The sequence below is a fragment of the Paracoccidioides lutzii genome (assembly GCF_000150705.2).
Source record: "Paracoccidioides lutzii Pb01 unplaced genomic scaffold supercont2.51, whole genome shotgun sequence".
Taxonomy (NCBI): Eukaryota; Fungi; Ascomycota; class Eurotiomycetes; order Onygenales; family Ajellomycetaceae; genus Paracoccidioides; species Paracoccidioides lutzii.
In genome coordinates, this window is record NW_015440997.1 from 26,975 (window position 1) to 99,063 (window position 72,089).

The 72,089-nt window shown below is 36.2% G+C and overlaps 5 protein-coding genes and 1 non-coding gene across 6 annotated transcripts; 4 read left to right on the forward strand and 2 right to left on the reverse strand.

Moving 5' to 3' along the window:
* Positions 1-7,269: 7,269 nt before the first annotated feature.
* Positions 7,270-10,302, reverse strand: PAAG_08859 (peroxisomal multifunctional enzyme; the record flags this gene model as incomplete). The annotated part of the gene is made up of 6 exons (XM_002789137.2): positions 7,270-8,595; positions 8,649-9,445; positions 9,504-9,593; positions 9,668-9,776; positions 9,855-10,082; positions 10,147-10,302. The coding sequence occupies 6 exons, from the start codon at positions 10,300-10,302 to the stop codon at positions 7,270-7,272; spliced, it is 2,706 nt and encodes a 901-aa protein (XP_002789183.1).
* A 12,959-nt stretch (positions 10,303-23,261) lies between these two features.
* PAAG_12655 (hypothetical protein) lies at positions 23,262-26,076 on the forward strand (the record flags this gene model as incomplete). Its single annotated transcript, XM_015848121.1, has 8 exons — positions 23,262-23,414; positions 23,645-24,159; positions 24,265-24,288; positions 24,364-24,479; positions 24,597-24,718; positions 24,823-24,847; positions 25,726-25,842; positions 25,922-26,076. 8 exons carry the CDS (start codon positions 23,262-23,264, stop codon positions 26,074-26,076), a joined length of 1,227 nt encoding a protein of 408 aa, XP_015702265.1.
* Positions 25,047-25,119, reverse strand: PAAG_12656. Its single transcript has one exon. It is a non-coding gene; the product is annotated as a tRNA-Cys (tRNA).
* A 19,054-nt stretch (positions 26,077-45,130) lies between the features above and the next one.
* Positions 45,131-45,576, forward strand: PAAG_08869 (hypothetical protein; the record flags this gene model as incomplete). Its single annotated transcript, XM_002789147.1, has 3 exons — positions 45,131-45,293; positions 45,356-45,435; positions 45,529-45,576. The coding sequence occupies 3 exons, from the start codon at positions 45,131-45,133 to the stop codon at positions 45,574-45,576; spliced, it is 291 nt and encodes a 96-aa protein (XP_002789193.1).
* Positions 45,577-46,174: 598 nt separating this feature from the next.
* On the forward strand, positions 46,175-46,693 carry PAAG_08870 (hypothetical protein; the record flags this gene model as incomplete). The annotated part of the gene is made up of 3 exons (XM_002789148.2): positions 46,175-46,308; positions 46,417-46,481; positions 46,629-46,693. The coding sequence occupies 3 exons, from the start codon at positions 46,175-46,177 to the stop codon at positions 46,691-46,693; spliced, it is 264 nt and encodes an 87-aa protein (XP_002789194.2).
* A 5,519-nt stretch (positions 46,694-52,212) lies between these two features.
* Positions 52,213-52,674, forward strand: PAAG_08873 (hypothetical protein; the record flags this gene model as incomplete). Its single annotated transcript, XM_002789151.2, has 1 exon — positions 52,213-52,674. The coding sequence occupies one exon, from the start codon at positions 52,213-52,215 to the stop codon at positions 52,672-52,674; it is 462 nt and encodes a 153-aa protein (XP_002789197.2).
* Between the last annotated feature and the right edge of the window lie 19,415 nt (positions 52,675-72,089).

The window sequence follows — 72,089 nt, forward strand, 5'->3', positions numbered from 1 at the left end:
TAAAGAGATTGTAGATAAGTATAAATAAAGATCTGACTTTTTTCTCAAGGTCAATTGAGTACTTTGCATCAGGTACAGATGCACTGGATGCGCCTTTCTTAGAAAAAAAATATACATATGATCAGACATATTTAAGCAAGTCATTGATGAAAGCTGTATTTGCAAGTAAGCTGACTTCTGACAGTATTGAGATTTCAGAGAAAGGCTTACTGGCCTGTGAGACTGAGGCAAATACTATTATAAGTACATAATCAGAAGCATCAGTAAGTAATTCATTAATAGCATCTATCATACTTAGAACTATCTTTTGATTGTTTAATATTTGATAAAAATAAAATTCTTTATTCTTTCAATCAATGAAAGAATTGAGCTATTTGCGTTAGAGAAATTCTAGTATCATATTATAGTCTGAAAGTTTAATAATATAAAAGAAGTGAGATTCTCTGACTATAGTTTTCTTGCTATCTGAGACTTCTATCTTTAAATTAATAACTTCAAATGAGTGTATTTGATGATTATTAAATTCTTCTATTCTGCATGATATGTGCTCTGTTGATTGCAATTTATATGATTTGACTCAGAATTCACTGGTAAAACTTACCTGAGCTTTAAAATCTATAAGAGTGAGAATTGATGTATCTCCTGTAGATGTTAGAATTTGCACAGGAAGAAGAGAGAATAGACTTAATAATTACTGACTTTTAAGTGTGTTGAGAGTTGTCATTACAGCATAAATGACACTTCTTATTTATTTTTTACCTCTTTTGAATTTAATTTGAAAGAGAACTTTGATAAAGGCTTTGAAGTTGAGAATTTATCTTCAATGAACTTGTTCTTCTGAGTCTTGTAGTCTGCATTGAAGTGTATAAAGCTTCAATGAACATCACATTAAATATCAAAACACTTTTTGCACTTCTAGCTTTTCTTTTTGAGTATTGTTGATGTATTATCATGTGAATCTTTTCTGTGAGTAACACTTTTTTGTTATATAGTATTGCTTATTAATGTGATAGTCTTTGAAATATTACTCTCTACAATAGTCAGTTTTATGATGAAAGCATCATAGAAAAGATCTCATAGCTTGACTGCATATCTCTAAAATTCTATATGAAGAGAGGATAGAATCTTGTCAAATAGGTGCATCTTTTGCTGATAATTACTATATTTCTCAAGGAAATAATCTTCAATTGACTGAAGAGTGAATATAAAATCATAAATGATTTGACCTTCAAATTGCCTCAATACCTGATACTTCAACTTATAGTTCTGACTTGTCTTATCTGGGTCAATGATCTTGACATGAATCCAGTTATAGAATTCATCTCAGGTAATTGATGTCTTTAGTTTGATGTAGTATTGTTGTCATTTCTGTTACAATTTAGCATCAAAATGTATTGCTGCTTTAAGAATCTTGCATTTATCATCATCTTCAAAGTAATGTCCTTAATAGGTATAAAAAATAAGATTTTAAGACATAAAGTATTCTAGTTCTTTGAGACTTTTTATTTTAAACTCATTTAAAAGTTTTTGAATTAGTGCAAGATGAAACTTGAAAGGAGTAGAATTGATACTAATAGTGTGATCTGTTGACTCTGCTCTGCACTGCTTGCTCTTAGAGATTTGAAGTTCTGCATTGAATGTGTTAACTTGTTATTGTAGTTTGAAAATTTTTTTGTATATCTCTTGCTGCTTTTACTCTTATTGAACTATCTGAATCTCTTCATCAACTGATGTAATGGGTGCTTCAGTGTTTCTTTTAGAAGTAAGACTTGGTGATTATTCATAGGAGGTTTCTTCTATGTATGCTTCTTCATTGAATATTATGTATAGGGTATCAGCTTATATATTATATTTTGAACTCATTATTATAAACTTAACAGGCAACCTCTCTTAAAGTGGTTAGAAACTGTAAGGACACTAATGTAGATGAACTAAGTGTCAAAAGGAAGCATGAGAAGCTCTATAACTAAGGTCATAAAATGGTAGGTATATACGCGCTATGAGTACTATGGAGAGAAGAAGATAGCAATAGATGAAATATATATGTAGGATTGAATAGTAGCTAATTACTAAATCTCTTGAAAGAACTTTATAGATTCAAAGTATTTATATATATAAATAAGTAGCAATAGATTTTATCTCTAATCTTTCATGAAATAGAGAATTAGTAATGTAGTGATCTGAATCTTTATGAAGTACTGATTCTATCCTTCAGAAAGTGCTAGTGCTAAATGACTGATTTTTAAGAAGTGCTAATCTGTACTGATTCTGAATGCTAAATTTTGAGATGATACTGATTCTCTAGAAGGTGCTGATTCTAAAGTGCTTTGATAAGTAGTATGAAGATAAGTGTTTTAGTAAGTGAGTATGAGAACTTAGAGAATCTGATTTTAAAATGTTTTGATAAGCAGTATGATAAGCAGTGTAAGGACAAGAAGCTAGTATAGAGAGTCTTGGCATCACACAAAAACTTGATCATAAAAATATAATTATCATTCTTAATTTTCATTATCAATTGTTGATATTTTATTTTTATATTCTCAAGCTTATTGATATTCTTATATATGATTTGCAGATACTCAAAAATCTTTTTAATAATCTTTAACTTCTCTAAATAATCTTCTTTTATTCTAGAAGTTAGATATCTTGCTGCTTTATTATCTATTTAGTTTTCTATATTTGCAATTTGACTTTTTTCAATTAGAAAGTAGTCAGTATTAACAATTAACTTATATATTATCTATGAGAGTTAGTTTTCAAATATTAATTCTTTTTTATTAATGAAGTGCTTTGAATTATCAAGCTTGACTAGTCATTATATTCATTAAATATTCATCAATTTGATTTATAAGGCTAAAGAATTCATCATCTACTATAATACATTTTGTTTCTCTATCAAGCTGTTCACTTGCTGATCAAATTCACTCACTTACTTTCTTTGATCATTTTATTCTGTTTTAATCTGATCTATAGTTCTTTTTACTTTATTTATAAAATTAGTAATCTTTTAATATACCTGCTCTAATGTAAAAATACTTAGAAATGAATGAACTAAATATCAAAAAAAAGTGTAAGAAGCTCTATAACTAAAATTGTAAAAGGGTAAATGTATAGACACAGCAAGTACTACAGAAAGAAAAGAATAGTGATGGATGAAAATATATATATAAGATTAAATAGTAATTAACTACTAAATCTCTTAAAGGAACTTTAGAGATTTAAAGTATTTATATATATGAATAAAGAGTAATAGATTTTATCTCTAATCTTTCATGAAATAAGAAATTAATAATATAGTAATCTGATTTTTTATGAAGTACTGATTCTATTCTCTAGGAAATGCTGATTTTAAAGAATTAATTTTTGAGAAGTGCTGATCTATACTGATCCCGAGTGCTGAATCTTGAAATAATGCTGATCCTTTAGATGGTGCTGATCTTTTAAAAAATACTGATTTTAAAGTACTTTGATAAGTAGTGTGAGGAAGTAAGTACTTTAATAAGCAATGTGGTAAGCAGAGTAAGAGCAAGAAACTAGTGTAGAGAGTTTTGACATCATATCTGAGTCCTATTCAATTATCTTCAAAAATGTTTTCTTTAATAATAGTTCTCTTAGTTTTACATTTCTTTCTGTCAGAGTTATCATATCTCAGTCTGATTTTTATAAACTATATAATTCTTTAACTGCTACTGACATATTAGCAGTATTCTCAGAGATTAAAAATAAAAATAAATAAAAATTTTCAGAGATTTTTTATTTAAAAAATTTACTTTAAAAAGAGTAAGAAAATTATGATCTTAATATTATATCAAGACTTCAATCTAGATAAAGGTGAAATAAATATTTAATTGCTACGTAAATAAACTATTTAGATAAAATATTAAGATAATTTCTAAGAAATAAATTTAGAAAAAACTCTATTTATATAGCTCTTTTTCTTAATAATATTTTTTACATTTATATATTATTTATATATGAGGTAATTATAAGGTTAATTGCTATGTCAATGTCTAAACAGTTGTAATTATCAATTACCTCAGCCTGTAGTCTTATACTGTTAAGGAGGCTAAACAGAGTCTATCTGTTTCACACTGTTACACTTTCTACTAAAAGTTAACAATTATTATAAATAACTAAGTCAGAAACTCTGCTATCATTTATATTATATATGCTAATTAGTGATATATTAAATATAATATTTAACTCATCTGAATTATATTAATAAAATTACTATCAAAATCATATATTATAAATCACTCAAATCTCTATAGATTTTAATAAAGTTAATATCATATTTAATCATTAAACATATTATTAAGTTACTAATATTTTTAATATTCAAACAGTATTTTATTATTCTCAATTTGTTATTTATGAGATATTTATGAATTTCACTTTACTTAATCATCAATATATAGTAGCTACTGCTAGAATTCATCAATCTGATATATTGTCTGAGCTGAATCATTGAAGCAAGCTTTAATGATATTGATATTATGAAGATTTCATACAAACTGCTGAGAAGAAGTGAAAAACTATTACAAATCAATAAATCTATCAAATTATTCTGATTTCTGATATCACTAACTTGTTTATACTTCTTTTATAGTGAATATTTATAGGTAAATACAATAATAATAAATATATAATAAAGTTTAAAGTATATATCTATATTTAAGAAGATCTTCAGAAAATTATAAATTTAAGAAAACACATACTCATATAGTCACTAAATAGAATTTATATAGTTTTGATAACTTTTATAGCTATTTTTAATTTTAATATTCGATATTTGAATAATGTAAATATCTTTATCAATAGTTAAATTAATGAAGAGATATATTATACTCTATCAGATAATTGATCTAGATTCTTAAACATAGCTATACTTTGCTGTATCATTTATGTTTTGAAGCTTCAGTAAATTCTCTACTATTACTATAAAAGTTTATATCTGCATTTGAATGATTAGAGTATACAAGAGCAGTAGATATTTATTACCTCTTTTTTAATAATTATATTATTATTTTTTTTATATGAATAATATTATTATCTTGTTAAAAAAAAAAAAATAATAAAAAGTTAGATTAATTAATTATAAATTTCAATAATATCTATAACATTTATAATATAAGTAAATTTTAATAATTTCTAAATATTTATATTCTCTATGACTAAGTCAATTTGAAGTTGTAAATCTATATTAATATCTATATTGATAAGTTGATTAATATATATAATTTTATGTATATAGATTATTTATTCTATTATATACTTTTTATAAGTCATTTGTTGAAATCAAATACTAGTTAGGTAATCTTTAAATAGATTTATTACTATCAACATCACATTAATTCTTGTATCTTTTCAGTTATGATTATAAAGTTAAATATAACTTATACTACTAATAAGCTTATAATATATATATAAAATTTATCAGATTATTATTCAGTGAATATAGATCATATAATTATATATTTTTAAAATATTTAAAATTTAATTATTTAATATAAAATATAATAAATTAGTTAAATTTATTGATTTTAATTATAATATTAGAATTAATATATTTGATTAATTGAATATAGCTATTTCACTTATTGAGATAATTAAAATATTAAATTATACTAGTTTTACTAATAATAAGAATTACAGATCTACAACTAACTATCTTTTTAGACTTTATGATAGATCAGTAAACTGGAGATTCTCTTATCAGCTGATAATAATAACATTCACTACTGAAGCTTAACTTCTCATGATATTATATACAGGTTATAAAGCAATTTGATGATAGTATTTTTTTACTTAAATTTAATTTGACTCAGAGTATAGAATTTATATTCTCTATGATAACTGTTAAATTATGAACTTACTCATTCACTCTGACTCAGAGTTAAATATACTCTTTTAATATATTAATATCTATTATTAATAACTTAAAAAATATATTCAATATGAACTTTTTAATAGTGAATGAGTAAAAATTAAAGATATACCAGTAAATGAATTTACAAAGTCACTAAAGCTGCAAAAACATATCTCATTTATACATCAACTTAACTTGATGAATATTACTTATCTTATTACTTTTTAGCAGACCTGTTTTATTTATAGTTATTTAGTTATTTTGCTTGTTTATTTTTATTTTATATATTCAATAAATATCTATAATTTCTATTTATAATTTATTTAAGTAATCTTTTCAGCTTCATATCTAATAATACTCATCTAGGAAGGTATGTCACAAGAATTATATCACTTATATACTTTAGATCTTTTATCACTATAGTCATATATCTTATTTATAACTAAGCTCATATACACTCATACATATATATATATATTTTATTCTTTTCTTACTATTTCTGCTTCTTTTGAGAAGAAGGTTATTATTTTTTTTATATAGTTTGATATTAATTAACTAGTTATTATAAATACTACTATCTCATACCTGCTATATTCTGACTATTCATCATACATTCACCTTTTCATCAAATGATTTGCTATTTTGATATAGAAAAACAAAACTTCATAGACAGTAAATGTGAAGTAAAAATGCAAGTAAGAATGAGAGTGTATCTATATAGCTCAGCAAGAAATTGTAACAGCAGAGAAAGAATTATCTAGAGCTTAAGCAGTTCAACAAGCTATAAAGAGAATAGTGTAAAATTCAAATCAGTCTGATAAAGAGCAGACTTCAGCACATTGCAGCAAATGTGATAGAATAAAACATAAAGCTTCTGCATGTCCATAGAATTAAGAAATAATATATATAATTGTCTATGTGTAATTCATTAGTTAAAATGAGGATAAAATTTAAAGATTTCTGGAATATAGAATGGGGAAGTGGCTCTACTCAATGATCATTTACATTATAGCATTCAATCTTTAACTAATACTTGCGTTAGTTAACTACGCTAATGTGGTAACTAGAAAGTATCTTTCAATAAATAGATTACTTATCCAGATCTTGACATACGTCTTATCAGAATGATGGAGTATATTTAAGATTCAACATCTGAAATGAACCCATATAAACCTATATACTGTCATAGTAGTTATCAAGCAAAAGAGGGAAAAAGGCCTGGGAACAAGAAACTATATACATATATACGAAAAATTATAGACAAGACAGATTAGAGATGCAATGAAGCCTTTATATAACAGATTGCGTTTAGAAAAACGATACAAATCAATAAGACATAGGGCCAGGGAATAGAAAAAAGCTTGTGCTATCAACCTCATCACCATTCTCCAACCGCTCTCTTACAACTTCGAGACAGTTGAGACAAGCTCGGCTCCAGCGCCCGCAATAGCCAGCTTTCCAGTCTCCACAACAGTGGTCTGGAACACAACGGCGCCATTCTCCTTCCACATCTCGGTCTTCAGCGTCTGGCCAGGCAGCACGACACCGGCAAACCGAACCTTAAGGCTCTTGAAAGGACCATAGGTCTTGAAGACGTGTTTACCAGAGATGCCCAGGGAGCAGAGGCCGTGGAGAATGGGAGTCTTGAAACCACCAATTTTGCTAAATTCGGGGTCGATATGGAGTGGATTGTAGTCCCCATTGAGACGGTAGAGGACAGCCTGGTCCTCGGTGGTCTTCTCCTCGACGACGGTGTCCGGCTTGCGCTGAAGTGGCTTGTAGGCAGCAGTGGCAGCCTTTGGACGGCGGGCGGTGGGCTTGGTGGAGCCGCCAAAGCCACCACTTCCGCGGATGAACACGGTCGACTCATTGTAGAAGAGATCGTCGCCCGTCTTTGCGTCCTTGGTGGTATAACCTACGACGACGACGGCTGCGTTGCCCTTGTCGATGACGTCAATCAGCTTGGGAATGGAGACGGTCTTGGCGGCGGTGGGGATGGGGTATTTGCGGATCTCTAGATACTGCTCTCCGTGAAGGAGCATCATGGGAGAGAAGTTGGCGACAAGGTCGTCGAGGTTCCAGGGGGTGATGGTGTTGAACCAAGGAATGACACCGAAGGTAGGGAGAGCTTGGAAGTTCGAGTCGTTCTCGTAGACGAAGGAAAGGTCTATACGTTTGGCACCAAGGGAGATATTATAAAGGATGACATCCCTGGCGACATAGTCAAAGGGGGTACCTTGAGCCTTCATGTTCTTGGCAGTTTCAATGGCAGCCAAGATTTTCTTGTCGCCCGTGGATTCTTCCTTCTTACCACCGCTGACATTGCTCATGTTGGCCATGATGCTCTTCATGCCGGCTTGGCCGTCTTCGGGATGATCGGAACGTGCGCCGAATGTGACAATATTCTTCCATTCGGACTTGACGGCTTCGGGGGTAAGTTTAACATCAACGGGGAATCCATGTCCACCGCTGCGCTGCCATCTGGTCTTGGTGAACCATCCGCTCCCACATTCGTACAAGCCTTTGGTGGGCTCTGGTAGCTTGTCAGAGCATAGAAGGACAACTAGCGGGGCGACATATTCGGGCTTAAAGGCCTGAACAAGTTCCTCCGGCATGACGGTGCGGGTCAATTGGGTACCAGCATTGGGAGCAATGGTGTTGACAAAGATGTTGTACTTGGCTCCCTCAAGGGCCAAGGCACGAGAGAATCCTAGTATGCCAAGTTTCTGTTATTGTTAGCGACAACATAATCCATCTGGTTGAAGAGCGGGAAACTTACAGCAGCAGCATAGTTGGCCTGTCCAAAGTTTCCGTAGATACCGCTGGTGCTGGTGGTATTGACAACACGGCCGTACTTCTGTTTCAAGAAATGGGGCCAAGCAGCTTTGGTAACACTGTATGTACCCCTGAGGTGGACGTTCATGACTGTGTTCCATAGGTTGTCATCCATGTTGGTGAAAGCCTTGTCACGGAGGATACCAGCATTGTTAATCAGGATATCAATGCGCCCAAATGCATCTATTGCAGGTTTAACAACTGCCTCACCATCTTCAACAGATGCCTTGGAGCCAACGGCCTTGCCGCCGGCTTTTCTGATCTCCTGAACAACAGATTCTGGGTCAACAAGGTCGTTGACAACGACGGCAGCCCCAAGCTTAGAGAAGAGCAAAGCATAAGCTCTTCCCAAGCCAGCTCCAGCGCCAGTGATAAGCGCAACCTTACCGGTGAAATCCAAGCTCTGGGCAGCGGGAGCGCTTGGAACATTCTGTGCTTGTTCCAACAGCTCGAGGAAATTCGCCGGGCCAGTAGGATAGCTTGGCTCTGAGAAATCCTTAACGTCGTTCCATTTAGCTAGGATGGCTTGTGGTGTAAGGGAAGCATCAGTTCTCAGTAGAGCACCCTTGGCACGCTCCCATCGCAGCTTGGCCATGTGACCAGCACCAACTTCAAAGATACCGCCAGATTCGGAGGTATTGGAGGAGTGGACAAGAACAGCTACTAAAGGCACAATCCAGTCGGGCTTCAGGTGCTCCAATACATCTGGGGGCATGACTGTCTCTGTCATACGGCTGGCAGCTACTGATCGATTAACACATGTGTTCCAGAAAACAGGAGAAAATCAGGGCCCACGTACCAATTGGCGCGATGACGTTGGCCAGGATGTTATATTTCGCTCCCTCCTTGGCCAGAGTTTCAGTAAAGCCAACCATAGCAAGTTTTGCAGCTATATATACGACAGTTAGAATATATTCTCCCCTCAAAGAAAACTAGATGGTATCCCCCAGTAAGGATACAAACCGGAATAATTAGTTTGTCCAAAGTTTCCAAAGAGGCCAGCAGACGACGAAGTGTTAATAACGCGTCCGAACTTCTGCTTCCGGAAATACGGCCAAGCAGCTCTTGTGCACTATATCAGACTCGGGAGTTAGGTCTTGATCTCCAAGTTATCCAAATACAACACTTGGTAGATAGTGTGAAATCGTACCTTGTAAGAACCAAAGACATGGACTTTGTTGATCAAGTCCCAGTCGAGATCTTTCATATTCTTAAAGCTGATGTCCCGTAGGATACCGGCGTTGTTAATCAGGATATCGACGCGGCCAAAGGCATTGATGGCAGTCTCAATGATTCTCTCGCCAAACTCAACGCTGTCGTAGTTGGCCACGGCTTTTCCGCCAGCGGCTTTGATCTCATCCACAACGACATCGGCAGCCTGCAATCACATCTTTTTAGACAATTTCCAAGAAAGACAAACTGAACGCATTGCGAAGACATACCTTAGACGAAGCCCCGACACCGGTGTGAGAACCACCCAAGTCATTGACGACGACGTTGGCACCCCGTTGGCCGAAGAACAGAGCGTATGCTTTACCCAGACCACCGCCAGCACCAGTGATGACGACGGTCTGGTTATCAAAGCGAAGTTCCGACATATTGGATAGCAGGGCCAGAAGCCTGTATGTGAGGAGAAAAGGAATGGTCCACAACAGAGAGATCGAGGAAGAAAGAAAGACGAGGGGTTAGAGTAAAATGAGATTAGCTGCTAGTTATAAATAGGGTGCGGAAAGGAAAACAGTTCTCATGAGCCAACGGGGCGGGGGTATAGAACTCAGTGAGCTGTCTAATATTGAAAAGGAGGAGATAAAGAAGATGAGAGAGAGATGGATGTCGGATGTTCAATGTAGGGATGGTAGAATAAATCTCGGATTCTTGTACCTGGGCAAGCAGTTCTGCCAGTCCAGGTTCGGCTTGCTTGGACCTCGGCTCACAGAACCGCGGAAATTATTAGTCCGGTATCGAAGCAGTAGCATCATTACCATACGTTACAACACATGACGCCCATACATTCCCATGAGCGAGAGGTCCCTGGAAGGAAGTATTGAATACAGTACCATACGGAGTTTGTGGCCATTGTGTAAATTACAGTTGCCGAAGTAGATGACTAATGAAAGCCATGGCAGTCTCAGCGGGGGTCTTAGAGGGATGTTGCATGTGAACCTTGCCCCCTGCGGAGCCTTTTACAGCTTTTGCATATGTGAAGCGTCAACCCAAACCATGGAACCTTGGGTGTTGTACGGGGGCAAGTCTCCGGTAACCAAAGCTCGGTTTTTGTATGGCGGACGGCACTCCGCGCCCAGCTGCATCTTGGTTGATATTCAAAAATAAACTCCATCACACCTACGAAAAATATAGTTCCGGCCCACAAATTATTTTCATTTTGCATGCATCCAGGATTTGTTTTTCAAAAGTCGTTATAGATTTTGGTGTCTATGATATCACGTGCCATTGATGCCAAGGCGGAATCCATTTCTAGAAGTTTAATTAGAATGTTCGACTAGCCTGTTCAGGGATATTAGCCTAAACCTTAAAGTTAGATTTTTACTTGGCATCATGTGACTTTCTCTATCACGACCAGAATAACCGTTGAGCGGCATTCATTCCACGGAATCTCCAGCAACACACATTTGAGATCAAAAAACATCTTAATCAATCCTGATCACATCCCTATAAGCTCTCTCCCATCCCCTCAGGCAGCAAGTCTGATGGCATGCTGATGCAGCACTGCCAGTGCACTCAGTCCCTCAACAACACTGAATGTGTCTTGAGCCTTGACATGCATCTGCTCCTCCATATGCTGTTCATCCAAGAGACTCCATCTCCTCACCCCAATCATCTGCTGCACATGTGAACTGAATGACATGGAGTTTTCAAGCTCCTCTACACCAGCAGGCAGCTCAAAGAGCAGAAATGTCACATCAATACATCTCAATCTACATGACTTGATGACTAGTGATCTTCTAGTCACTCATGAGGCTGAGGCACAGAAATTCCATGCAGAAGCACTAGCTGCTGCAAATATGCTTGATCAGATTGAAGAAGACTTAGATGTCATGAAGACAAAAGACCTATCAAGAGCACTGGTCTTTGAAGTCACTGTGAAGACACTAGTTAAGAACTGATACAATGAAAGTCTAGAAACAGCTAAGCAGTCTATCACAATCAAGTCTGCTGACTTCACTGATGCAAATGATGCAAGAGCTTCTATCTATGCAAAGACAGCTGCAGACAGCATCAATATAACAAAAACATCAGCAATTATACTACAGAAACCTCTGTTTAGAAATAATTTCAGAGAAGAAAAAATATCATGAATTCTCACATGCCTGTCTTCAGATCATCTAGCTTACAAAGCAAGCTCAATTACTACTCTTAGAAAGCTGAAGACTGAACTTTCAGAATCTTTGACAGCAGTCATCACAGCAGTTCAAATCATTCTCATAGACATTGTCATCATTTCTAGAAGCTTGCAAGACATGAAGACTTTGCTAGTCAAAAAAAATGTTTTAGCAGCCACTCTCATCAATGCTCAGATAGAGAAGAAAGAACATTGAATCATCTGTTTGATTTCTAAGCTGCTCATGAAGATTAGTAACTATGATGATGAAACTCTATGTCTCTCAGCAGAATCTATGACAGAAGAATTCACACTTCAAATCAAAATCAAGTCTGTTCAGAGTTGCTGAGCAAAAATACACTCTGAAAACTCAACAGTTACTTTTATATTACACTTTTCACAAGAGACAGCAGTAAATCTGTCATCAAAAGTGAAATTATATGAATATCAAAGATCAGTGATCAGAAAGACATCTAAGATCAAAATACAACAATGCAGCAAATGCTGAGAATTTCATCAAAAGAGATACTGTCTTCACATTCTTCACTGCAAAAAATGCAGTTCTAAGAATCATGTGAAAGAAAATTCATTCTGTTATAAGAAGAATGAAGCATGTGAATGTCTCAATCACTGCACTAACTATCTTGAATCACATGTCATGAATGATTCATTCTGTTTCATCAGATCAGAGATAAAGAATGAGACTGTTCAAAGATACTCAAGAAATCAGCTAAGAGATATCTGCAATGCACAGAGTAAGACATACTTGATCAAGACAAGTAATAGCAAATGTGATGATCAAGATTCATCAGCAGATCTGAAGTTAAATGATTCTACTGAGTGTAGATCTAATCTCACACTGACATCAAACACAGCATCAAGCATAGCATTGAGCACAGCATCAGACACAGCATTAGAGATGATGCTCAACTCAACATATAATGCAACACTCAACATGTCATCTCACACAATAACACTCTCTTTTCAGCTACTCAATGAAGAAGAACTCTAGATCTCTACAATTTCTGTAGATTATGCAAGTCAATGTAGAAAAAGAGAACTCAGCACATGAGACAGCTCTCAATCTAGCATTTAAAAGAAAGACTGATATTCTTTTCATACAGAAATTCTGAATTCACAGAAACTTAAGTCAACACATCTCTAAAAAGCATTCAGCATTCAATTGCTTTGCTTCAATTGAAAAGTGAGATAGAAAGTCACAGATCCTTATCTATGTGCATAAACACTCACAAATTCATGCTCATGCAGTCTCAGGTCTCTGAGCAGAAAACTGAGATATTCACATGCTGTACATACAGATCTGAGATCTATAGCTTCAGACAGTCAACATATACAATGTATCTTCAGACACAGAGAATTCTGAACAAGATGTGAGCTGTCTTCTCTTCTGATCTGTCTCAGCACTTCTGTTGCTTCTCACTGACAACCTCAATATCAAGCACTCTGTGTGACAATCAGGAGTGTCTTCAAGCATGTGAGTGAAATCATTTCTGCAATAAATCATGAATTTCAACTTTACTCTCATCATAGACTCAGACACTCTCATACATGAGCATAATATGATAGACCTGGCCTGGACCATCTCAGAATTAGTTATCAAAGAAGTGGACACATAGGTAGACAGATTTCTTTACATCTCCTCTGATCATCAGACTCTTCTCATCAAAATCAGTCTTTCACAGAATACAAGGTCTGATATATCATCTCATTTTTTCCATCTTGACATTATGAATGAGAAGTTCTTTAATCAGACACTGAAGATCTATAAGTCAAAACTAGACAAACTATGTGATATCTCAGAGTATCTCAATACAGATCAGCTGGATGCTCTGACTAAAGATATCACATATACACTAATAGCTTCTCTGAAAAGTTCCATCAAGAAGAGTATCAGACAAGACACAGGTCAGTCATGATGAAATGAGAACTGTCAGAAAGCAGTGACAACACTACATCAGACACAATGTCTAGACTCTAGTTTTTTATGAGAAGCAAAAAGTAATGTAGTCAGAATCATCAGAAAAGTCAATAGAGAATACTGATGAGACAAGATAACAGAGATTTCAGTGAGAAAAGATATCTTTAAGATGATCAAATAAGCTCATTCAACTGACTCCTTTCATTTTCTCCCTCTTGTAGATGAATAGACTGAGCTAACATGAATAACTTCTAGAGAGAAAAGAGATCTTCTGCAACAGATGCTCTTACAGAAGACTGCAAGCAGAGAGAATATTTCAGTTAGCTGATTCAATTCATCATCTGTTAAATTATCATTTTCTGTTGTCTCAGCACATGAGATACAAAGTTCTCTACTGAACATGAGTAATATCACTTCAGAAACTGATGGAGTGCCAACAGAGGTGCTACAAAAGACATGATCACATATTAAAGTATCAGTAAAAAGACTATTCAGAGTCTGTCTTAGAGTTGACTGACACTCAATCTTCTTTTAAAATGTCACACTGATTGTGCTGTCTAAGATCAACAGAGATTCAACACTTCCACAATTCTACAGACTTATAGCTCTTCTCTCAACATTGAGAAAGAGACTGAAACATCTAATAGTTCATAGACTGGTCTGAACAGCTATACAAGAGAAGATTATTCACTCTCAGCATTTTGAAGCTCTTTCTGAGCAGACTGTCTCAGACCTAGTGACAGCAATGATTCATGATATAGAGAAAGCCTGAGCTCATGAAAAAGTAATCTCTCTTCTTACTCTGAACATCAAGAGTGCTTTTGATGCTGTACTCAGAGAAAGAATGCTGCAGAGATGACAAGAACAAGACTAGTCATCAAATTTAATTAGATGAGTAAAAAGCTTCATGACAGAACATACAGGCAGAATCAGATTAGATGAACTTCTGAGAGAGCTCTTTGATATCTCAGCAGAGCTTTCACAAGGCTCATCAGTCTCATCTATTCTATTTATGCTGTATATTCAGTCTCTGTTCTTTCTAGAAACTATACAAAGAAGACATACACACTCAGACTATGCAGATGATCTAGAACTGCTTAGTGCTGAAATCACTCTTGAAGAAAATGTTATTACTCTTCAGAAGAATTTCAAAATGCTAAATAATTGAATCAGCAAAGAAGAGCTAATATTTGATTTTGTTAAAACTGAGTTAGCATACTTCACACAGTGCAGAATCATTTCAAACCTCTTAATTGATCTTGAAACAACATCTGACACTCACTCTTTTACAGCAAATGTAGTGAAAAGCTTCATAAGATATCTAGGAATCTGACTAGATAGAAAACTGAGCTTCAAGAAACATGTGAAGACCATGACAGCTAAGATATGACAGATGTTTAATGACATATGAGCATTAAGCAATATGGCAAGAGGCATCTCAGTACAACTACTTAGACAATTCATTCAAATGTATATGCTCTCTGTGCTCTGCTATGAAGCAGAGACCTGATGATCTGAAGTCACACAAATGAAGAAGAGAAAGAAAATCTTCAATTGAATGAATTGTCTAGTCAGAAAGCTAGATCTAGCTCTTAGAGATACTTTGCAAGAAGCACTGCTAGTCTACAAGATCACATTCATTTCAGCTCTACATCATGAGCTAGAAATCATGTCAATGAAAAAGACACTAGACAATCAGCATGCTGTATTTGCAGTAAGAATCAAAAAGCTTAACAAGAGACACTCACTAGTGAGACATTTTAATAAAGTAGCTATCATCAAGTTCTATATCACATGTCTGTCTAGAGTGTCCAGTCATACTGATGAAATAGAAGCACATGATTCTCTACTCACATCTTTTTGAATGAGATTTCTCAGAAAAGAAAATCTGCAGATTGAGTATGAGATAAATCACACAAAGAAACAGACAGCACAAGACTTTAAGAGCTGACTACAACAATGCAATTCTCTGAATCTGATGATCTTTATCAATAATTCACAGATAGAGTGCTCTCAGCATACAACTAATGCAGAATGAGCTATATGCTGAAATAGTGAACACTGTCTAATCTTCACAGAAAATTTGTCAATGAATAAAGCAGAGATCTTTGACACAGAGACAATGACAGTTCTGCAGAGTCTAAAGAAAGTCATCATCTCTTCTCAGATGAAGTTTATCAGCAATGTCTATATTTATCTAGACAATTTGAAGATAGCATGAGCTTTTGAATCTATGTCAAACATCTTTAGTCAGCAGGTCTTCATGCAGTTTCTGAAAGTCATAAAGGTCTAGTAAAGCAGAGATACACTCTCATTGATCATTCAGAGCAGAATGATCATTAGATGAGTCTCAGATCACACAGATGTGACTGATAATGAAAAGACAGATCTTGAAGTCAAAGCAGTCACAGTGCAGACAGTAAGTGCAAGTATGATATCTCAATCTGACAGTATAGACACTCTAGCTTATATAAAGTGACACACTATGAAACAAATCACTCAGGCCTTTGAGAACTACTGAGTTAAAAATCAGCTCAAACACTATATAAAGCTAGAGATCTCACTAAAAAGAGTCTCAACAGAGATAAAACTTTCACACTTCACATTAGAAAAGCTCTATACTGTCTGATCAGATCATGAAGACTTTGCAGTCTATCACAGTCATCTTAAGCATGAAGATGCAGAGTGCTACTGTCAGTGCAGTCATAGCAAAATCTCTGAACATTTCTACTATTGCACTCTTGTAAGAAAAGCAGCAAAGCAGCACTGATCTATCTACAATCTTTATGAGACACTGACAATCTCACATGAAGCTCTAGAATTCAATAACTGACTAAGAGAAACAATCTTCTATCAGAATATCTGTTCAATGTGCTGTTGTGCATCTTCAGATCAGATTTCACAAATCATTCTCTTCTCTGTCTTGCTTTTGTTCTTCTCATCATCTTCTTCTTCTTTCTCTCTTTTCTTCTCTTTCTTTTCTTTCTTGTCTTTCTCTCTATTCATCTTCTCTATCTCTCTCTCACAAATCTAAAACCTCTCAAAACCTTTGCTCTATGACAACTGATCCATGGGCTCTGCCAGTGCAGCAATATGCAACCCTTTTGCCTCATTTGTAAGATAGCTACTAGATAGGTAGTCATCTACAGGCGCAGCTTTACCCACCCTATAGTTTGACATGGACTCTACTAGATCACGTGCCCATAAGGCACGTGGACTAACCGGGCGTTAAATAAAAACACACACACACACACACTCAACTCTCTGATCGTTATACAAAAACATCTTAATCAATCCTGATCACATCCCTATAAGCTCTCTCCCATCCCCTCAGGCAGCAAGCCTGATGGCGTGCCGACGCAGCGCCGCCAGCGCGCCCAGCCCCCCAACACCACCGAACGCGTCCCGAGCCTTGACGCGCATCTGCTCCCCCATACGCCGTCCACCCAAGAGACCCCATCTCCTCACCCCAATCGCCCGCCGCACATGTGAACTGAATGACATGGAGTCTCCAAGCTCCCCTACACCAGCAGGCAGCTCAAAGAGCAGAAATGTCGCACCAATTCACCTCAACCTACGTGGCCCGATGGCTAGCGATCTCCTAGCCGCCCACGAGGCTGAGGCACAGAAATCCCATGCAGAAGCACTAGCGGCTGCAAATATGCTTGATCAGATTGAAGAAGACCTAGATGTCATGAAGGCAAAAGGCCTATCAAGGGCACTGGCCCTTGGAGCCGCTGTGAAGGCGTTAGTCAAGGACTGGTACAATGGAAGTCTAGAAACAGCTAAGCAGTCCACCACAATCAAGCCTGCTGGCTCCACTGGTGCAAATGATGCAAGAGCTCCTACCTACGCAAAGACAGCTGCAGACAGCACCAATGTAACAAAAACACCAGCAACCATACTGCAGAAACCCCTGCTTAGGAATAACCCCAGAGAAGGAAAAACACCACAAATTCTCATGCGCCTGCCTTCAGATCATCTAGCTCACAAAGCAAGCCCAATTGCTACTCTTAGAAAGCTGAAGGCTGAACTCCCAGGGCCTTTGGCAGCAGCCATCACAGCAGTTCAAGCCATCCCCACAGGCATTGCCATCATTCCTAGAAGCTTGCAAGACATGGAGGCCCTGCTAGCCCAAAAGAATGTTTTAGCAGCCACCCTCACCAATACTCAGATAGAGAAGGAAGAACATTGGATCACCTGCCTGATTCCTGGGCTGCCCATGGAGATTAGTGACTATGGTGGTGGAACTCTGCATCTCTCAGCAGAATCCATGACAGAAGAATTCACACTCCAAACCAGAATCAAGCCTGTCCAGAGTTGCTGGGCAAAAATACACCCTGGAAACCCAACAGCCACTCTTATATTACACTTTTCGCAAGAGACAGCAGTAAACCTGCCATCAAAAGTGGAACTATATGGATATCAAAGACCAGTGATCAGAAAGGCACCTAAGGTCAAAATACAACAATGCAGCAAATGCTGGGGATTTCATCAAGAGAGATACTGCCTCTGCGTCCCTCACTGCAAAAAATGCAGTTCTAAGAATCATGTGAAAGGAAATCCATCCTGTCATAAGAAGAATGAAGCATGTGGATGCCCCAATCACTGCACTAACTGTCTTGGACCACATGCCGCGGATGATCCATCCTGCCCCACCAGACCAGGGATAAAGAATGGGACTGTTCAAAGGCACTCAAGAAACCAGCTGAGGGATATCCGCAATGCACAGAGTAAGGCATACTTGGCCAAGGCAAGTAACAGCAAATGCGGTGGTCGAGGGCCATCAGCAGACCTGAGGTTGAATGATTCTACTGAGCATAGATCTAACCTCACACCGACATCAAACACAGCACCAAGCACAGCATTGAGCACAGCATCAGGCACAGCATTAGGCATGGCGCCCAACCCAACATCTAATGCAACACCCAACACGTCATCTCACACAACAACACCCTCCTTTCAGCTACTCAATGAAGAAGAACTCTAGATCTCCACAATTCCTGCAGATTATGCAAGTCAACGTAGGAAAAGGGGGCCCAGCACATGAGACGGCCCTCAATCTAGCGTTTGAAAGAAAGACTGACATCCTTCTCATACAGGAACCCTGGATTCACAGGAACTTAAGCCAACGCATCTCCAAAAAGCATCCAGCATTCAACTGCTTTGCCCCAATTGAAAAGTGGGACAGGAAGCCACGGGTCCTCACCTATGTGCGTAAACACCCACAAATCCATGCTCATGCAGTCCCAGGCCCCTGGGCAGAAAACTGGGACATCCACATGCTGCACATACAGGCCTGGGGTCTACAGCTTCAGACAGTCAACATATACAATGCACCCCCAGGCGCAGAGGATCCTGGACAAGGTGTGGGCTGTCTTCTCTCCTGGTCTGTCCCAGCACTCCCATTGCTCCTTGCTGGCGACCTCAATATCAAGCACCCCGTGTGGCAACCAGGAGTGCCTCCAAGCATGTGGGCGGAACCATTCCTGCAATGGACCATGAATTTCAACTTTACTCTCACCATGGACCCAGACACTCCCACACGTGGGCATAACATGATAGACCTGGCCTGGGCCACCTCAGAATTAGTTATCAAAGGAGTGGACACACAGGTGGACAGATCCCTTTACACTTCCTCTGACCACCAGACTCTTCTCACCAAAATCAGCCTTCCACAGGGCGCAAGGCCTGACAGACCAACCCATTTTTTCTGTCTCGACATCATGAATGAGAAGGTCTTTAACCAGACGCTGGAGGCCTATAAGCCAAAACTAGACAAACTATGTGATTTCCCAGAGTACCCCAATACAGATCAGCTGGATGCCCTGGCTAAAGGTATCACAGATGCACTAATAGCTTCCCTGGAAAGTTCCACCAAGAAGAGCACCGGGCAAGGCACAGGTCAGCCATGGTGGAATGAGGACTGCCAGAAAGCAGTGACAACACTACATCGTGCACAGCACCTAGGCTCTAGTTTTTTACAAGAAGCAAAAAGCAACGTAGCCAGGACCACCAGGAAAGCCAAGAGAGAATACTGGCGAGGCAAGATAGCAGAGGCCTCAGTGGGGAAAGATATCTTTAAGATGATCAAATGAGCCCATTCAACTGGCTCCTTTCATTCCCCCCCTCTTGTAGATGAAGAGACTGGGCGAACGCGAACAACCCCTAGAGAGAAAAGAGACCTTCTGCAACGGGTGCTCTTACAGAAGGCTGCAAGCAGAGAGGATATCCCAATCAGCTGGTCCAACCCACCATCTGTCAAATTACCTTTTCCTGTTGCCTCAGCACATGAGATACAAAGTTCTCTGCTGAACACGGGTAATACCACTCCAGGAACTGATGGAGTGCCAACAGAGGTGCTACAAAAGGCATGGCCACATATTAAGGTATCAGTGGAAAGGCTGTTCAGAGCCTGCCTTAGGGTTGGCTGGCACCCAACCTCCTTTTGAGATGCCACACTGGTTGTGCTGCCTAAGGTCAACAGAGATCCAACACTCCCGCGATCCTACAGGCTTATAGCCCTTCTCTCAACGTTGGGGAAGGGACTGAAACGCCTGGTAGCCCGTAGGCTGGCCTGGACAGCTATACAAGAGAAGATTGTCCACCCCCAGCATTTTGGAGCCCTCCCTGGGCGGGCTGCCTCAGACCTAGTGGCAGCGATGGTTCATGATATAGAGGAAGCCTGGGCCCATGGAAAAGTAGTCTCTCTTCTTACTCTGGACATCAAGGGTGCTTTTGATGCTGTACTCAGAGGAAGGATGCTGCGGAGATTGCAAGAACAAGGCTGGCCACCAAATTTAATTAGATGGGTGGAAAGCTTCATGACAGGACGCACAGGCAGGATCAGATTGGATGGACTCCTGGGAGAGCTCTTTGATATCCCAGCAGGGCTTCCACAAGGCTCGCCAGTCTCACCTATTCTATTCATGCTGTTTATTCAGCCTCTGTTCTTTCTAGGAACTATTCAAAGAAGACGTGCACGCTTAGGCTACGCAGATGATCTAGGACTGCTTAGTGCTGGAACCACTCTTGAAGGGAATGTTGTTACTCTCCAGGAGGATTTCAAGTTGCTAAATGATTGGGCCAGCAAAGAAGGGCTGACATTTGATTTTGCCAAAACTGAGATAGCACACTTCACACGGCGCAGAACCCTTTCAAACCCCTCAATTGACCTTGAAACAACATCTGGCACTCACTCTATTACAGCAAAGGCAGTGAAAAGCTCCATAAGATATCTAGGAATCTGGCTAGATAGAAAACTGAGCTTCAAGAAACACGTGGAGACCATGGCGGCTAAGGCACGACAGGTGTCTAATGGCATATGAGCACTAAGCAACACAGCAAGAGGCGCCCCAGTACAACTGCTTAGACAATCCATTCAGGCCTGTGTGCTCTCTGTGCTCTGCTATGGAGCAGAGGCCTGGTGGCCTGGAGCCACACAAATGGAGAAGGGAAAGGAAATCTCCAATCGAATGGATTGCCTAGTCAGAAAGCTAGATCTAGCCCTTAGAGATGCTTTGCAAGGGGCACTGCCAGTCTACAAGACCACACCCATTTCAGCTCTACACCATGAGCTAGGAATCATGCCAATGAAAGAGACACTAGACAACCGGCGTGCTGTATTTGCAGTAAGAATCAAAAAGCTTGACAAGAGGCACCCACTAGTGAGACGCTCTAATAAAGTAGCTACCACCAAACCCTATACCACACGTCTGTCTAGAGCGTCCAGTCATGCTGGTGGGATAGAAGCATATGACCCTCTACTCACGCCCCCTTGGATGAGATTTCCCAGGAAAGAAGATCTGCAGATTGGGTATGAGGCAGGCCGCACAAAGGAACAGGCAGCACAAGACTTTAAGAGCTGGCTACAACAACACAATCCCCTGGATCTGGTGGTCTTTACTGATGGTTCACAGATAGAGCACCCTCAGCATGTGACTGGTGCAGAATGGGCTATATGCTGGGGTAGCAAACACCGTCTAATCTCCACAGGAAACCTGCCAATGGATAAAGCAGAGGTCTTTGATGCAGAGGCAATGGCAGCCCTGCAGGGCCTAAAGGAAGCCACCACCTTGCCTCAGGCGAAGTTTGCCAGCAACGTCTACATTTGCCTAGACAATTTGGAGGTAGCACGAGCCCTTGGATCCATGCCAAACACCTCTAGCCAGCAGGTCTTCGCGCAGTTTCTGAAAGCCATAAAGGCCTGGCAGAGCAGGGATAGGCTCCCATTGGCCACCCAGAGCAGGGTGGTCATTAGATGGGTCCCAGGCCACGCAGGCGTGGCTGGTAATGAAAAGGCAGATCTTGAAGCCAAAGCAGCCGCAGCGCAGGCAGCAAGTGCAAGCATGGTACCTCAACCTGACAGCATAGGCACTCTAGCTTATATAAAGCAACACACTATGGAACAAACCACACGGGCCTTTGAGAACTACTGGGCCAAAAATCAGCCCAAATGCTATATGGAGCTGGAGATCCCACTAAAGAGAGCCTCAACAGAGGTAAAACTTTCACGCTTCACATTAGGAAAGCTCTATGCCGCCCAATCAGGTCATGGAGACTTTGCAGCCTACCACAGCCACCTTAAGCATGAAGATGCAGAGTGCTACTGCCGGTGTGGACATAGCAAAACTCCAGAACATTTCTACTATTGCACTCTTGCAAGAAAAGCAGCAAAGCAGCACCAGCCTATCTACAATCTCCGCGAGACACTGGCAACCTCGCGTGGGGCCCTAGAATTCAATAACTGGCTAAGAGAAACAGCCTTCTATCAGAATATCTGTCCAATGCGCCGTCGCGCACCTCCAGATCAGATCCCACAGACCATTCTCTCCTCTGTCTTGCCCCCATCTTCCTCACCACCTCCTCCTCCTTCCTCTCTTTCCTCTCCTTTCTTTCCTTCCTTGCCTTCCTTCCTATCCGCCTCCCCTACCTCCCTCCCACAAACCTAAAACCTCTCAAAACCTCTGCTCTATGGCAACCGACCCATGGGCTCTGCCGGTGCAGCAATACGCAACCCATTTTTGCCTCATTTGTAAGATAGCTACTAGATAGGTAGTCGCCTACGGGCGTAGCTCTACCCGCCCTATAGTTCGACGCGGACTCTACTAGATCACGTGCCCTTAAGGCACGTGGACTAACCGGGCGTTAAATAAAAACACACACACACACACACACACACACACACACACACACACACTCACGGAATCTCCAGGATGCAAGACTTAAATAAGACTTGCTTGCTTTCGCATCTAGGACACCTTAGGCATATTTACAATATGGCCGGAATAGTTGACGACAAGTCTGAACACTGCCTCCCATTTCTTTTGGAGCAATTGAAATTACACGGACAAAGACATGCACATGATTCCAATCCTCCGCCCTTCTTCGTCGGACTTAATGGCGTCCAGGGTGCGGGGAAGACAGTTTTGGTAAGATAGTGTTCTTCTCTCCCCCATTCAATGCACATAACATTGGTGGGGGAGGAGGTTTGGGAAAATTAGTTCGCGACAAAAAAGAAATGAGAATATAAGGACTTGAATATCCCAAGTCAAACTCTACCATACACAATCATCACCGTTCGCGATTTCCCGATGCCCTCCTAGCCGCTAATACGGGCGTGCCGACCCCATTGATCGGTCAGAGCCATATAAATATATAGGTCGCCATACTGCGCTCTACCCTCTCTTCTCCACCATATAATCTCCCAACGATAGCGTTCTCCCTTGATGACATCTATCTCAACCATACAGATCAACTACGCCTGGCTGCCTCGCATCCTTCAAACCCCCTCCTCCAACACCGTGGCCAGCCCTCCACGCACGATATTCCTCTTGGCAAGCGGATTTTCAGTTCCCTCCGCCAAGGATTACCCACCAAAATACCTGCATATGATAAGTCGGCTTTTAATGGACAGGGTGATCGAATTCCGGAAAGCAGGTGGGAGGTCGTCAACGACGTGTCTGCTGGCCAAAGGCCGGTTAAGGTGGTGATATTCGAGGGTTGGTGTGTTGGGTTTCGAGCTCGTCCGGAGGAAGAAATTCGCAAGGTGTGGGAGCATGCTGTGCAACAGTGTAAACAGGATTTAGTGGGGTACAGGGGTCGACTGGGATATGTTAGGTTTGAAGATGTAAAGGTGATCAATGATGCGCTGAGGGGCTATGATGCTTTTACTGAGTGAGCTATCTTTCTTTCTCTCACTTCCCTTCTCTCAACATTTGCAAGCTGCGTGATGCGGCAAGTTTATGATTTGTCATGCTAACTGTATAACCGGGAAACTAGTCAGCTAGATGCTTTTATACACATGTACGTACAGTAACCGCCAGCATGTGATCCCAAGTCCATCAACGGATAGCAAACAGCTAACCCAGATCCAACCAGTGATGCTGAGGATACCCATTTCGTATATGACTGGCGCCAGGAGCAAGAGCAAAACCTGATTGCGGCGAAGGGGTCGGGAATGACAGTTGAGCAAGTTAATAAGTTTGTTGATGGATGTATGTTAACCGTCGACATTTTAATTTCCTTTATCTTCGAACGCAGATGCCCATCCAAATCAGCAGATGTTGAGGCAGACGTGTATCTAACATCCGCTGTCAATTTTCCTTACACAGACTATCCCTCGTACGAACTTTTCACGAAAACCCTTCGCAAAGGGGTATTCGCACCCAGACAAAAGCCTGGCCAGCTTGAGTCGTCTGATGATTCGTGGAGAGATAGGCAGTTACGGCTGATTGTAAATCGACAGAGAAGAGTCTTTGAAGTTCTTAGAATATAGAAGGATAGACATCGATTGGGATCAATCGTAATAGGTTGGCTGATAAATAGACGTAACTAAAGGATATTGGGGCCAGAGGGGAAGCAAGTAAATATCAGCCTGAAATTTTCACTCTCATCATAGACACAGAATGTTCCTCCGTCGAGAGACCCAGCCGAAAAACAATAAGATGAAGACGAAGAAGAAGAAGAAGAAGAAGAAGAAAAGAAAAAAATACGGGACAACGAAAAAGAGCGGGAAGATAGAAAGATGATACTTGAGTGGAGGGAAAAAGTGATGCTAGTTAAGCTCCAACCCTGATTCGAACAAGGGACATTGCGATCTGCAATCGCACGCTCTAACCGCTGAGCTATTGGAGCCGTTTCTACTGGATTCTGTTCACCGAAACTTGAAATATGTAACAAAACACTAAAATAAATTGTGGGATTTTTCACTTCTTCCATCCGACTAATTTTGGTAATCGGAGAATTAGCAAATAATAACTCTCTAACCAGTTACAAGAACCTGCTCACCCAAGATACGAAATAGAGCCTCCAAGCAGCAACTTGACCTTGCCCTGTTTAAATACGAAGCTGCCGGGTGTGATGTGCATACGATGCCTGACATTATTAACTGTTGAATTTTCCCAACAAGTCCAAAAGTGTTCCGTGACATGCTGGCAAGTGCCATTCTAGCAGTCATTGATTATATTTTTAAAAATCTGTCCCAATACTCTGAATGGGTATCTTAAAACACGATTTCACCCGAAGCGCAGTATCCCTTGGAAGGGGGATGCACATGCAAGGCAGTAAGGTACCAAGTCAAACAGCGCCTCGATTTGTCCACTGCTGCCATTGTAAATGTAACTTATGTGGAAGAGGAGATAATACTAATCATAAGAGTCTATCACACACACACACATATATATATATATATATGAGCAATCACAATCCCACCACCCTCGTCAATCTGACCAGCCCTTCTAGGGTGCCAACGAGAAACCGGCTCCACTTTCGTCATTAATGTGCTGATTGAAGCTGACCGTGTCATAAACCTGCGAGACGAGCCGGAAGTCATCAATACGCTATCCGAAAGTGGCTCTGGTCAGCAGATTTTCAGGTGCGGAAATGGTTGCATGTCGCTAGTCTCTCCGGATGTCCAATATCTATATCTGCTCGAAAGTGCCATGGCTCACTCTGCCCGGGAATGATCCAGTGAAGGAGGAGTATTATGCCATAGAGCAGGAGTGGCCGGAAGAGAGCCTTATGCGGCGAAAAGCATATATGCCGCTGGTGGAGGAACGCAAGCAGGAGGGGCGCCTTGGGAAAGCCTTTTAGACGGCAGAAAGCAGAGGGTTAAAATTAGATAGAGCTGAAATAAGACGGGGTGTTGAATGTGGGACATTGATAGCTTAAATGGGTTAAGGTGCGAATGACATCGTGGGAGAATACACGTGAATGAAATGCCGTTTAAATATGATTAACTTTGTCCTATTTAATCTTCCTTTTCCATATGAGCCGGACAAGAGTGGAGTAAACGAAGATATGTCTTTAACTTTCTTGTATCTGGTAGAAGTTGCGGATTTTAATTCTCAATGAAGTGAAGAGTATCTTTTCAATCTCTACGCAATTTACAATAGCACGCACTCTTTTTCAACGGCTCAACAGGACTAGAAGACTAGCATCATATGTTGAAGTAGTGGAAAATTTTCATGCCGCTCTTGCAATAGATCACTTGATAAATATGTTTTCTGAAGACTCGGAGGCATCCAAAAACATATAGGTTTTGTTGGATATATATTAAACTTATGCAAGCGGCATATGAAGAACTCTCTGTCCATCACTATTCATTGTTAACTTTTCATCATTTCAATATTCAACATATCCATTGTCTTTTATCACGTTAAAAAGTAATAACTCTATCTTTTGCAATAGGAAATCTTGGCTTTACCAATCTATGTAACTAATGAGAACCCAAGCTGTGATGAGGAATAATGAGCAATGGATGTGTTCTAACTATATTTTGCCTGGAACCTTATCGATTTTCGAATATGGCTGGCAACTGAAAGTAGAGAAATCAATATTTGACTCATACATCGAAATCCACGAGTGCATAAGAAGTTCCAGAATTGAAATTACAAAGGGCCTAACTATCCCAGCCAATGACGATCTAGAAGCAGGCGTTTTTGGTGCGGGAAGAACCATGGTTCTGTGAAAGATAGATTGCTTGATTGATTATGTAGCGATCGCTAGCTACGCGGAAGTTATATACAGTGTGGATTACATAAGAAGGCAGATAGGCCTGACACCCCCACTCACCAATGTAATTGTACGTGAGATTACATACAAAAAATAGCTTGTAACTAGGTATCAGTACATAATTTGACTGGAAAACCCATATTGTTGAAAAATCAGTCATTTTCTCCATATAATCATTTCTGCCTGCTTACTGTGTCTTCTAATATCTGCTGTCATAGGGTGTATCTAGTCACTCCAAGTGGCTTGGTCAGCCTGTCTGCTGCATTCTTAGTGGACAGGATGTAATCAATCAAGATCTTATTCTTGCAGACAAGATCCCAAAGAGTATGGAAGCAGACCTATATATGCTTAGATTAATGTGGAATAGTCTCACTTTTGACTAGTTCAATTGCTGATTTATTATTTGCTCAAATTGTATATATCAGCTTATTGACTAATAATTTGATTGAGCTGTCATTATTATCAAGATTATTGAGCTGAGATGGTATGAAGCTAGCATCCTCCAGCAATTCCTAGAGGCAGACAAGCTCATAGACAGCCTTCAAGGATGTGATATATTCAATCTCAGTAGATGATTTTAAAACACCTGTCTGCTTGCTGCTTTACCAAGCAACAGAACTCTCTGTCATATAAATGACATATTCAGTGATGAAGTGAGAACCCAGATCATGATCTGCTTAATCAGCATCAGTGAACATTATAGATTCTATATCTGTGTCTTTTCAGTAGGACACACCTATGTCAAATATGCCTTGTAGATATCTAAGAAATTACTTGAATGCTGCTCAATTTTTCAAGATAGAGCAGAAGCTGAATCTCTTTAAGAAGTCAACAGTAAAGCTTATATCAGAATATATGTTGACAGTAAGATATTACAGAGAGTCAATCTCTAATTGATAAGAATATAACATAAATTCCACTGTATAAGCAATCAGTTCTTCATTATCACTCATGAAATCAATATTCTCCTTCATAGAGGAGGATGTTGAGTGGCAGTCATTCATTGAAAATTCCTCAAGCAGGTTCTTTATAAACAGTGACTAGGACAGTGATAATAATTCAACATCTCAATCAATTTTCATTCTCAAATACTGGTTTGATTTACTTACATTCTTGATCTCATAATTAGTGATGATCTGGGCTTTTGTCCATTCAATATCTGATATATTCAGACTATATAGATGACTATCATCCACATAGATAATTATATAAATCTTGCAGACATCATTTATAAAAAAACTAATGTCATGAGAACTAATGTGGAAGCCTGTTTTCAATAGCATTTTTCACAACTTCTCATATCATAATAGTGCTGCTTGCTTCAGGTCATATAGTTTCTGCATCAATTCATATATCAGATCACTGCATCCCTCACAGAACCCAGCAGGTTGATGCATATATATATATTCATTGATGAGAAGCTGAGCATTTAAGAACACTGTAACTATGTCAATCTGCAGAACATGCCATTCTCAGAATATCAAGATTATCATAAGTGCTCAGAAGGTAGAAGCTGATATAACTGATGTAAATGTCTTCAAATAGTTGACACTCTTTTCTTGATAATTGCTGCAAACTACTCAGTGAGTCTTATATTATTCAATTCTACATGTATTATTAATCTTTTTGTTGAACACTCATTGGCCATATAGAATCATCATATCTGAGGTCCTTTCAACTAGCTGCCATGCACTAATCTACTTGAGGTAGTTAATCTTCTTAACACAGGCATGGAAGTAATATTTTCAATCTGCAGACATCTGAGCCTGAGGGAGATTCTTTGGAACTGGCAAGCTGAAGATCTCAGAGTCTGTGAAAACATCAGTTAAATTGTCAATGAAATCTCTCACTAAGACCTCTCTCACTGAAGTAATATTCTCAGTGAGCATTGGAGAATTCTCTATCTCAAAAGCAGACTCTGAGAGAATAGTAGTATTCCACATCAAAAATATTGAAATTCACATAGTAATCTTATAGTCTATTCATCAATTATTTATAGAGTGTAGAAATATTATAAGAGCAGATAGAAACTTCCTGTCCATCATAAAATTATCTGATGATAAATCATATTGAATAGAGAGGATTGCAACTGCAGCCACACAGGTAGCAGAAGATAGATTCTTGACATCTTGCTCAGGCAGAGCCAGAGAATCTGTCAAATAAAGATCTTCTTGAAATATTATATTTTTTGATATGTAAAGGTGATTATTAGAAAGATCAATCAATCTATAATTAGTAAAGCTATCATAGTTTGTAAATATAAGCTTCTGTGATTGCAAAGCCATCTTCATATTCAGCTTGAGTATTATTTTTAAATAAGTCTTGCACCCTCATCAGTGAATCCTATGTGCAAAGGACAGGGCCCTGAACTAAGCTTCATATGAGGTAACTAGCTTCAGATCTGAATCCTCTACACTATTATAGAGCTTAGCTGATGTTGACATAAGATTAAGCATTTTGATCACCACAATTACTGCCTCACTCCATATCTGGAGGGGGGAGAAGGAATCTATTAATAATATTTAGACTTTTTCAATAATCAGATCAATAGAACATTCAAACACACCATCTTGCTGCAGAGTATGAGGTGAGATTGATTCTCATTTAATATCCTCACTCATCATATAGGTGGCTATGGTATTTGAATTCAACTCATCATGATTAAAGTGGATAATTATAATACTGAGATTGAGCAGATTCTTCATAAATTGATTGAAAGTCTATATATATTTTAGAGCCTTATTGTGATGCTCTAATAGAAAGATCTATCACATTCACATGACATTATCAGTGATCATCATCACAAGCTTCTTATCTGTATAAGATAGTGTATCTTCTTTATTACCAAGTATTTCTCTACCTTCAAATAGATTCACCCAGATCTTAAGACCTTTGTGAGTAGTATAGTATAGTGAAGCATTTTTATAACTTGCACATTTATATTTAGCTTTAACACATATGATGCAGAATAAGAGCTTCTTCAGATCAATGATAATGATTCTAAAACAGAGCTCCTATGACATTTTAATTAGATTCTTCTCACCAATATAGCCCAATCACTTGTATTACTCATCAATCAGTAACTGCTTCAGCATAATGGCAGGTAGTCAAGTTGATGAGGACAAAATGAAGATATCAGTATCCAGATCCTTCAGATTAATTAGCTGCTCCACATCATAATAGTTGAAAAGACCCAGTGATGCAGTGTTCAGATCATAATCTGTTGAAATCATCCTGGGCTTTGAGATCATCAAGTATGCCAGTGGTCCAAGCTCCAGATCATTCATAATACCTCTGAACATAAAAGAAGTGTCAGATAGAACATATATATTATTGGAATTCAAATTCATATAGAAGATATTATTTCCTATAGGTGCTATTATCTCAAAGTAATTTCCAGTGTCCACCTGCAGATCACAGTGAATATAGCTCTGGTGCTCCAATAGGTTAATGGATATGAGGTTGGCGGATAAGCCTGGCTCTGGCACCAAATAAATGTGGTTAAATTTGATTAATCTTTCTTTGACTGAGATGGAGGCGACCTCAATCCCTTGAATCTTCAAAGTAGTCTTATTGACCACTTGAATCATAGGGCCACTAACCTCTGTTATTCAGAAAAATCATGATTGATCACTCACAATATGATATCTAGCCCTGCTATCTCATATGGTGAGCAGGTTAGCAATTGATTCAGCAGAGTACATAGATACTTCAATGACCTGCATTAGATTCACTATTTAGAATGTCTCAGAGCTGCTATTTGCAGTTGACAAAGTCTTTTTGCCCCTACTACTCTTCTTATTATTATATTTCTCTATTCTCGCTGTGTTGGTGGTCCTTCATTCTTCAGAAGTGCTATCTGAATTGACTGCTCAGCAGAGCTCATCATGACAATGTACAGCAGCCTATAGTGACATTTGAGTTAAATGAATTTTTTTGTATTTTTCTACTGTAATTACTTAATTCTACTTATAGACACTCACCAATAGAAATTTATATGAAGATTTGTCTGTTGCAGAAACATTTCATTTCATTCTGATTAAGTTAAAAAAATAATTAAATCAAAAAAATCAAAAAACAATCATTTTCATGGATATCATCAAAAAATCAAAATGAAAAATCAAAAAGTGAAAGAAAGTGAATAAAAGATAAAAACAACAAGAAACTACTAATAATCATTTCCATGTTCCGGAATGTGACTGTCTGTCATGATTTGTCACAGCCTCTGTATCAATTTCATATCCCTATCCTGGATGATAATACATTTAGCATAGATGATGCATAGATTTGTCACTAACATCCCAATTGATTTGTATAATGATTAGTAGATTAGCTTGTAAAATTCAGTCATTTTTTACTTGTGAATTCATCAATCAAAACCACCTCTGCAGCCTCCTGCAAAGCCAGAATTGCAGATGCTTGAAATCAAAGATCATCATATATATCTGCTGCAATTTCATGGACAAGATGCTAGAATGGGAGCTTGTGAATAAGAAGCTCAACATCATACTGATAACAGTAGATTTCATAGAGAGCAATGGCTAAAATAATTAAATTAGATATTCAAATTCAAAAAATCTATGAATATACTTTTACTTACTACCAGCTTTTCAATGATAGCAACATTGAGATTTCACATGAGTCACATGCTGTTCTGGAGGATGCTTTCCCCTCTTTCTTGCCTTGCTGACTATATTTTTTTTGCCCCTCTCTGTTGAACACATTTTCTTGCAGTCATTTTAATACAGAAGATAATTTAAATAATTTCTGCAGAGAGAGAGAGGAGAAGAGGCATGTAGAATGAGATGAATAAGAAGATTAAAAGATTGAGAAAGAAAAAGAGCAAAGAGATAAGATTTTCGAAGTGAGTATGCAGTTATGTGTGTGATTATGTGCAGTTGATGAATAACATAACAACATAAGCACACTCAAATAGACAATCAAGTGAATGCAACAACACATCACAAAGAATATCATCATTGATTTTCAATTCTTTCAATTCTTCTTTCTGTCATCTCACTACTTCTGCTCTGCTGTCTGCCTGCCTTTTATTCTATCAATCATTGTATCAATCAACTACTTTCTGCATCAGATTCTTTGTTTCTCACTTTCAAGATCAGTTTTGTTCTCATCCTATAAAAATGACACGCCGCGGACCAAAGCCTGGAGCCACAGCTGGCCAGAAACGAAAAGCTGAAGAAGAAATGTCGATTAACCCTCACACAAAAAGAGCAATGAAACGAAGGGAAAAAATGAATGAGGAGGAGGCCACTATTGAACGGGCGAAGAATGCAGATCGTGCAGCAGTAAATTATCATATTCGACAGCTGAAAAATACCGATGCATTCAGAGAGGCAAATACTGAGGATCAAAAGAAGATGATTGAGGATAAAAGAACAGAGATCATGAATAAAAGGTAGTTAACAAATCTTGAAATCTTGTTAATATAAATATTAATAGAATATAGACTTAGCACCGGGATTACAGCTTCGATGCTGGAGCAGAGACAGGAAGATATCTCAAAACCAAGTGAAAAGTAAGTTCTATATTCTACTAATCATTATATTAATCATTCTAATGATTTATCACAGGTTTGCCGCATGGAATCATTTGTTAGATTCTGAGGACACCATGCAAGAAGTGAAATGGCGGCTGGAAGATGAAAAACGGTTTGGTAAAGAAAATATGCCAACTGAGGAAGATTCCCGGGCTGCGTATGAGGAAGGGGTGAAACTGATGAAAAAAGGAGGAAGTCTTGCTGCTGTTTTATACAAGCAGTGGATTCTCTCATGGAAAGATATCAGCAATTCTCTTTTTCAAAAATTCCGACATCATTCTTTCAACAATACTGCCAGTCATCATTGATTTTTAAAAAAATTTCAAATCAGGAGCTTTCTGTTTTGAAAATGCTGCTTTGTGCAGAACAAATTGACTCAAATTTGGCAAAGAGATGGTGGAGTGAGCAAAAGACTGAAGATTCAGAAAAGGATATTGATGCTCGTAAACAGGCTCATAGAGCCTTGAAAGAGGAAATGACTCCAGAGGAATTTATGCAAATGAGATGGAGCCCGGATGAGTGCATGCTTTTTAAGTCTGAAAGTTGATTTTTTTTTTTTGTTTTTATGATTATAGCAATCATTCTACTAATCTGTTTTTTGTTGAAAAAATTTTTTATATTAAAGCAAGCTAACTTAGTTAGTTTAGTACATTATCTGTTTGTTTTGATTTTCTTATTTACTTTTTTTATGATGTTATAATATTTTCAATTTTTCATTCATTCATTCATTCTTTCTTTCTTTATTTCTTTATTTTAGAATGATGAATACTTTTTCTTTCACTTTCTTTTAAAATGCCTCCATCTGGTTATTCATATCTTCTTTCTCACAAAGATCTTATTATTAATCTTCATCAACACAATCTAACTCAACAAGATATTATCTCTCAATTGAAACGAGATCATAATCTTGAAGTTAGTCGATCAACTCTTGTTCGTTGTCTTCGAAAATGGAATGTTAGAAAAACCAAGAAATGGGAAGCTGATGAATCAATTCACAATCTTATTCAAGAATTGTTTTCACGAGGCTTGCAGGATGCTGATATTCTATCAGTTATTCAACAAAAGCATCCTGAGTCTCAACTCTCTATACGTGAGCTTCGTCAAATTCGGCAGCAATTGAAACTTCATCAGCGAAGAGATGACTATGAGAGTGATGAGATGCAGAAAGAGCTTATATCTACTGTACAGAAAGAGCTTGACAGTGGATTTATTCAGGGTTTTGGAAGAGGACATCTGTACACCCATTTTAGGCAGCAGGGGCATAGCATTTCACGGTATGTTTTGATTAATATAATGATTAGTATAATACTAATAAAATCAGAAATCGTCTATTCAAAACAGTTCGGCTTCTCGATCCAGATGGAATTACACGTCGGCTAAATGATCTCCAACGTCACCGAGGATCCTACATTGTTCCCGGACCAAATTATCTTTGGTCTATTGATGGTTATTGCAAGCTTCAACATTGGGGAATCGAAATCTATGCAGCAATTGATGCATATTCTCGATATATAGTGTGGATATATATTGGAATCACAAACCGTACTGCTGTTTCTGTTCTTCGACAATTTCTTGATGTTCTACAAGCAACCGATACTTTTCCTCAGGTTATTCGTTCAGATAGAGGAACCGAAACTTCAATGATTGCAGCTGCACAACTCAAACTACATCAAGCAACTGATTCAAATACTTCTTTGAATGAGTGCTATCGATTTGGAACAAGTACACTAAATCAACGAATTGAATCTTGGTGGGGACAACTTGCAAAACAGTTGGCAAATTACTGGAGAGTATGAAATTCCATATTCTTTCTACTAATTATTATACTAATCTTTATGCTAATCTTCTCTCAGCGCTATTTTCTGAATCTCAGTCATACAGGTCTATATCACACCAATAAATTATCTGATCGTATTGCCTTTCTCGCTGTATATATGTTAAGCCAGATGTATCACAGATGTAATTAGATTGAATATGAAAAAGTATTCTACTAAGTATTCTACTAAGTTTTCTACTAATATTCTCAAGAATATACTTTTTAAGTTTGTTACTATAACAATTATTCTATAAATTTTATATTGTAGTGCTACATGAATTTTGAACTAGATATATATATATATATATATACAATGTATGTACACCGGACACACAGAATATATGTATTCATATACTCAAACACTCTATAACTTGAAAATTATAATCATATATAGTTATATATTCCAATCTAAAGTTATTGACAGTATTAAAATATATATCAATAAACAATTTTCTTAATTGATACAGAAATATTCTGTAGTGTGTACACTGTAACTAACTCTTTGAAGATATTTTATAATATTACTCATCATGTCTAACACTCCCAAAGCAGTTAGCTATTATACTAATCATTATACTAATCAGGTTACCGAAATCCACACACACACACATACAATCTCTCACTCTCTTACCCTCAAAAACAGATATATATATACACACACTCAAATTTTCCTGTTCTTCTCTTTGTTGTTTATTATCATCTTGATTTACTTCACTATGTGGACACCATTCTGCCCCAATCGTCCTGGATTTTCTCATGAAGCACACTGTAATAGTGAAGCTGCCTGTCCTTATTGTGGCAAAGCCAATCCATCCACACCAAAATCCTCCATCATCTCTTCAATAAATGATGAAATCATTGTCATTGAAGATAGTCCCAGTCCTCCAGCTCTGACACCGTCACTCTCTGCCACAATTCTTGATCCTGGACCTCCTCAACGAGCACGTCAACTGGCCATTCAAAAAACACAAAAAGTTCAACAAATGACCCCCAATGCTGGTACACCAGTTCAACGTACATCACCTATAAAAGAACCTGCGATCAAACCTGAGCTGAATCAACTATCCTCCTTGTGAAAATCCTACAAAATTCTTATTCATATTTGGAAGTGTGAATACAATGATGCCAAACTACAAACACACTATAACTGGGAGTCAATTCAAAAAATTCAAAATGAAATCTACTCAGATTGTGTGTTTTTCACAATGGAGGATTTTCTAGAAATCATCACTGCCAGACTTGATACAGCCTGGAAGAATATTCTTACAGTTGTTTCTCCAGTTGATGTATTCATTTCTGCCTCAGTTACAGGAAAGGATGGTGCAGTTATGCTCACTCCTGATGTTTGGATGTTGGATTTGGAAAAGTTATTGAGTTCATTTAAGAAAGTGCACTCATCAACCTCAACAACTACAATTATTCACATTTGTCTTGTTACCTATGATGAGTCCAATCACCCCATCAAACAACCATTAGAACTGAAGAATATCAAAGTCAAATCACCAGATATCAAAGTCAAAGAAGAGAATACCTCCATATCAGTGATCAAACGCGAACGTGCTTTCTCAGTCGATTTACCCATTCTAAATCTTATCAAATGAAGACGGCCGTCCCCAATCCCTACAAAATCTGAAGACAAAGTTAATGAATTGAAGACAATGAAGCTTGAAAAGGATCTATTGTTCAAGTGGGAGAAGCTGGAATCAGAGACAGAGGAGGAAAATATAAAGAAGGAGATGGAAAACACTGTGACAGAGATGGAAAAGAGTCATTCTGATGAAATTGAAACACAATCAAACTATCTTGACCCACCTGCAAATGGGACAAGATTTCGGCATCAGCGTCGAGAGTGATTGATAGAATGATTGATAGGTTCTTTTGACCTCAGAGTTGAGGGTGATTAGTAGAATGTTTGATAGATTTTAGTATACGCTGTAAAGATTGATACTAATGTGAAGAATTATTTTGCTAGCTATTATTCTCATAATAAGTCTTATTTCTCACAGATCTATTCTTGCCCCTATTCTTACCCCTATTCTTACCTCTATTCTCACCCCTATTCTTGTCACTCATGTAATCAATAGAGTTAGTGTGCCTTGATCACAAAATTTTCTTACACAGAGGAGCTATAATCAACAAGCTCTATTTGATTACAAATTAAATGAATATGATTGGTGCGTGTTCATGGTAACACTAGTATAAAAACCATCAAAAAAACCCATTTGACCCAAATGTCACTATAGGCTGCCGTAATATGATTTCCATCTCTGCTGTAAGCTTCTCTAGGCTTATAAGCACTTGAGAGAAGTGAAATATTAAGATCTTTACTGTCAGTTTGACTGACATTCAAAAGACTTTAGAAGTGAAATCAAAGATTGACCCTAGAGAAAAGCTGCCTGAATATTATCATGTGTTTTTAGATATATTTGATAAGGAAGCTGCTGATGCTCTACCCCCACTTTATGACTCAGATAGAGATCATGGGATTGAACTGATTAAAAAGACTGATAGTAGCACAGAACAACCCCCTTGGGGCCTGTTATATAATATGTCTCAAGAGGAACTACTGGCTTTGTAAAAGACTCTTACAGATTATCTAAATAAGGATTTTATTAGAGTGAGCAACTCCCCTGCAGCTGCCTCTATACTATTTGTGAAGAAGTCTGAGAGTGAGCTAAGATTCTGTGTGAACTATTGAGCTCTTAACAAAATCATCTGAAAAAATTGATATTCTCTATCATTAATCAGTGAGACTCTACAGTGAATTGAACAGACTAAATGATTCACTAAGCTGGACATTATTGCAGCTTTTCATAAGATTCAAATCACAGAAGGTGATGAGTGAATGACAGCCTTTAGAACTAAATACAGGCTATTTAAGTGGCTGATTACACTCTTTGGTTTGACCAATGCTCTAAGCACATTTTAAAAATATATCAACTGAGTATTATATGGATACCTGGATGACTTCTGCTCAGTCTATTTAGATGACATCTTGATATTTTCCTCAAGAAGCTTACAGGAGCATTATGAGCATGTACAAAAGATGCTTATGCATCTACAGTAAGCAGGCCTGCAGACAGACATCAGAAAGAGTAAGTTTGAGATAAACAGTACAAAATATCTTGAATTCATCATTGAAGTGAGCAAGAGTATATGAATAGATCTGAAGAAGGTTAAAGCTGTTTTGGAATGAGTAACACCTACTACTCTTAAAGATATATGAGAATTTTTAAGCTTTGCCAATTTCTATAGACAATTTATCAAAGATTTCTCAAAGATCATGACCCCACTGACAATTCTTACATGTAAGAATGTTTCTTTTTTGTGGATGAGCAAGGCTGAGGAAGCTTTTAAGTGTCTAAAATTAATGTTTATCTCCACTTCAATCCTGCTTCAATTTGACTCTGACTGTGAGACTATATTGGAAATAAACTTCTCAGATTACACCTCAGGAGGAGTGCTGCTACAATATGATGAGCAGAGTATTCTACACTTATGTACCTTCTTCTCTCACAAGCATTCACCTGCGGAATGCAACTACGAGATTTATGATAAGAAGTTATTAGTGATAATTGAGTGTTTAAAGAAATGAGACACTGAGCTACAAAGTGTAAAGGAATTCAAGATCCTCACAGATCATAAGAATCTAGAATACTTCATGACTATACACAGACTAAATGAAAGACAGCTATATTGAATGGATATTCTCTATCAATTCAACTTCAGAATAGATTACTGGCCAGAGAAGTTGAATGCTAGACCAGATGCTCTATTGTGAAGAGAGCAGAACATGTCACAGGACACTGATGATGAGAGAATCAAGCAGAGGCAAGCTCAACTACTGTTAGGGAGCGAATGCGAGCTGCATAAGAAGGAAACTCTCTGCGTTGCTAACTGCTATATAACGAAATACTAAGCTTGATGGGATGAAAGAGGTGCTGGGGCCTGCCTGGGTTATAACCACCCGCATGGTCGTTTGATCACGTGAGGATATTTGGCCTAACCGGGCGCCGAGCTTACTCCGACGTCGAGTCTAACCGGACACCGAGCCTCGGTCGGGCTCGGTCGGGCGCTGAGCCTAACAATAATATGTCAGCATGTTTGCTGAGCTTCATGATACAGAATTAAGACTCTCAGTGGCCTATCAATGAAAGGAGTGAAGCAATTCATAATGTAAAGGGTTAAGCTCTAAGAACTAGAGGCTAGTCCTCCTATATAACAAGGATGAATTGCTTGAGAAAGGGAAGAAAAGAATGAGATGAGAACTCAAGCTTAAGCAAGCTCGCGTAGCATGATCACGTGCGCACATGCAAATGATGGCTAGGCTGAGTCAGCCAGCCAGAGCAAATCTAGGGGTTCAACCCCTTATAACATCACCTCTTGATCTAGAAGTAGATATGCTCTTATGCTGGAAGATTATCATCATCTTCATCTTTCAGATAGCTGCTTGTTTCTCATGTCCTTACTCATTCATCTAGGCATTTCAGTGGTCCAGCTTTAGTGAGGTTGGTCTCATAGAAATTCTATATTATATATAATGATTTCTTGAAATTGTAAATGAGATATAATGAAGAATTTTCATTAAATCTTTTTTAGCACATTTGATACTACAGCTTGCCCTGACTTATTCAACTGGTCAGTATACAATCTATCTCTCATTATACAATCTATCTCTCATTCATTCTTCTTATCTATTTTGATTAAATCTGGTGATCTAACAATTTGATCAAACAGAATATCTTTGAAATTTTTGTATAACTTATCTAAGAAGAAGATTAAATGAATCTTCATCATTGCAAAGAGATTCAGTTTGTAGACATTGCTCATCTTCTTTAGAATTCTGAAGAGATCAGTGTTTTACTCTGTTAATTTATAGCTTGATCAATTCATATTATATAATTTCAATATTAGATAAATAAAACCTTCTTCTACAAAGTTAGACTTTCAGTAATATTTATTAGTTTGTCTCTTTATCTGTTTCAATGCTGTTCTTATATCTCTACTTATCTGATTTCTGATCTTTCTTATTCAGTAAATAAAGCTTCTTGCTACTTTTCAATTTCTTTTCTTATTTATGTTCAATTTTTTCAGTGATGATTATTAATCAAATAATATCTGAAGTTTATATTCATTTGCTGTGAAGAAAAAAAAAGATCTTTATAAAAGCATTTGAAGTATCTATAAAGACATAATCTATAATAGACAATCACTCATCTCAGTCATCTTGATAATAACTGACATAAAAGTGAAGACAGATGATAATATATTGATTTATCACTTCTATCAATTTATCAGTTTATGTGTGATATACTGTTAAGAGTTTCAGTTTTATACTTAGAATTTATGTAAACTCATTTCAAAAGCTTGATATGAACTGAGAATCTCAGTCAGAGACAATTGAATCAGACATCTCATTGTATAAATAATAGAATTGAATAAATAGTCAGATCAGTTCTCAGACTGTAACTTCTCAAATAATCAGAATGAAAATTATCTTCTTGCTTAATTAACATATTATAATCCAAATGACATCATAATTTATTTTGCTTTTTGACATATTTATGAAGTTTATAGCAATATACTGTCATATTTGTTCTAACATTGATAATGATTTTAGTAAATTAGAAGTCTTATCTCTTAGAATTTTAATGATTCAGCACATATGACAGTTTTGAATATAATACAGAATGTCTGTCTGTCAGATGATTCATCAATAGTATGATTGTATCAGAGTCAGAGTGTCACGGCTTCAGCTAGGCGCAGGTGAACTGGTGTTCGATTGCCAACTAGGTAAGCTATCTGAGCGAATACTAAAATGATTTCTAAAAGATGGGTTCGGGGAAGGCTCTGTTTATATAGCCCTTTTTCTCTAGCGCCGTTGCCATGTGATTGCCACGTTTATGTGTTATTCATACACGGGGTAATTGTGGGGTTGTTTGCCGTTGCCTAGGCAATTGTTGTTTACCGATCACCTTGGCCCGTATGATGGCCGATCGCCTCGGTCTGTATGATGACCGATCGCCTTGAGAAGGTTGGACGTAAGCCTGTTCTACGCCATCACACAGAGCCTTTCATTCTTCAGAGTGTGCTGTTGAAGCTTGATCATGAATTTCTTGCAGTAACTCAGCTATTAAAGTTTTCTTTTTCTGAATTAGTATCACTAGTCTTTTATTGTACTGTAGCATCTTGTCTTTCATTGTATAGGAACTATTTTCATCATCTGTCTGCTGCTGCAGAGGCTCAATTGAGATGACTATCTTGTTTAAAGACACTATGCACTCAGCAATATTTTCTTTCTCTGAGAAGTTGATATTAGTAATATCTGTAGAGAAAGTAATCTGAGAGTTAAGAGTCTCTGATTCTAGAAGAATTTACATACAGTTATTCTGTTGTCTTCTAATCTGCTCAGATCTGCTTAGTGTATTTGCTAGCAGATTGATCTTGTTTAATTGATACTTAATCTCAAAGTAGAAGTGGAAAAGGAACTCTGTCCAGTGAGCTTGATATGCATTTAGCTTCTTGATAGTCATGAAGTATTTCAATACATGATGATCAGTGAGAATCTTGAATCATTTCTTCTGTTGTAGTCTCTCAAGCTCTACTCACTATTCTTATAAAACTCAGACCACTGTCAGCATTTTCTTATCATGAACTTCAAAATTAAGCTCTGTGTCATTCATTGACTTTGAATAGAAGACTACTGAATGTCAAAGATTATTTTCTAATCTTTGATTTAGTATCTCAGTTACTACTTTATCAGAGATATCAGTCTTAATATAAGTCTCTCATTCAGAGTCATAGTAATGTAGTGTTGAAGTTTTCATCAGCTGTCTCTTCAATTTTCCAAAAACTGATTGATATTCTGATGTTTACACAAATAATATAGTCTTTTTTGTCAACTGATACAGTGATTTTGCATTTCAGCTGAAGTTTTTAATAAATCATCAGTAGAAATTATTAAATTCTAGAAATGACTGAACTTCTTTAATTATAATAAGAGACTATCATCTCACAATGATGACTGTTTTCTTCAAATCTATCTCAATTTCTTCTGTACTGATAATGAACTCTAAGTATTTTATTCTTTGAACTGTAAACTCATATTTCTGAATACTGACTTGCAAATCAGCTGTCTTTAGCTAATCTAGCACTGAATTTATTTGCTGCTTGTACTTCTTCAGATTCTTGCTATAGATTAGAAGATCATCTATGAATGCTATCATAAACTTATTCAGATAGTCAAAAAAAATATTATTAATAAATCATTGAAAAAAGATAGAGATATTTATAAGATCAAAGAGAATTATATAATATTTATATATTCTATAGTGAGTTCTAAAGATGATCAGATTCTCAGACTCAGAGTTCATTTAGATATGATAAAATCTCTGCTGAATGTTCAGCTTTATAAAGTATTTTGCTTCATTGAGTTGATTCATCAGCTCATCTATTAGAGGTAAAAAATACTAATCTTATTTGATTATTGCATTCAGCTTGTGAAAGTTAATATAGAATTATAACTTTTTTTCATTACAGACAATCAGAATTGAGAAGGTATAGAAAACTGAACTTGAAGTAACAAAGCTTTTTGCTAGATTGACTTTGAGATAGATCTTCACTATCTTTAGTTTCTCTATATTCATCTTGTATAAAGATGCATATTCAATGCTCTGAATAAGATCAATATCAAACTATAACTTTATTTTAAATTAATATTCTTTTGTAGAAGAAATAATTTATCTAATACTTTCTTTGAGAAATAGTTCTTCTGATTTTTTAATTATTCTGATAAGTTACTGATCAGTTTTTCATCAGACTCATTCTCAGCTTTCATAAAACTTTACTTCTTTTCAAGCTGTTTATTAATTTTATATAAACTAATTATAAAGACTGTTAAATTTCTATTCTTCATATAATTATAAAAGAAAGTAGTTTTAATGAAGTTCATATTCATTATCTGTAATACTATCTCCTCTCAAGTCAATCTCTGCCTTGTTTTAGATGTCATGACTAAGCTAGTCTCTTTCAATCTGCAGAGCTGAGTCTAATGCTTCTATCCAATCTTCTTGTTCAGTTTGATCTCTCTTTATTCTACATTCATCTGATGCTCAGACTTAAAGTTTAGATACTTCAGTATTGAGTAAGATACTATCTTCAACATCAGCTTCATCCTCTCTTCAGGGATAGACTATTCACTCAGTTAAATCAAATGTTAATTTTTAACATCAAGTCATATATTCTGTGCTGTTAATCCCTTTTATATTAGAATGACAGAGTGCTGATCTAGATCTGTTATCAGGAAGAAAATATTTTGAAATCTCTAGTCATTCACTCAGAGATTTCAAGTCAATATGCAGTTTATCACTTCACTAGAAGCATCATTATATCTATTTATATAGCATTTGAATGAGAGTTCTTAAAACTTTCTATTGAAGAATCTCATCAGTTTTATGATATATCAGATATCAATAAAATTCACATCATTCACTTTAATATCAGTAAGATAATTTGTAGAAGTAGCAATTTCATTATAGACTAACTTGATTGATACACTAAAGCTTTTTCTCTTAATCAAATTCTTATATCAAATCTCTTATAGACTATTAAACTATATAAAATGAAGTCTTCTTTCAGACTTACTCTTTTTTTGAATCTGCTGATGACTCAGAAGTATTATTTTCTATAAGCTTAGTGATCATCTGTTGAAACTTTTATTTCATAAGATAGTTCCTTATAATATGAACTTTTTTCTTGTAGTAATAACATTGAATGTCTGAACAGATGCTCATAGTTTTCTTCATGATAGAGGATTTTATAATGAAGATATCAGAGAAAGTTTAACTATTAAAAATTTATAAAATGTTTTACTTAAAAGTATTAGATTCATTTTCTCATAAGCTTTTAGACTTCTGAGTGACATTGATTGTCTGAAGAATATAAGCTATCTGAGCATAAATCTTCTGAAACTCAGTATATATATTACTGATTGTATTGACTACTGCTATTATTCTCTGAAGATTAAAAAATAGTTTATTATTAAAGTTTATCTTATAGTTCTTCTTGATATTCTTAATCTCATCTGTTAAATATAAAAATTTTATGATGAATTCATAATAATTATTCTCATTGCATATAATCAACTTGTGATAATCACTATTGATATTTTACAACTTGTTAGCATTCTCATATATTGACTTGAGATACTCAAATATTTCTTTTATAGTTTAGTATTGGTTGAAGTGATTCTCTTTTATATAAGATGTGATGTGATGTGCTACATCTTTGTCAGTTCAGTTTTCAATGTACACAATTCTCATATGTTTAATAGAGTAGTAATCAATGTTCTCTCAGAGTTTGTTCTTCATCTAATAGAGTCAGTGTTCAAATTTCAGCTCCTTGCTGTCAGTGAGATGTTTTAAATCATCAATCTTGACTGATCTTCTGGCAGTCTTAAAGGAAATGATATCTCAACTTACTGCTTAATTACTGACTATTATATAAATCAGAATAAGATTAAATTCATCATATTCAACAATTAATTCATCAATTTGACTTTGCTTGATAGTGGTCTAATTGATACTATTGTCTCATTTTATCCTCAGATGCATGATTGTATCCCTTAACGTTTTTTCATCATTAAAAATATTATTAAAGATTATCATCAACTTATTATAAATATGATTACTGTCTGAATGAATTACCTCTTTAAATTTCTCAATTGAGATATATGATTGATCAGTCAGTCTTGTTAGAATGTATCATCAGTTCTTTTGACTCCTTCCAAGGGGTTAAGAGCCTGTGATAATCATTTGATGTTAGATTGAGCTATTGTCTTCAACAGTTAATTTAATATATTGTTAGACTCTCAACTAATAGATTCTAATTCAACTGAGACACTCAAGTTTTTCACTGAAACCTGAGTGAAAAGGTAGAAGGAAATTTTAGTATTATGTTAGGAAATGAATGTGAGCTGTCTGAGATAGAATCTCTCTGCGTTGCTAACTGCTATATAACAAAATACTAAATTGGTTAAGGAAAAAGAGTGTCAGGGTCTGCTCAGATTATAAACAGCCCACATGATCACATGACTGGATCACGACCGATCCGCTAGGTTACATGTGGGGTGTGATCACGTGATGGAGATAAACCTAGCCCCGGCGCCGAGCCTAACAAGAACTTTAATTTAGCTTTTCATAATAATTGATAAAATTTCATTCTCAGCAGTCATTAATTGTTGAAGAAAATTTAAATTTGAACTTAATTTTTTTATTCAGAAAGAAGTAAATTGATCATATTTTATAACAGTAGTAATTTGTGATGACTGCTCTCACATATTCATAGAGAGAATTCACTGAATAAAAAATTCTTCCTCTATAAGGCTGAGTTTTCAGTTCTTTGATGAGTATCAATATGTGCAATATAATCATTGGCGTAGTGAAGGGCATCATACAACTTTGCTACAGTTCATACATTAAATCTGATCTTTATCAAGTGCTTGAATTGTTAAAAGAAGTATTCCTTCTTGAAAGAAGACTCTATGATTTTGCATTGTGATATTTTTAATTGTTATATCAAAAGACGTGTAGATTGTTTGAGAAGTGGCTCACTCGCTTATGTGGCTCGCTCGCTTAACTATAGATTACGTTAGGGAGAGCGAGAAATTGAAAACTGCTTCATATTATAACTACCATATGGAGAGGAGAGTCCCTTAACTATTCAAGCACGAGAACTGGGAGATTTTTGACGAATCATTGAAGATGTCTTCGGGAGGGGTTGAACGATCTAGGCACACTCTAGACTTCTGGACTGGGCGGTACATAGGCCATTCCGCCAGCCATGCAGACCAAGACCGCCATGACCTGGCTGTTCTAACTGTTCGTGGCGTCCGATCTACTGCACGCCTGCGCCAAAACCCCGTCTGTTGGATTTAAGGGTGTCAGACAATCTGCAGAGCTTCTCTTCACGAAAACGTCTCTGCTCAGTTCTGCCCCTCGACCAGTCGCCATTATTCGGTGGGCTGGATAGGTTTAGAGCCAAGCGCCGCCATATGCAGCCCGCGAATGTATAGACAACCTTGAACTGGAATTTGGCGTCTCTTAGAGAGCGGGGGTGGGACAAGAAGCGTAATATTTTTCTTTTCTGATTGATTAAATAGTTGGATTTCACGCGATTCCCGCAGTGGATTATTGTCCAGAACCACTGAGCATTCAACCCGTTGCATGGCCCCAAAAGCTGATGTTCCTCCGAAACATGATTTCAAGGGTGCCTACGTCAAGAATTTTACGTATGATGTGGCAAGCTGTTGCGGAAGGTTTTGAGCTTCTACCCAATCGGTTGCCAATCCATGAAATAATTTTCTTTTCTTTATACAGTCTTTCGTGCTCAATTCCTCCCCTTGTTTCGTCATAGATTTCCCTGAAGGCCCTTTTCATTTTGCACGGATTTATTTTTATTTTTATTTTTTTTTTTTGGATGCTTCTCGAACTAATATCTCGTTGGCTTCTTCTCCACTTCGAAATACGCGGCTCTATTTTGTCCCACCCTCCAAATGTTTACAACTCGAATATATACATACATACACACATATATAAACAGTGCCCTTCATCACTTGCTTGACCTGAAATTTAAGAGCTCTTGCCATCTGACAAGGTCCAACTTTTGATGGTTTGAAAATTAAAGGCACTTTTTGTCGAACATTCGCTTATTCCTCTCCAGTATTCATCAAATGTTCACAGAACTAGGAATTTATATAAACCTTTGAAAAGAGATCCATCTTCGGCTATTCAATCGAATCTTGCGTTATGGGTGTCACAAAGAGAGTGCTCAAAAAGGGCAATGGAGTAGACAAGCCATCAAAAGGCGACGAAGTGGTGATCAACTACAAAGGGTGCCTTTATGACCCGACTGCCGCTGATAGGAACTACATGGGAGACGAGTGAGTATTCGCAGCTCACTTTGAAACCGCTGTTTTATCAAAGGAAAAAAAGGAAGAAACGATGAAGAAAACGGTCTATTTGCTGAATTCTTTTTAAATTCGGTGCAGATTTGATTCTTCCAACGATAGAGGGAACTTCACAACCACAATCGGCATTGGGAAAGTTATTCAAGGTATTTATTAATACCTTTTCTACACGGTATACGGTGTAGCCAACATCCCGCTGGTCACACTTGCAATATGAGGCTATCCGCCTATTATTTGGACGTAATGGTACCAGATCTGACGAATTCCCGACTAACCATTCCGTCTGTACTAAGGTTGGGACGAGGCTGTTGTTAATATGAGCCTTGGTGAAAGGAGCATCCTGACCATCAGTGGGTAAGTCAATGCTTTTTCATTCAGCCCTTTCTCCAACTTTCCTGAGACTCAACGATATTTCATCGAATTGGCGTTTTATGGAAAGGGAACTATTATACTAATCATATCTGCTTGCACTTTATTCTCCAGTGACTACGCGTATGGTGAGCGGTATGTTACCTTTCAAATTTATTTCCCGACCCCTGTACAAAAGAAATTGGCCGTTCATTCCCCAATGTTGTTCATCATATATATTTTGCGTTATAGACAGAACTGGAGGACTATATGTTCAAAATCTTCCTAGATGCAAGCTGCTATATGGGAGCTTTATCTTCCAAAACCGTCCCGTTGTCAGACATATATCACTGACTTGAGCCGTTATCACTGGCTGCTCTCTAGTGGTTTTCCTGGACTAATCCCGCCCAACTCAACGCTGGTGTTGTAAGTACTTGATAGCTGCCAGGTTATTTTTCCTCCTGTTATTTGTCACTTTTCCCTTGCCTGTTGAACAAACCTTCATGCATGGTTTCACCGCATTTCGTGCCTGAATGATTTCCTTAAATTGCCTAAGTCTCTGGTTTCATCATCAGGTTGCTTCCCTCCCACGTATCACAGCACAGGCTTTCGTCGATGCAGCTTAAACCTGGCTGCCGCCAAAGTTCCCGTTCATTCTGCACACCTTGATTTGTCAAACATGCAAAATTGTCTTCATACTACTTTGCTACTGCATTCCATCTCTTAGCGTCGCCGACCAATTAAACAAGACCTCGCTTACTCTGATCTTTCCTCACAGTGATGTCGAACTCAAGGGAATCAATCATATGCGAGCATAGGGGACACGCACCGGGTATGTGCACTAATGGCCAGCAAGAGAGGATGGTGTGTTGGTTTGACGAGAGAGTGCCGCCAAATTTTTAATTCTCGAACATTGCCGAAGTTGTTCCTCACCACCAACCGTCGGTCCACATCATTCATCCACCTCCCTCCTTGCAACATTCACGCCATCTTTGCGTCGCACCATCTCATTCGCGGTTCCATTCCTGCCTTGTCCGTCACCCATTCCTCTTGTGTTCCTTAATCTATGTTCTCTACTCGAAATCAACGAAAGAAAGGAAAAAGAATTAATATCCTTTGGCTAGAGGAGCACATCTGCAGGATAGTCAAACAAGAAGACGAGCGGTTAGGGGGATATGTATGCGTCAACTTCGTCTAAAAAGAAGAGCGTCAAGCATGGCAACCTCGGCTCAATTCCTCTTTACTCTCTTTGCTTCCTCCCCTGATTCCATCAATGTCAGCCACTTCCCCACTTCTAGACGAATCGTCCAAGTTTCTGTCGTGGGTGATTTTTTTCTTTTTTCTTTCTCCCTTTTTATTTTATTTTTATTTTATTTTATTTTTCTTTTCCCCGAAGGGGTACCACCTTGCCATATAGTTAAATGAAGACACGAACAATAAGGTGTTTTTGTTTTTCAAAGAAGCAAAAACATATTACAGGGAAAGCAAAATTGGGATAGGGGATTCGTCGATTTTCCTTTCCATCGTTTCCTTTCGACTTCTTTTGAACTACGTTTTATGACCTTATAATAATGTCTGGCCTTACGTTTTATGCTTCTCGTTACGCCTTATGCTGCTTAATGTCCTCCATGTCTTGTTAACATTCATTTTACGTTCATTCCGTTACTCCTCTGGCCTTTTCCTCCTCTCTTTTTCAACGTGTTTAAAACTACATCATTGCATGTACGTCTTTTCTCCCACTACAGCAACATATCTAGAATGTTGAGCAGACCATCTGGTCTGATCTGGATCGGATCGGATTGAATTAGTATGGTTTGATATGATATGGGTAACCTCTTATCAGTTAAAATGATTTTGCGAACTCATATGATGCAAATCATACGCCGGCGTTCATTTTCTCCTCTTTATACACGCCTTTCTGGATACTACATGAAGCACTCTTTCCTTAGTTCTTCACTTCAATTTGATAATACATAATCATTCTATTAAGTTGTTTCATTTGATATAGTTATCTATTTCATGACTTCTTTAACATATTATGTACTCATATGATAAGAAATTGTAAACTCAGTCTATTTAAATTATAGAATATATATAATTATAATATAATTATACTTTTACTATTTAAATTATAAAAATATAGATTTACATGAAATGATATTATTTTATAAGCAAATAAATAAATTTTCAATTAGTGACTTAACAATAAAGAGAAATTTATATAAATTCTTCTATTTATTCAATATATATAGAAAAAAAGTTAAGTGTCAATAGCTCAGTCTAGAGTCAAGATGATAATAAAATAAAAGCTTCAATTCATCTATCTAACCAGGCAGCTGTGATGAGAATACTAAACTGGGAACTAAAACATAAAATGAACAAGCAGCTGAATATAAAAAGGTGATTGAAAATCAGAGTAAATTAATTTTCAAAGCAGAGTGGAGTAAATCAATCTTAATCTATATTACAAGCAGCTGCGCTGTAACACAGGTCTTATATTTACGTTCATGTCCATGTGAGTACGGCAGTGTTGTGAACCAACAGGGCATCCCTCGGAATCATTGGATAAGGATGGCGGATGATAAAGGAACTAGGGTTTCGGACGGAACAACCCTAGGTTCCGGGACTAACCCCAAGGGAAAGGTCACGTGATCGATAGATTGATATGTTCGGTAGAACACCGTCTATCAATCTATCGGATAGATTGATATAACGGGTAGCGGATCATCTATTGATCTATAGGATCTATCAGGAGGTCTCCTCATGTATATAAACACGCTCATTACCCTTAGGATCAAGAGGCCTATCTTCTTGATCACGATCAATTCACTTATTCATACTATTCTACTTCCCGTTCGGAGCCCTCACCCTTTACTGTCTTTATCAGCGTCTACCTGATATTACACTACACTCTTACCTGTCATAGCTTTGACTCTCTACCCACAGGTGTCCGTCTCACCCAAGCCCTACGCACGCCTGCCCCAAGCCGTAGCTATCGTTGGTTATAAGGATCCTCTAATTGATGTCCTTACTACTCGTGATAGTGGCACTACCCCCTGTCCTAGTTATCAAGCTTACTACGGCAGCCTATAGTGACATTTGGGTCAAATGGGTTTTTTTGATGGTTTTTATACTAGTGTTACCATGAACACGCACCAATCATATTCATTTAATTTGTAATCAAATAGAGCTTGTTGATTATAGCTCCTCTGTGTAAGAAAATTTTGTGATCAAGGCACACTAACTCTATTGATTACATGAGTGACAAGAATAGGGGTGAGAATAGAGGTAAGAATAGGGGTAAGAATAGGGGCAAGAATAGATCTGTGAGAAATAAGACTTATTATGAGAATAATAGCTAGCAAAATAATTCTTCACATTAGTATCAATCTTTACAGCGTATACTAAAATCTATCAAACATTCTACTAATCACCCTCAACTCTGAGGTCAAAAGAACCTATCAATCATTCTATCAATCACTCTCGACGCTGATGCCGAAATCTTGTCCCATTTGCAGGTGGGTCAAGATAGTTTGATTGTGTTTCAATTTCATCAGAATGACTCTTTTCCATCTCTGTCACAGTGTTTTCCATCTCCTTCTTTATATTTTCCTCCTCTGTCTCTGATTCCAGCTTCTCCCACTTGAACAATAGATCCTTTTCAAGCTTCATTGTCTTCAATTCATTAACTTTGTCTTCAGATTTTGTAGGGATTGGGGACGGCCGTCTTCATTTGATAAGATTTAGAATGGGTAAATCGACTGAGAAAGCACGTTCGCGTTTGATCACTGATATGGAGGTATTCTCTTCTTTGACTTTGATATCTGGTGATTTGACTTTGATATTCTTCAGTTCTGATGGTTGTTTGATGGGGTGATTGGACTCATCATAGGTAACAAGACAAATGTGAATAATTGTAGTTGTTGAGGTTGATGAGTGCACTTTCTTAAATGAACTCAATAACTTTTCCAAATCCAACATCCAAACATCAGGAGTGAGCATAACTGCACCATCCTTTCCTGTAACTGAGGCAGAAATGAATACATCAACTGGAGAAACAACTGTAAGAATATTCTTCCAGGCTGTATCAAGTCTGGCAGTGATGATTTCTAGAAAATCCTCCATTGTGAAAAACACACAATCTGAGTAGATTTCATTTTGAATTTTTTGAATTGACTCCCAGTTATAGTGTGTTTGTAGTTTGGCATCATTGTATTCACACTTCCAAATATGAATAAGAATTTTGTAGGATTTTCACAAGGAGGATAGTTGATTCAGCTCAGGTTTGATCGCAGGTTCTTTTATAGGTGATGTACGTTGAACTGGTGTACCAGCATTGGGGGTCATTTGTTGAACTTTTTGTGTTTTTTGAATGGCCAGTTGACGTGCTCGTTGAGGAGGTCCAGGATCAAGAATTGTGGCAGAGAGTGACGGTGTCAGAGCTGGAGGACTGGGACTATCTTCAATGACAATGATTTCATCATTTATTGAAGAGATGATGGAGGATTTTGGTGTGGATGGATTGGCTTTGCCACAATAAGGACAGGCAGCTTCACTATTACAGTGTGCTTCATGAGAAAATCCAGGACGATTGGGGCAGAATGGTGTCCACATAGTGAAGTAAATCAAGATGATAATAAACAACAAAGAGAAGAACAGGAAAATTTGAGTGTGTGTATATATATATCTGTTTTTGAGGGTAAGAGAGTGAGAGATTGTATGTGTGTGTGTGTGGATTTCGGTAACCTGATTAGTATAATGATTAGTATAATAGCTAACTGCTTTGGGAGTGTTAGACATGATGAGTAATATTATAAAATATCTTCAAAGAGTTAGTTACAGTGTACACACTACAGAATATTTCTGTATCAATTAAGAAAATTGTTTATTGATATATATTTTAATACTGTCAATAACTTTAGATTGGAATATATAACTTTATATGATTATAATTTTCAAGTTATAGAGTGTTTGAGTATATGAATACATATATTCTGTGTGTCCGGTGTACATACATTGTATATATATATATATATATATCTAGTTCAAAATTCATGTAGCACTACAATATAAAATTTATAGAATAATTGTTATAGTAACAAACTTAAAAAGTATATGTCAGGCCTATCCGCCTTCTTACGTAATCCGCACTGTATATAACTTCCGCGTAGCTAGCGATCGCCTCATAATCAATCAAGCAATCTATCCTTGACAGGTTATGAGACCCGTTTTGCGCAAATAACTGCCAATTCAGGGAATTCTTGCCAAATATAGCGTATATTAATCACTGCTCACTTCATTCAATATAATATTGTCTTATTTTATGTCAATTGATCAATTTGGCACACTCTTATATTATTATTATTTTTTCTGTGTTCAATCTGTTTGCTTAGTGGGTGAAAGAAAAATCTGCAACTTGCTAATTTTCAGCAACTGATCGCACAAGAACGCGTCAATCTGCTCAATCAAGCTTATAGGCAAGAATCTCACCAAATAAGATTACTCCATTAGAAAGAAGATTAATATGACATGGCAGAACATATGATGACTTACTCACAGTCGCGATCAAGCCAATCCAGCCAATCTGACCAATCTGAAAATGACCAGGGGGCCCTGAGCTCACTGACCCCCCCAGGGGCATTCAGGAGTTCCAATATTGGACCCCCTGGAACGCCCAATTGGCAAGCTGGGCTGATTACAGCCCCTACCACGGTGAGGCCGGTCCGCCTACACTGTGTCAAATATGCCAACCTGACTTCTTCAGAAGATGGGATGGAGATGTCTGCGGTGACCCCTAATCCACCATCAACAACTGACTCTGAAGAATTGCAACTGAGGAGATTGGATCTTGAATGTCAAAAGATTGATTTAGAACTTCAAAAAGAGAGGCGCAAAGAATTGCAGCTTCAACTTCAATTGAAGAGGCTCCACACTCAGAATGACAGGGCTGCAATGCCCACAAATTCACCAGCAGGTCAAATTTCAGCATGAGATCTGAACTTGAGGTCCTGAATGCAATATAACCTCTATGACCTGGATAGCTGCGTTGGCAAGGCGATCAGCCAGTTCAAACAGGATACTAAATATGCCACCAAGCTGAATGCTCTGGTCAGATCTTTGAATTACCTCTCCTGGCATGCAAATATGAAGGCCAAGCTAATTGACACTCAATGCTGGGTTATATTGGAGGACAAGCAAGTCAAAAGCCCTGATGAGGACCCCAAATGAGCTCCTTTTTGGGAGGCCAAAAATCACTGGCTTTACACATTCATTTTGAATGCATTGGCAGCCAGCATTAGGCCCTGTTTTAATAAGTATGATGAGGGCAGGATCACTTATTCCCTTTGACACACAGTTGAGAAGAAGTTCTCCATCTCAAGAACACAGCTCTGCAGGGAAGCAGTCCTGGCATTTACATCAATGAGTGATGTTCAAGTCACTGATGTACACATGTTTTTCAATAAGTTCAATGATGTTACTATGAAATTGGAAATACTCAATATCTTACTGTCAAATGACATGGTATTCCATGTGTTCTATTCTGCACTTCCCAATATATGGTGAAACTACATGCAAAAGAAAATTGAGGAGGTACAAGAGTCCAAATCAAAGTCTGTCATGTTGGATGTTCATTCAACCATGGAGGAAATACACTCTTGATTGAATCCTCTCAAAGAGATCAAGAAGCTCACCCAGGCAGCTAATTCTTCAGCCAATGTGGCTCAGGCTGAAAACGCGGCTGCAGGTTCCAATAATAGCAACAATGTTCAAAATAATTCAGCCTGTGGGGGCTGACCCAGGGGACGCAGAGGCTATTGAATGGATGAACATTCAAAGTCTGACCTCCCAATCTGCTCAGAATGCAAGCATCATCATGGTGAGCTCTGCTGGGCAGTCAATCCAGATAGCACTCCTGAAGAATGGAGGACCATCAACACAGTGAGAATAGAGAAATATAACAATAAGAAGAGTAGTGAGAGCAAGAAGGCCCTATCAACTGCAAATGACAGCTCTGAGATGTTCCAAATGACAAATCTAGTGCAGGTCATTGAGATGCCTGCATACTCTGCTGAACCAATCATCAACCCACTCACCATATGGAATAGTGAGGCTGGATGTCATATTGTGTGTGATCAATCACAATTTTCCCAAATAACAGAGGTTAGCGGCCCTATGATTCAAGTGGCCAATAAGGCTATCTTGAAGGTTCAAGGAATCAGGGTCACCTCCATCCCAGTCAGGGAAAGATTAATTGAATTTGACCACATCTATTTGATGCCAGACTTATTCACCAACCTCATATCTGCTGGTCTATTGGAGCACCAGAGCTATATTCATCATGATCTGCAGGTGGATGCTGGAAATTACTTTGAGATAATAACATCTACAGGAAATGACATCTTCTATGTGATTTTGAATTCCAATAATATATATGTTCTATCTGACACTCCTCCTATGTTCAGGGGTATTATGAATGATCTGGAGCTTGGACCACTGGCATACTTGATGATTCTGAAGCCCAGGGCAATTTCAACAGATTATGATCTGAACACTGCATCACTGAGTCTTTTCAACTGCAATGATGTGGAGCAGCTGATTAACCTGAAGGATTCAGATACTGATATCTTCATTTTATCCTCATCAACCTGCTTACCCATCATTATGCTGAAGCAGCTACTGATTGATGAGTGGCACTAGTGATTGAGTCATATTGATGAGAAGAATCTAATTAAAATGTCATGAGAGTCCTGTTTCAGAATTGCCATCATCAGCTCAAAGAAGCTCTCATTCTGTGTCACATGCATTAAAGCCAAGCATAAATGTGCAAGTTATAAAAATGCTACTCTACACTGTGCCACTCACAAAGGTCTTAAGATCTGGGTGGACCTATTCAGGGGTGGAGAAATGCTTGGTAATGAAGAAGATACACCATCCTATGTGAGTAAGAAGCTCACAATAATGATCACTGATGATGCCACACAAATGTGGTGGACCTTTCTATTGGAGTGCTGCAATGAGGCTCTAAAATATATATGAATCTTCAATCAATTTATGAAGAATCTGCTCAATTGTAGTGTTGCAATTATTCACTCTGACTGTGATGAGTTGAATTCAAACTCAGCAGTCATCTATATGATGAGTGAGGGTATTAAATGGGAGTCAACCCTGTCTCATACTCCACAGCAAGATGGTGTGTCCAAACATTCTATTGGCCTGATTATTGAAAAAGTCCAAATGTTATTAATAGATTTATCCGCCCCCCCCCAGATGTGGGATGAGGTGGTAATTGCAGTGACTGAAATGCTTAATCTTATGCCAACATCAGCCAAGCTCTATAATGGTGTAGAGGATCTGGATCTGAAGTCAATTACCTCCTATGAAGCTTGGCTCAGGGCCCTGCCCTCCACATGTGGAATTCACTGATGGGGATGCAAGGCTTATTTAAAAATAGTGCTCAAGCTGAATATGAAGATGGCCTTGTGATCACAGGAGCTTATATTTACAGACTATGATGGTTTTACTAATTATAGATTGGTCAATCCTTCTAACAGTCATCTTTACACATCAAAAGACATGATATTTCAAGAAGATCTTCATTTGGTGAATCCTTTGACCCTGTCTGAGCAAGGTGTCAAGAATCTGTCTTCTGCTGCCTGTGTGACTGTAGTTGCAATCCCCTCCACCCAACATAATTTATCAACAGATGATTTCATGGTGAATGAGGAGTCTCTACCTGCCCCCCCAGTATTTCTATACTCTACAAATAATTGATGGATAGACTATGAGATTACTGCATGGATTTCAACATTTTTGATGCAGAACACTACTGCCCTCTCAGAGTCCACTTTAGAGATGAAAGATTCTCCAATGCTCACTGAGAATATTACTTCAGTGAGGGAGGCCTCAGTGAGGGATTTCACTGACAATTCAACTGACATCCCTGCAGACTCTGAGATCACTGACTTGCCAGTTCTGAAGAACCTCACCCAGACTCAGGCATCTGCAGATTGAAAATATTACTTTCATACCTGTGTTAAGGAGATTAACCACCTCAAGCAGATTAGTGCATGGCAGCTAGTTGAAAGGACCTCAGATATGATGATTCTACATGGCCAATGAGTGTTTGACAAAAAGATTAATAATGCAGGTAGAATTGATCAATATAAGGCCTGCTGGGTAGTCTGCAGCAATTATCAAGAAAAGAATGTCAACTATTCAAAGACATTTGCACCAGTTATATTGGCTTTCACCTACTGAGCACTTATGACAATCTCAGTATCCTGAGGATGGCATGTTCTGCAGATTGACATGATTACAGCATTCTTAAATGCCCAGCTTTCCACCAATGAACATATATATATGCATCAACCTGCTGGGTTCCGTGAGGGATGTGACAATCTGATATGTGAATTGATGCAGAGACTATATGATCTGAAGCAAGCAGCACTATTATGATATGAGAAGCTGTGAAAAATGCTATTGGAAACAGACTTCCATGTCAGTTCTCATGATGTCAGTTTTTTCATAAATGATGTCTGCAAGGTCTATATAATCACCTATGTGGATGATGTTCACCTATACAGTCTGAATATATTGAATATTGAGTGAACAAAAGCCCAGATCACCACTAATTATGAGATCAAGAATGTGAGTGATTCAAACCAGTATTTGAATATGAAGATTGATCAGGATGCTGAATCATTATCACTGTCCCAGCCACTGTTCATAAAGAACCTGCTTGAGAAATTCTCAATGAATGACTGCCATCCAACATCTTCTCCTATGAAGAAGAATGTTGATTTCATGAGTGATAATGAAGAACCAGTTGCTTATACAGCAGAATTTACATTATGTTCCTATCAATCAGGGGTTGACTCTCTGCAATATCTTGCTGCCAACACACACTCTGATATAAGCTTTGCTGCTGGCTTCCTAGAGAGATTCAGCTCCTGCTCTACCTCAAAGAATTGAGCAGCATTCAAGTGAATTCTTAGATATCTACAAGGCATGCCTGACATAGGTGTGTCCTACCGAAAAGATGCGGATATAGAACCTGTGGTGTTCACTGATGCTGATTGGGCAGGCCATGATCTGGGTTCCCACTCCATCACTGGATATGTCATTTATATGGCAGGGGGTCCTGTTGCTTGGCAAAGCAGCAAGCAGACAGGCATTTCAAAATCATCTACTGAGGCCAAATATATCACATCCTCAGAGGCTGTCTATGAGCTTGTCTGCCTCTGGGAATTGCTGGAGGATGCCAGCTTCATACCATCCCAGCTCAATAATCTTGATGATAATGATGGCCCGATCAAATCACCAGTCAATAAGCTGGCATATATGATTCAGGCAGATAATAAATCAGCAATTGAACTGGCCAAAAGTGAGGCTATTCTGCACTGTTCTAAGCATATAGAGGTCTGCTTCCATACTCTTCGGGATCTTGTCCGCAAGAATGAGATCTCAATTGATTATGTCCTGTCCACTGAGAACGCGGCAGACAGGCTGACCAAGCTGCTTGGGGTGACTAGATATGCCCTATGGCAGCAGATATTAGAAGACGCGGTAAGCAGGCGGAAATGATTATATGGAGGAAATGACTGGTTTTTCAACAATATGGGTTTTCCAGTCAAATTATGCACTGATACCTAGCTACAGGCTATTTTTTGAATGTAATCTCGCGTACAGTTACATCGGTGAGTGGGGGTGTCAGGCCTATCCGCCTTCTTACGTAATCCGCACCGTATATAACTTCCGCGTAGCTAGCGATCGCCTCATAATCAACCAAGCAATCTATCCTTGACAGTATATTCTTGAGAATATTAGTAGAATACTTAGTAGAATACTTATTCATATTCAATCTAATTACATCTGTGATACATCTGGCTTAACATCCTCACTGTTCTCATCAGAGATATCAGGCTTGATATCTTCACTATTCTCACTATTCTCATCATAGATTTTCATTTCCATCACATTATCAAAATTCATCTCATGCTCCTGCAATCGCTCTGTCAGCCAGTCCCAAGCACCAGTTGGCTTTTCAGATTCCTGTAGAATAGGAACTTGTTGAGATCTTATATGATCATGTACAAGTTTTCGCAGCTGAAGATATATTATCTTATGTATACATTCACCCTGTTCATTGACAGCTGCAGCAGTGACTCTTCCAGAAGAAAATCCCAATTTTGAAATCTGATTCTGACACCAATTCTTTGTCTCCAGTGGTAGATACTCATTAATATCTGTCAACTATTAGTATCTCTATAATATTAGATCAACAGAGATATTAGTAATGAAGATATTACATACCCCAGTTTTCAAAGTGCATGTGAAGTTCTGAAAGCACTTGTGAATCTGGTTTTAAGCCATGCTGTAATGCATTATCAGGATGATAATAGAGCTTCCAGGGCTGTCCATATACCCCATCAGGTCGTTTACGTTGAGCTCGAATTCGATGATTATTCCAGACTCTCACATAGTTTGTCATCTCTTGTCGAATAATTGGCATATATACAGCGAGAAAGGCAATACGATCAGATAATTTATTGGTGTGATATAGACCTGTATGACTGAGATTCAGAAAATAGCGCTGAGAGAAGATTAGCATAAAGATTAGTATAATAATTAGTAGAAAGAATATGGAATTTCATACTCTCCAGTAATTTGCCAACTGTTTTGCAAGTTGTCCCCACCAAGATTCAATTCGTTGATTTAGTGTACTTGTTCCAAATCGATAGCACTCATTCAAAGAAGTATTTGAATCAGTTGCTTGATGTAGTTTGAGTTGTGCAGCTGCAATCATTGAAGTTTCGGTTCCTCTATCTGAACGAATAACCTGAGGAAAAGTATCGGTTGCTTGTAGAACATCAAGAAATTGTCGAAGAACAGAAACAGCAGTACGGTTTGTGATTCCAATATATATCCACACTATATATCGAGAATATGCATCAATTGCTGCATAGATTTCGATTCCCCAATGTTGAAGCTTGCAATAACCATCAATAGACCAAAGATAATTTGGTCCGGGAACAATGTAGGATCCTCGGTGACGTTGGAGATCATTTAGCCGACGTGTAATTCCATCTGGATCGAGAAGCCGAACTGTTTTGAATAGACGATTTCTGATTTTATTAGTATTATACTAATCATTATATTAATCAAAACATACCGTGAAATGCTATGCCCCTGCTGCCTAAAATGGGTGTACAGATGTCCTCTTCCAAAACCCTGAATAAATCCACTGTCAAGCTCTTTCTGTACAGTAGATATAAGCTCTTTCTGCATCTCATCACTCTCATAGTCATCTCTTCGCTGATGAAGTTTCAATTGCTGCCGAATTTGACGAAGCTCACGTATAGAGAGTTGAGACTCAGGATGCTTTTGTTGAATAACTGATAGAATATCAGCATCCTGCAAGCCTCGTGAAAACAATTCTTGAATAAGATTGTGAATTGATTCATCAGCTTCCCATTTCTTGGTTTTTCTAACATTCCATTTTCGAAGACAACGAACAAGAGTTGATCGACTAACTTCAAGATTATGATCTCATTTCAATTGAGAGATAATATCTTATTGAGTTAGATTGTGTTGATGAAGATTAATAATAATATCTTTGTGAGAAAGAAGATATGAATAACTGGATGAAGGCATTTTAAAAGAAAGTAAAAGAAAAAGTATTCATTATTCTAAAATAAAGAAAAAATGAATGAATGAATGAATGAAAATATCATAACATCATAAAAAAAGTAAATAAGAAAATTAAAACAAATAGACAATGCACTAAACTAATTAAGTTAGCTTGCTTTAACATAAAAAAAAATTTTAACAAAAAACAGATTAGTAGAATGATTGCTATAATCATAAAAATAAAAAAAAATAAAAAAAATTAATTTTCAGACTTAAAAAGCATGCACTCATCTGAGCTTCATCTCATTTGCATAAATTCCTCTGAAGTCATTTTCTCTTTCAAGACTCTATGAGTCTGTTTACAAGCATTAATATCCTTTTCTGAATCTTCAGTCTTTTGCTCACTCCATCATTTCTTTGTCAAATTTGAGTCAATTTGTTCTACACAAAGCAGCATTTTCAAAACAGAAAGCTCCTGATTTGAAATTTTTTTTAAAAATTGATGATGACTGATAGTATTATTGAAAGAATGATGTCAGAATTTTTGAAAAAGAGAATTGCTGATATCTTTTCATGAGAGAATTCACTGCTATACAATAGCAGCAAGACTTCCTTCTTTTTTCATCAGTTTCACCCTTTTCTCATACACAGTCTGGAAATCTTTCTCAGTTGGCATATTTTCTTTATCAAATCATTTTTTGTCTTCTAGTCGCCATTTCACTCCTTGCATAGTGTCCTCAGAATGGAACAAATGATTCCATGCGGTGAGCCTATGATAAATCATTAAAATGATTAATATAATGATTAGTAGAATATAAAACTTACTTTTCACTTGATGTTGAGATATCATTCTGTCTCTGCTTCAGCATTAATGCTGTAATTTCTGTGCTAAGTCTATATTCTATTAATATTTATATTAATAAGATTTCAAGATTTGCTAACTATCTTTTATTCATGATCTTTGTTCTTTTATTCTCAATCATCTTCTTTTGATCTTCAGTATTTGTCTCTCTGAATGTATTAGTATTTTTTAACTATTGAATATGATAATTTACTACTGTATGATCTACATTCTTCACTTATTCAATAGTGACTTTCTTCTCATTCATTTTTTCCTGTTGTTTCATTGCTCTTTTTATGTGAGAGTTAATTGATATTTCTTCTTCAGCTTTTCATTTGTGGCCAGCTGTGGCTCCAGGCTTTGGTCCGCAATGTGTTATTTTGATAGAATGAGAAAAAAACTGATCTTGAAAGTGAGAAACAAAGAATCTGATGCAGAAAGTAGTTGATTGATACAATGATTGATAGAATAAAAGACAGGCAGACAGCAGAGCAGAAGTAGTGAGATGACAGAAAGAAGAATTGAAAGAATTGAAAATCAATAATGATATTCTTTGTGATGTGTTGTTGCATTCACTTGATTGTCTATTTGAGTGTGCTTGTGTTGTTGTGTTATTCATCAACTGCACATAATCACACACATAACTGTACACTCACTTCAAAGATCTTATCTCTTTGCTCTTTTTCTTTCTTAATCTTTTAATCTTCTTATTCATCTCATTCTACGCGCCTCCCCCTCTCTCTGTGCAGAAATTTTTTAAATTAGCTTCTTATTTCAGCAATGTAAGTGAGCTACAGTTCATTGTTATACTAGTTATTATACTAATCAGTAAATAAGCAGCTAGAATTATCAAATTCACATAAAAATGACTCATATCAAAATGACTGCAAGAAAACACATTCAACAGATAGAAGCAAAAAAAAATATAATCAGCAAGGCAAGAAAGAGAGAAAAGTATTCTTCAGAACAGTATGTGACTCATGTGAAACCTTAATGTCACTATCATCAAAAAGCTGATAGTAAGTAAAAGTATATTTATAGATTTTTTGAATTTAAATATCTAATTTAATTATTTTAGCCACTGCTCTCTGTGAAATCTACTGTTATCAACATGATGTTGAGCTTCTTATTCACAAGCTCTCATTTCAGCATCTTGTTTGTGAAAATGCAGCAGATATATATAATGATCTTTGATTTCAAGTATCTGCAATTCTGGCTTTGCAGGAGGCTGCAGAGGTGGTTTTGATTGATGAATTCACAAGTAAGAAATGACTGAATTTTACAAGCTAATCTATTAATCATTATACAAATCAATTGGGATGTTAGTGACAAATCTATGCATCATCTATGCTAAATGTGTTATCATCCAGGATAGGGATATGAAATTGATGTAGAGGCTGTGATAAATCATGACAGGCAATCACATTTCAGAATGTGAAAATGATTATTAGTAGTTTCTCGTTGTTTTCATCTTTTATTCACTTTCTTTCACTTTTTGATTTTTCATTTTGATTTTTTGATGATATCTATAAAAATGATTGTTTTTTAATTTTTTTAATTTAATTTTTTTTTTTAACTTAATCAGAATGAAATGAGATGTTTCTGCAACAGATAAATCTTTATATAAATTTTTATTGATGAGTGTCTATAAGTGGAATTAAGTAATTACAGTGGAAAAATACAAAAAAACTCATTTGACTCAAATGTCACTATAGACTGCTGTAATACTTCTTTTTAATGTGATTATCTTATCTATGACCATCAGCTTCTAGCAGTAGCTGATTAAATTCAGGCAGAAAGTCAAAGAGAGCTCTTTTACTCTGTCATAGATTATTGAGCTTTTACATAGCCGTTTTCTGTCATGCAGAATCACTAAAGAGAATGTGTGTCTGCTTCAGTAACCTCTTTACTATGAAGTTGATCTTGTTCTTATTATTCTCAACTCAGAGGTAAACTTGAGCTACTGCCATTTCTTTCAGTCTTGAGTACATATACCAAACACATTCCTCATTATTACCTAAAGCTTTCTCATTGACCTTAAGTTTTGATTGAAGCTTTAGCTCTCACTGAGAGTAGTGCTTCAGATTAGAATCATCATACTTCTTGCAGTTCAGTAACTTGGTCTTTGATCTTCTGACTGCAATGAGTGATTGTGAGTTCAATTGAGAGAGAGTTGATATTGAGATGTTCAAAGCTTGTCATAGATTAGCTATTTCAGCTTGCTGAGCTGCTATTAAATCTCTGTTCTCACACTGAACCTGTTCCTGCTATTGGAGAAAGATCATTCATTGTTGTTCAAAGCTGCTGAGGGCATTCCTGCTTATTGCTTTGTGTTGATCCATTTGTGTATTCATTGTACAAGTCTGTTACTTTATCTCATTCAGCTAAATGTTTTCAATGTTGCTCATTCATTTGTTAGCATGATTGCTAACTCAGTCTATTCATATACCAATGCTATCACTGAACTTTGTAATGCAGAATTTAAGACTCTCAATAGTCTATTATATGTCAGCACATTTGCTGAGCTTCATGATACAGAATTAAGACTCTCAGTGGCCTATTAATGAGAGGAGTGAAGCAATTTGTAATGTAAAGGGTTAAGCTCTAAGAACTAGAGACTAGTCCTCCTATATAACAAGGATGAATTGCTTGGGAAAGGGTAGAAAAGAATGAGATGAGAACACAAGCTTAAGCAAGCTCACATAGCATGATCACATGCGCACATGCAAACGATGGCTAGGCTGAGTCAGCCAGCCAGAGTGAATCTAGGGGTTCAGCCCCTTATAACAAAGTACTTATGAGGACATTTAAAACAAATAAACTAAGTATCAAAAGAAAGTGTAAGAAGCCCTATAACTAAAATTGTAGAAGAGTAAATGTATAGATGCAGCAATCATTATAGAGAAAGAAGAATAGTGATGAATAAAATATATATGTAGAATTGAATAGTAGCTATTCATTGAATCTCTTGAAGAAACTTAATATTAGGCTCAGCGCCATGGCTCAGCGCTGGGGGGGCCTAGATTTATCTCCATCACGTGATCACATGATGGCGCCTCACATGTAACCCAGTGGACCAGTATGATTCAGTCACATGATCATGTGAATTGTTTACAATATGTCATGTGATCATGCAGACTGTTTATAATCTGAGCAGATTTTAACACCTCTTTTCCTCATCAACTTTAGTATTTTGTTATATAGCAGTTAGCAATGCAGAGAAATTCTATCTTAGACAGCTCACATCTGCTCTCTAACATAATACTAAGATTTTCTTCTACCTTTCACTCAGGTTTCAGTAAAAAACTTAAGTGTCTCAGTTGAATTAAAATCTGCTTATTAAGAATCTAATAATATGTCTGATCAACTATTGAAGAGAAAAGTATAATCTGACATCAGATGATCACTGCAGGCTCCTAACCCCTTGAAAGGGGTCAAAAGAACTGGTGATATCTCTTAACAAAATTAATCAATCAATCATACATCTTAATTGAGAAATTCAGAGAGGCAGTTGACTCAAATAGTGATTATATTTATAATAAGTTGACAATGATCTTTGATGATGAAAAGACATTGAAGGATACAATCACACATCTGAGAATGGAATGAAATAATGCTATTAATTAGGCTGCTGTCAAGCAGAGTCAAATTGATAAGTTAATTGTTGAATACAATGAACTTAGCCACATTTTGATTCACATGATAGTTAGCAATCAAGCAGTGAGTTGAGGTGTCATCTTCTCTAAGACTTCTAGAATATCTGTCAAGATTGATGACTCAATACACCTCACTGACAGCAAGGAATTGAAATTTGAATACTGACTTTCTCAAATGAAGAATAAGCTTCAGAAGAATACTGATCACTACTCTACTGAGCATATGAGAATTGCATATATTGAAAACTGAACTGACGAAGACACAGCATATCATATTATATTTTGTATAAAAGAGAATCACTTTGAGCAATATCAAATTGCAGAAGAGATATTTGAGCATCTCAAGTCAATATATAAGAGTGCTAACAAGCTGTAAAATATCAAGAGTGATTATCATAAGCTAATTATGTGCAATGAAAACAACTATCATGAATTTGTTACAAAATTCTTACATCTGACAGATGAGATCAAGATTATCAATAGAGACTACAAGACAGACTTAAATGACAAACTGTTCTTTAATCTTCAGAGAATGATAGCAGTAGTCAATGTAATCATCAATATATACTTTGAGTTTCAGAAAATCTATGCTCAGGCAGCTCACATTCTTCAAACAATCAATGTCACTTAGAAATCAAAGAGCTTGTGAGAAAATGAATTTAATATCTTCAAGCAAAATATCTTATAGACTTTCAATAGTCAGACTTCTCCCAGCACCTCTGCTATAAAATCTCTCATTATTATTAAGAAAGTCTCAGACATCTGTCTAGACATTCAGTACTACTATTGCAAGAAGAAAGATCATATTGCAAAAAACTGCTCTGTGAAGTAAAAGTCTTAACAGATAATCACTAAGCTTATAGAAAGTGATACCTCTAAATCTTCAGCAGATTTGAGAAAAGAGTGAGCTTGAGAGAAAACTTCATCTCAGATAGTTCAATGGTCTGTAAGAGGTTTGAAATGAAGAACTTGATTAAAAGAAAAAACTTTAATATATTAATTAAGTTAGTTTATAATAAAATTACTACTTCTATAAATTCTCTTGCTGATACTGAAGCAAATGATATAAATTTTATTGATATTTAATATATCATAGAGTTGATGAGATTTTTCAATAGAAAGTTTTAAGAACTCCTGTTCAAATATCACATGAAGGGATATAATAGTGCCATTGATGAAGTGATAGATCATATATTGACTCTAAACCTCTGAGTGAATAACTAGAGATTTCAGAATATTCTTCTGCTGATAACAGATCTAGATCAGCACTCTGTTATACTGAGACAGAAGTGATTGACAGCATAGAATATATAACTTGATGTTTAAAGTCAACACCTGGTTTGATCAAATGAATAGTCTATTTCTGAACAGATAGCAGAGTCAATGTTGAAGATGATATCTTAGTCAATACTGAAGCATCTAGACTCTAAGCTTAAGTACCAGGTAGATATGAAATGAAGAGAGATCAAACTAAATAAGAAGATCAGACAGAAGCATCAGACTTGACTCTGTGAATTGAAAAGAACCAGTTTAGTCATAACACTCAAGACAAGACAGGGACTGACTTGGGAGGAGATAGCACCATAGATAATGAATATGAACTTCATTGAGACTGCTTTCTTTCATGATTATATGAAGAACAAGTGCTTAACAGTTTTCATAACCAGTCTATATGAAATTGATAAACAGCTTGAAGAGAAATGAGGTTTAGTGAGAGCTGAGAATGAGTATGATGAGAAGTTGATTAGCAACTTATTAGAATAATTAAAAGACTAAAAGGACTATTTCTTAAAAAAAATATCAGATAAATTACTCCCTTTACAAAAGAATATTGATTTTAAAATAGAGCTTTAGTTTAATATTAACCTCATTCAGAGTATTAGACATGCACCTCTATATAAAATGAATCTACAAGAGCTAGAGGCAGTGAAGATCTATCTTGAAGTTAACCTAGCAAAGAACTTCATCACCTTAAGTTCAATCCTTTATACTTTCTCAATTCTAATTATCTGTAGTGAGAAGAAACTACAATTCTATGTCAACTTTTGCAAGCTGAATGCTATAATCAAATGAGATCAGTATCTTCTATCTCTAATTGATGAGCTAATGAATCAACTCAACAGAGCAAAATAATTTATAAAGCTGAACATTTGACAGAAGTTCTATTGTATCTAGATGAACTCTAAGTCTGAGGACCTGACTACCTTTAGAACCTGCTACAGAACCTATAAATATCAGATGGTTTTCTTTAATCTTATAAATACCTCTGTCTGCTTTCAATAATTTGTTAATAATATCTTCTTTGACTATCTGAACAAGTTTATAACAGCATTCATGAATGATCTTCTAATCTATAGCAAGAATCTGAAAGAGTACAAGCAGTAGATAAACTCAATATTAAACTGACTAAAGACAGCAGATTTGCAAGTCAGTATTCAGAAATATGAATTCACAGTCCAGAGGACAAAATACTTAGAGTTTATCATCAGTACAGAAGAAATTGAAACAGACTCAGAGAAGACAGCTATCATTATAAGATGACAGGTCCTCACTACAGTTAAAAAAGTTTAGTCATTTCTAGAATTTGATAATTTTTACTGATGATTCATAAGAAACTATAGCTGAATTGCAAAATCACTGTATCAGTTGACAAAGAAGATCATCTTATTTGAGTGAACATCAGAATGCAAGTCAGTCTTTGAAAAACTGAAGAGACAGCTGGTGAAGACTTCAACACTGCACTACTATGACCTTGAGTGAGAGACTCATATTGAGACTGACATCTCTAATAAAGTGATGACTGAAATACTAAGTCAAAGATTTGAGAATGATCTTTGACATCCAGTAGTCTTCTATTCAAAGTCAATGAATAATGCAGAGCTTAATTATGAGATTCATGATAAGAAAATGCTGACAGTGGTCTGAGTTTTATAAGAATAGTGAGTAGAGCTTGAGAGACTACAACAGAAGAAATAATTTAAGATTCTCACTAATTATCATGCTGAAATACTTCATGACTATCAAGAAGCTAAATATATATCAAGTGCACTAAGCAGAGTTCTTTTCTCATTTCTACTTTGAGATCAAGTATTAATCAAATAAGGTCAATCTGCTGATAGGCATACTAAGCAGATCTGAGCAGTTTTAAAGGCAACAGAATAATCATATGCAAATTTTTCTAGAATCAGAGACTTTTGACTCTCAAATTACTTCTTTTACAGGTATTACTAGCATCAACTTCTCAGAGAAAGAGAATATTGCTGAATACATAGTATTTTTAAATAAAAGAGTCATCTCAATTGAGCCTCTGCAGCAGCAGGTCAATGATGAGAATAGTCTCTATATAATAGAAGACCACATGCTGCAGTATAATGAAAGACTAGTAGTGTCTGTTTGAGAAAAGAAAACTCTGATAGCTGTGTTACTGTAGAAAATTTATTATCAAGCTTCAACAGTATACCCTGGAGAATAAAAGACCCTGGCCCTAGTGCAATCATATTATTAATGAGTCATTTGATGAATAGACATCCTACACTATATTCAGAACTATCATGTATATTACATCAGTAAAATTTCAAGAAATAAGACTTCTGACTTATTAAAATCACTATTAATATCAGGATAAGTATAGCAACATATCACAATAGACTTTATGAATATATCAAGAAGTAAAACAAATTATAATATTATTTTGATTATAGTATGTCAGCTAAGTAAGATGATGATCTTCATTTTAATCACTCAGAAAGTTATAGTCTAAGAGCTAGTCTGATTATTCATTCAATTCTACTACTCATACAATAAGATATCTGACTCAATTGTCTCTGACTGAGGCTCTCCGTTCATATCAAGCTTTTGAAATGAATTCATATAGATTCTAAGCATAGAACTGAAACTCTTAACGGCACATCATGCACAAACTGATAGACAGACAAAAGTGGTAAATCAATACATTATCATCTGTTTTTATCTCTATATCAGTTACTATCAAGATAATTAAGATGAGTGACTACTTATTATATATCACATCTTTACAGCTATCTCAAATACTTTAACAAAGATCTCTTTCTTTCTTATAGCAAATGAATATGAATCATGAATATTATTTGACTGACAATCACTGATGAAGAAATTAAACACAAATGAGAGAAGAAATTAAGAGACAGTAAGAAGCTTCATTCACTGAATGAGAGAGATCTGAAATTAAACAAGCAAAAGTATAAGAACAGTACAGGAACAGATGAAGAGAGAGACTAACAAGCATCATTGAGAGCCTGACTTTGCAGTGAGAGATTATATTTATCTGATATTGAAGTTATATAGAATGAATTGATCAAGCTGTAAACTAGCAGAGTAGAATGACAGTTCCTTCAGAATTCTGAAAAAAATGAGTAATGTCTACAAACTGAACCTCTCTGCAATAATGAAAATTCATTCAATCTTCTCTCTGAACAAGTTATGCAAGAACTTCAGAAACCTTCTACCTGATCAGACTGTTAGATTATCAGACTCAATTGAAATAAATGATGAAAATGAATGAGAAATAGATTGTATACTGACCAGTCAAATAAGCTGAAGCAAGCTGCAGTATCAGATGTGCTGAAAGAAATTTGATAAGAATTTTTTATAATACTTTGCTCATAACTTTAATAGATCATCATATACAATACAGAATTTCTATAAGATCAATTCTACAAAAGCTAAATCATCAAAATGTTTACATGAAAGAGTAAGAGCATGGGAGACAGGCAGCTATTTGAAAGATGAAGATGATGACAATTTACCAGCATGAGAGCATGCTCATTTCTAAATCATGGAGTGATGTTAAGCTCAGCACCAGGGCTCAGCACCAGAGAGGCCTAGGTTTATCTCCATCACGTGACCACATGATGGTGCCCCACATGTAACCCAGTGGACCAGTATGATCCAGTCATGTGATCACATGGATTGTTTACAATATGTCATGTGACCATGCAGGCTGTTTATAATCTGAGCAGATCTTGACATCTCTTTTTCTCATCAATCTTAATATTTTGTTATATAGCAGTTAGCAATGCAGAGAGATTCTATCTTAGACAGCTCACATCTGCTTCCTAACAATAAATATGTAACAATAGATTTTATCTCTAATCTTTTATAAAATAAGAAATTAGTAATATAATAATATAATTTTTCATGAAATATTTTTTTTTTTTTTCAGAAAGTGTTAATTCTAAACAACTGATTTTTGAAAAGTATTGATCTATATTGATTTTAAGTGTTAAATTTTGAGATTATGCTGATTCTAAAAGATGCTAATTCTAAAGTACTTTGATAAGTAGTATAAATATAAATACTTTATAAGTAGTATAAGAGCAAGAAACTAGTATAGAGAGTTTTGACATTATAATTACTTTCTTTTTTATAGACACTGACCTCAGCTGCTTTAAAAGATGATTGTTTTAAATATATATAAATGTGAGATATTTATTGATATAGAAAATAATACTTATAATATTTTATTCAGTATTATATTAGATGATTATTAATATAGAAAATAATACTTATGATACTTATTCAGTGATGTTGAGAAACTGATTATGTGAAATGATTGTCATAAAAGTATTTATTACTATAAGAATAAAGAGAGAAGATATCTTTTACTTTTCTAATTTTTTTTTCTTTATAACTTCATAATCATAATTATTATAAATTCTTTATAGTTACTGCTATTTTTAATTTTATAATCTTTTTTATTTCTGTCTTGTCTATATCAATATAATAGAATCTATCTTTGCACTCTTTGAGTAAAGTTCTCTGTTTTTAGTGCATTTAGCACTGTCACATATGATTACAGATGATAAATATACTGAATTATAGCTTACGATTATTGATCATATGACTTACTTTGTCTTATAGGTATTCTCTGTGAGTGATACTTGCTCAAGCTGAGTAGTTTGTCTATAATATGTAATCTTTTTCATTATAAAAAATACTATAATTTTTACTATCTTACATATAAATCATATATTTGAATAAGTATAGTATGCTTTTAACTACCGTATTGGAAAAGTTCTTACTTATTGTGATGACTAATAATTATTTATCTAGCTTGCTCTCTCTTCTGAGTTGAGTCAGCTACTTGCTCTTCAAAGCTTTTTATTTTTTGCAAAGTAAGTGAAATGAGTAAAGATCTTATATTATTGAGTCAAACTACTGTATCTGATAGCAGTATTGATAGTTTTCTTTTATATTATTTATTTAGTGAAAGCTTATACTATTGTTATAATTAATAATACTTATTACACTTAATGCTGAAGTAAAGCTATCAGTATATTGATATTATTTTTTAAGAATAAAAAGTAAGAGAATGTAGAAAAAAAGTTATTTATAAGATGAAAATATCTAAGTTGATTGTGAAGAAGTTGACTCAGAAGAAGAGTGTTGAGCTTGAAGAGAAAAAAATTATTATATCTAAGTAGCATATGATGATAATAATGATTATGAATAGAAATTAAGTTAGAGAGAACTAGAAATGTATATCTGAGTATTTTAACTCGTTCAGATGATAGTAAAATGAATTTTTTATTAAGACTTGATAATTTTTGATATCATGCTTATCTCATTAAAACTATATGATCAAAAACTCATTTAAGAAAAAGTAGTAAAAAGAGTGCATATATGAGAGAGAGTTAACATTTAGTATACTTTTTAGAATGAGTTTGATATACTTATTAATATAATTTTTATTATTTAAAATTATCAAATATCTTAATTTTATAAATATTTTTAAAATATTCTTATATATCATTAGAAGATTTATAGTTTTTTCACTATATAAATAATATTATTTCTTATTTTGATATTTTTCTTTATTTAATATTTTTCTCAATTTTAAATTTTTTTTCATCATTTACTAGCTTTGATGCTAAAGGTAAAATAGTATCATTTCTCATATTATAGAGTTCAAATACTAAAATATGAAAAACAAAGTGAATATTATATATTGAGCATAAAAAAAAGAGTTTATATATCTATATATTTCAAAATTCAATAATTTTAAAAAAGTCAATAAATTTATAATTTAATTTTCTAATGAAATAAAGTATGCAGAAATTCATTATATTGAAAAGGACTCAATCTCTCATATGAAAGTATTTTGATCTGTGTTTAAAGTTATAGTATATCTTTTTCACAGTTTTGATCTTTTTTAATTATTTTTAAATATTTTTCTGTATTATTTATATATTTTTAGCCTGATTAATTATTTTAATTAAGCTTGAATAAGATGAATTATTGACATTAATTCAAAAGACAAATTTGTAGCTGAGAAGTACATGAGCTAAAACTTTATTAATTGAGCTATATCATAAATTATTATAAATAAACTGTGCTAAAAACAGTTATATATCTCAGTCATTCTGATGAAAATTTATGAAGTATCAAAGATAATACTCTAGTATCTAATTTTGATATTTAATTTAATTATTTATTTATAAATGAATAACTGTAAATAGTTTTTATTTGATTTCAAATAGATAATAAAGAGTTGATCAGTATTAACTTATGAAAAAAGCTTCTCTGTTTGAAACATAATTATCAGAGACATCAAAGATACTATAAGTATAAGTATATATAATATTTATAAGATCTTCTATAGTAATATCTTTTGTATATAAAATGTACAAAGTATTTTTGATTAAGATATTAATTAAAATAAAAATTGTATTATAGATTTTATCTAGTCAGATGATAACTGAGAGATTAGTGATGAAGTTCATAGTGATAATTTATCATAAATTTATTGATGTTAAAATTGAATCAAGTTCATCATACTGTTTGTGATAATTTACTTTCACTCTCTAGTAAATATCACAAGTATGAACATAATTAGTGATATTTTTAATAAGATTATATCAATAATACTTACTTTAAACATACTCAATAAATTATTTTATATTAAAATAACTTTTTTATAAGTTATTATAATTAATATAAATTATCTTTTTGATTAGTATTTGTTTTAGCAGAATATAAACTTTATTATTTATTTAGAGTAAAAAATTTTTTGAGATAAGTTAGAATATATTATTATTCAATAATATATTTTTATTTTTTATCTTCTACTTTTTTACTATTATAAAGAAGTTTGAGTTTTATACTTTAATAAGAAGAAAGGTGAGAGACTTTGACATATATATATATATATTGATTTAAAGATTGTAGCAGTGCTAATTAATAGTTTAAGAATACTTCAATTTCTAAGTTATCTCTTTGAAACTAGATTTCTTTTTCTCAGA